The 62934-nt window shown below is 30.9% G+C and overlaps 4 protein-coding genes and 4 long non-coding RNA genes across 13 annotated transcripts; 2 read left to right on the top strand and 6 right to left on the bottom strand.

The window, feature by feature from the left end:
* Nucleotides 1-4648: 4648 nt before the first annotated feature.
* LOC121128242 (uncharacterized) lies at nucleotides 4649-5502 on the top strand. Its single transcript, XM_040723827.1, has 3 exons — nucleotides 4649-4809; nucleotides 4876-5139; nucleotides 5208-5502. The coding sequence occupies exons 1-3, from the start codon at nucleotides 4740-4742 to the stop codon at nucleotides 5423-5425; spliced, it is 552 nt and encodes a 183-aa protein (XP_040579761.1). The 5' UTR covers nucleotides 4649-4739; the 3' UTR covers nucleotides 5426-5502.
* A 13881-nt stretch (nucleotides 5503-19383) lies between these two features.
* Nucleotides 19384-21074, bottom strand: LOC139907635 (uncharacterized). Its single transcript, XR_011784361.1, has 3 exons — nucleotides 20347-21074; nucleotides 20156-20294; nucleotides 19384-20093 (listed from the first exon to the last, which is right to left on the bottom strand). It is a non-coding gene; the product is annotated as an uncharacterized lncRNA (long non-coding RNA).
* A 5445-nt stretch (nucleotides 21075-26519) lies between these two features.
* Nucleotides 26520-27622, top strand: LOC121128326 (uncharacterized). Its single transcript, XR_005868142.2, has 3 exons — nucleotides 26520-26779; nucleotides 26836-27048; nucleotides 27106-27622. It is a non-coding gene; the product is annotated as an uncharacterized lncRNA (long non-coding RNA).
* A 1948-nt stretch (nucleotides 27623-29570) lies between these two features.
* On the bottom strand, nucleotides 29571-30239 carry LOC121128252 (uncharacterized). The gene is made up of 2 exons (XM_040723835.2): nucleotides 30004-30239; nucleotides 29571-29936 (listed from the first exon to the last, which is right to left on the bottom strand). The coding sequence occupies exons 1-2, from the start codon at nucleotides 30180-30182 to the stop codon at nucleotides 29705-29707; spliced, it is 411 nt and encodes a 136-aa protein (XP_040579769.2). The 5' UTR covers nucleotides 30183-30239; the 3' UTR covers nucleotides 29571-29704.
* Nucleotides 30240-34252: 4013 nt separating this feature from the next.
* On the bottom strand, nucleotides 34253-36011 carry LOC121128265 (uncharacterized). The gene is made up of 2 exons (XR_005868119.2): nucleotides 34434-36011; nucleotides 34253-34371 (listed from the first exon to the last, which is right to left on the bottom strand). It is a non-coding gene; the product is annotated as an uncharacterized lncRNA (long non-coding RNA).
* Nucleotides 36012-36422: 411 nt separating this feature from the next.
* Nucleotides 36423-38822, bottom strand: LOC139906906 (uncharacterized). Its single transcript, XR_011783085.1, has 2 exons — nucleotides 38647-38822; nucleotides 36423-36952 (listed from the first exon to the last, which is right to left on the bottom strand). It is a non-coding gene; the product is annotated as an uncharacterized lncRNA (long non-coding RNA).
* Nucleotides 38823-40919: 2097 nt separating this feature from the next.
* LOC121128271 (tetratricopeptide repeat protein 5) lies at nucleotides 40920-44745 on the bottom strand. Of its 4 annotated transcripts, none has more exons than XM_040723859.2 (8): nucleotides 44368-44656; nucleotides 44054-44186; nucleotides 43548-44008; nucleotides 43425-43478; nucleotides 42459-42823; nucleotides 42244-42388; nucleotides 42054-42174; nucleotides 40920-41458 (listed from the first exon to the last, which is right to left on the bottom strand). In XM_040723859.2, the coding sequence occupies exons 1-7, from the start codon at nucleotides 44434-44436 to the stop codon at nucleotides 42055-42057; spliced, it is 1347 nt and encodes a 448-aa protein (XP_040579793.1). In that variant the 5' UTR covers nucleotides 44437-44656; the 3' UTR covers nucleotides 40920-41458; nucleotide 42054. The 4 variants fall into 4 exon arrangements, with proteins under 4 accessions (XP_040579793.1, XP_071748610.1, XP_040579785.1 ...); XM_071892509.1 differs by having other exon boundaries at nucleotides 43548-43996; nucleotides 44368-44622; XM_040723851.2 differs by lacking the exon at nucleotides 40920-41458 and having other exon boundaries at nucleotides 41847-42174; nucleotides 44368-44745.
* Nucleotides 44746-51426: 6681 nt separating this feature from the next.
* Nucleotides 51427-57835, bottom strand: lili (LMBR1-like protein). Of its 3 annotated transcripts, XR_005868131.1 has the most exons (7): nucleotides 57160-57342; nucleotides 55866-56243; nucleotides 53959-54085; nucleotides 53248-53491; nucleotides 52516-53172; nucleotides 52187-52456; nucleotides 51427-51765 (listed from the first exon to the last, which is right to left on the bottom strand). XR_005868131.1 is itself a non-coding variant. In XM_040723876.2 (6 exons), the coding sequence occupies exons 1-6, from the start codon at nucleotides 57229-57231 to the stop codon at nucleotides 52357-52359; spliced, it is 1578 nt and encodes a 525-aa protein (XP_040579810.1). In that variant the 5' UTR covers nucleotides 57232-57835; the 3' UTR covers nucleotides 51427-52356. The 3 variants fall into 3 exon arrangements, 2 of the variants coding, with proteins under 2 accessions (XP_040579810.1, XP_040579824.1); XM_040723876.2 differs by having other exon boundaries at nucleotides 51427-52456; nucleotides 57160-57835; XM_040723890.2 differs by having other exon boundaries at nucleotides 51427-52456; nucleotides 56565-57329.
* Between the last annotated feature and the right edge of the window lie 5099 nt (nucleotides 57836-62934).

Raw genomic sequence — 62934 nt, 5'->3', positions numbered from 1 at the left:
AGGATTGGGCTATAAGTGCAAGAATAAAACTATCCCTTTTTTTTTATTGGGATCTAATATAAAAATATTATGTCACTTTGATCAATAATAATGATTGGAGAAAATCCCTAAAAAGATTTTTTTTCTTAAATATAGTGATTAATGGTGTTTATTTTTATTAATAATGGTGTTTTAGATTTACTTATGATTGACAATATCGTAATATCTTGCCAATATATTATTTTCATTTACTTACCTTTTCATTTGTATGGTCATTATTAGATATGGTTTTTGTTCCCAATGAGCCCCCTCCCCCATTATTTTTTTAATTATTAAAAAAAAATACTCAATATTCTCAAAAGGTCCCCTATGCATTCGTAGTTTTTTTCTCTGTCGATGGATGCAGCAAAATAACATTATTTTTCTAAAAGGCAATAAAAAAGTTTTATTCATAAGAAAGTTTATTTTTATTTAATAATTATAATACACCTTTAAGGCTTTGTTTTATATAGTTTTGAAACTCATATTAGATAGGTAACGTCCCCCGCCACATTGTTCATGGTTCACCATAGAACGATTGCGGTAAAAAAGTGACACACAAAATTGTTGGGTAATATCGTTGCGTGGTAATATCGTTGTGTACATTATCATTGTGAGACAAAGGCGTTTTGGGTAATATCAACGTGAAGCAATATGATTGTGAATAATTTCATTTTCAAGACAATATTATCGTGTGTAATTTCGTTGCATTTGCTATAATACACCCTGGCCCTCATGTTGTACAGTTGAAGTACTAGGCCCCAAGGCTTTTTAAACTACAGCACACTAGCAAAGAACCCTTCTAATATTCTATAATATACCCTGCCCCACTGGTTGTGTAGGTGAACCGCTGGGCCCGGAGGCAAGTTAAATTTTACTATTAGAAATGACAGAACAGCCATACTTTTTTGGATTACAATTATAATTTTCTTGTATATTTTAGGTAGAACAAGACCTAACACAACCCGTGCCCTAGGGTGTACTATAGAATATTGGAAGAGTTCCTTGGTGCTGGTAGAGTTTAAACAGTTTTTGGGCTCATCACTGCACATTTACAACCTGAGAGTATTTGGGGATATTAGGAAGGTTCCTTGATGCTCAAGAAAGCAACGACGGATAAATTTGACTGCCTCATGCCGAGTAGTCCACCTACACAACCTGTGGGCCAGGGTGTATTATAACATATTAGAAGGGTTCTATCCTGGCATGTTTCTTCATCATTCAATAGTTTTATCGTCCAAGTATAATATAAATTGCAAAGAAATTGCACACGACGAGATTGTCTTGCAATGAGTTAAAATATAATATATTGGAAAGATATATTTATTATGATTTTTTTATTACAATGGATATTCCCTATGAAATCGCTCAAAAATTCAATTTTCCACCGGGCCATCTATGGATATGATGAAATTTAGTATTACACGTATTTACACGTGGGTTTTAACCTGCAAATCTAAATTTATTTTTTCCAAAATTGCTACCAAGACATGGACCCTTTTATTTCTACAATTTTTGAAAAAAAATGTAGTGTACACCAAATTTCAAATATTTACTAAAGGTTTACTAAAAAGTCAAAATATACGGAAAAGTTATATTCACAATCTTTATTTTTTAATATTAACTAATTTATTGGCTATGATATTATATTATGACCTTTGATCTGTGATTTTACTTTGTGAATCAAACTTTATCGTAGTCAAATTGAACTCATTTTTTTACTTCTAATTGCAAGATGAATTTTTTTATTTTGTTGATATTTCAATATAAACTAATTTATAAATATTTAATTATTTAATCATATTTAAAAAAATAGTCAATTCAATATTAATGTAATAGACTGCATTTTAAACGACTGTTATATAACATCTGCCCCTCCGAAATGACTGATCTTCACGTAGAGGTTGGAAAATGTTCAGACCACCCTCGTAGGTATATACACAAATACTATGCCTATGGGCCTCAAATATACTATATATTCTTTTTTCTTGCATATACCTATAAAAATAAGAAACATGCAATGAGTGGAAGAGGTAAAATATATTCAAAACTTGTATTGTAATATAAAATAACATGGATTACATAAGAAATAGTTTTAAGCAAAATTAAGCTACGCACATACGTATTATGTTCAAATGTAGATGTAGGGTAGACCGGATATAGTTGTCTCAGGCTGTTTTCTCGAACATCAATAAAGCTACGGGCACAAAATTAACAATATAATTGTATGAAATATAATGGATACTATAGTAGATTTGCCCGGCCTGGTCCGGGACATTTAGAATTTAAAATCAATTAAGAACTCTACTCCTAAATATAAAACAAAAAATAAGGACAATAAAATTTTAATAATTAATATAATTTAGGTAGTTTGAATATGAGTATACAAATGCCTAGATACTCTTCTTTCCCGTGATGAGGAAGTTGTTGCTATTTCTGGGTCATACCCCAAACTCGTAGTCTCGCAGCCGCTTCCATGAGCATCAAGGAAACCTCCTTATATCCCAAAATAGACTCAAGCTCTCAGGTTGAATAAGTGAAGTACTGTGACAAAATACAGTTTAAACTCTTCCGCCGCTGCGTTTCTAGGCAGCAAGGAACACTTCTAATATGATAGAATACACCCAACCCACAGGTTATGCAAGTGAACTGCTGGGTCCAAGAAAAGCAAAACATTTACCCCACTCCTTGACTGAGCACTAAAAGCCCTTAGAATATCCCAAAATATACCCTGTCCCTCAAGTTGTACAGGTAAAGTATCGGGCCTCAAGGTAGTTTAAACTCTACCACTGCCGTGTTTCTAGGCACCGCGAAACACTTCCAATATGCTAGAATATATCCCACCTGAAGATTGTGAACTGAACTTGAGCATCAAGACACCCTCCTAATATCCACAATACACTCCCGCCCTCAGATTGTACAGATCAAGTGCTGGACTGAAATACTGTTTAAAATCTTCCACCGCCGTGTTTCAAAGCACCAAGAACCCCTTCAAATTTTCTAGAATATACCACCGCCTTGGGTTGTGGGCTGCTGGCCTTAAGGTAGGTTAAACTCTTCCCTCGCTGCTTCCCTGAGCATCAAAGAACCCGTTTAATATTCCAAATACACCCCGACCCTCAAGTTGTCCAGGTGAAGTGCTAAAAATGATATTTAAAGGCCGCCATGGCCCTGAGGACCCAAAAAAATATTACCAGAACCGATTTTTGGAGCCATAAGAACCTACATGAAATTTTTTAGCATAATCCAATCTTTGGTTTTCCATGATTGAAGAACATACACCCACGGACATTTACAATGTATATATATTCAAAAAAATAAATTAGACATTTTTGTCAACTTTTCTTAAGGATATTGGATAAAAAGTAATTTTTTTAAATAAATATAATTTTTTTTGAATGATGCACTCAGTTTATAACTTTTTTCCTGTAACCTACACCATGTGCATTATTGATCATTTTTCTATCTATTAGTATAGTTTTATTAAAATTCAAAACTCACTCGTTGAGGAGAAATTTGAGATATTGTAACACTCAGTACAAGGGGATAAGTTACAACAAATGTTGCAATAGTTTTGAGCAAACTAAAAGTATATACATATATAGATAGTATCTGCAAGATGGTGTCACAGTCTGTAGCTTGCTGTTTCAAAAAATTGGGACATGCCCAGAAGAATTTTGAGAGCGCCCTATATGAGTAATATACGTATGTTATTTTGTATTAAATAATAATATCGTTCAGGGAGTTGTATTATTTTATCACAAGACGGCTCCACTATCTGTCACTTTGTTTACTGACTAATTCATTATTGTATTAGTAAGTGGTCAGATTTCAAATGACCACACAGTAATATTAAAGATTCACAGCAATCATATTTGTTAGCCAGGACTGGGTCTTGAAGACAAAAGTGATCTTGATTATAATACTGGTCATTGATCCAAGATTGAAATCTTCTTACCATATATCTTATGTAATACAAAGACACCTTAGGAAGTCTACATACTTATTTATTCCACAAAAATAATAGTTTAAATCTAATTTTCTTAATTGAAAATCGATTTTTTATAACTTTGCAACTGTCCCTGTAGCTGGAGAGAGTTGCAACATTTGAATGCTGGTCGCATTGAAATGACCACTTTCACCACGCTTTTGATTTGACATCATAAAATATGAGAGGTTGCGTGTTTTATCAAAATCCGGAGGGGGGTATTTCAGCAGTCGGTACGATACATTAAATAGACCATTCTAGCAATGGTGACGTCATAGACTATGAGTGGTTGCGTGTTATGTCAAAATCTGCCTGGTTTACCCATTAGTCGGTACAATACATCAAATTGAAAATTCTAGGAAGCCCGATTACATGATGGTCTAACTTTGTATTTCTCTTAACCTTGCTTATAACAAAGGGTTACAGTTACTCTGAGTTCTCCCTTCCATATTATTTTATTTTCATAATTTATGTATTGAGGTGACTGCTCCTTTAGTTACCTATTTATTGCAAAAATGAGCCTACATTGTACATAAGATATGAATTGATAGCTTGCAGAACGAGGCAAAGTATACACGTTATGTGATGAACAACACCACATAACGTGTATACCTTGCTCCGAAAAAAAAAATCACCTTTATAAGATATAGGTATGTACTCCTATATTATAAAAAGCATTGCATCTGAAGCGCTCAGTTAAAATAACAACCTGACATTGTACATTGTTATCAAGATGGGTTATTTTCAATCTCAATTCCTGCCTATCATTGTTTTACTCCTAGGGATAATCTCAATCCAAAGCGGTAAATCCTTTTTTTAATATCAAAGTTCATCATCTCTTTACTTATTATTCATTTGCATTCAAATAGGAGTATCCCTTCCCATGAATGAAACAATGCAGGAGGAAAGCCCAAGTAACCATCTCCGTTGTCAGTTATCAGAGAGTATTTGTTCATTCTCATGCCTTTTTGGAGGATATAAAACTGGTCTTTGCATTCCTAATGAAAACGGGGGAAAAGCTTGCGTTTGCGTTAACGAAATGTTGCAGGAGTCCATTTGTCAACCAGATAATGAAGAAAAAACTTCTGGTTATATGTGTGCTGGCTATTGCCAAGTCATTGGAAGGCAAACGGGTTTGTTAATTAGCTTAACACACCTACATTATAATATTTAAAAACGCATTTTCCATTTTGTTTTATAGGTAATTGTGAGAATAACGTTTGCGAATGCTCAAGAGAAAGATTTTATTTGGATCGTGATTATCTTTGTGTCGCTAATGAAGTTTGCTCCATGCATTGTCAAATCGTACGAGGAGGAAGCAACGGAAAATGCTCTGGTCCAAATAATTGGGATTGTGAATGTGACTATGGATTCTCTCACGATGATTCTATGAGCTTTAACTCTACTTCTAGCGATTGAAAATAAACCCTCATCTTTTTTTATTTTTTTAATGCTATATTGTAAATCAAAATACATATATGAATTTGAAAACCAAATATTGAGTATACTATTTTTATAGAAAAAGATAAAACACCTCCATAAATTAAAAAAATCAATGATTGAATCTCTAAATATCAAATTCGGAAAAAAGATGGCAGGATTTTATGATCTTAATCATAAAATATTTTTGAAGTTTTTATAGACACTGGCTACGTTTTTTTTTTTAATTAATAATTATTTTGTAGTGAGATCCATCAGGGAGGAAACATTCATTGATATATATAGTACCAGATCAGCCTGTATTATTTAATCATATCTATTATGCAAATTATGAAAGGTTAAAAGTCATTTTTTAACAAGTTTCCTATAAGCTATGGTGTAGAACACATAATTAGCTGTCATTTACAAAGAAAAACATTGTCCTAGTCGCCCTCTTGATCACACAGTAAGAGAAGAGGATTGAAATAGCATCGCTCCTATGCAGGGAATTGTCCCATAAGGCCATCAAGGAAAACGATTTACGATGTATCTATGCATGCAAGACATTGTAAATCGTCTTCTTTGAGGCCCCAGACTCAAACGACTGTTATATAACAACTGTACGTCCAAAATGACTGAAACTTTAGTGAATAACTGTAAACAGATGCTAAATAGATGTTACTAGCTTTTATTTAATAGTACTGCCATATTTAACTAGAGGTCAGACACTTTTCTGATCACACTCCTTCATAATTTTAGGGTTTAGCATTTTTAACTCACTAGTTTTTTTGTTGTTGGCTACCTTTGAGGAAGGTTTTTTTTTTTTAATTCTGAAGCTGTGATCATTATTGTTTCAGTCTTACAGAGAGAACATCTTCGTATTGAGTAAGAGTGTATGAGTGTGTTAATTAAAAACGAAGAGCAACACTGAGGATTTATAAGGGAAATATCTTCTATACTATTAAATCAAAACTTGTCTCTTCATCTACGCTTAATAAATCTGAGAAATGCCAAGTACTACCACTAGTATAATAATAAGATAAGAATAAAAACTTTTTTTACATATTATGATTTTCAGAATTACTTTGTTTGTTTAAATTGAATCACAGGTGCATAAGACATGACTATCCATATCTTAGGAACCAATCATTTGATTGTAAAACAAAGATTTGGAGTTGGCACATAAAAATCTACACGTACATTAAATTTAATCTGAGTTGTTGGGGTGAAAACCTTGAGGGGTTTGATGTGAATTGATACTATGTATTATTTACTTTTTATCAGTGCATCAGAATTAGATATATACTGTCTGGTAAATAAAACACTTTAAATTAAATTTACTTATATTCTTTAGTAAAATTGAAAAATTGGTATTATAAGGCCAGTCAAAATTATACTTGTCACCCTTCAACACAAAAGCCAGCTAGAATTGAATAGTAGTCTACGAATTATCGTCAATTACTATTAACAAATTATTCTTATTAAATCTTTGGGTGCGCCACAAATTGTGCATGAATTAGCCAAAATTGATTGTCACAATAAACTAATGATAGATTCATAGCTTTTATTTGAAAGGCCAAATCAATATTTGTCCCTGAAATGATATGTTCTAAATTATAACTTGATTTAATATTTATTCTAACTTATATCTTATTATAAATAGCCTATGATTGATTCAAATATATCTATGAATAATTGCTCTGTATGTTGTATATACGAAGTAAAAAGATAAATTGGGATTTTCTCCTTTACTTGATTTTTGTTCAAGATTTTTTTACATGTTAATGCACCACCACGTTTGATGGTTTAACTGTATGTAATTCTTATAAAAATATTGATTTTCAAAAACACAAAAGGAGAAAAACAAGTTTTTCTAGTTCTAGCCACTTTTGTTTCATAAGAAAAGACAAGACTATTCTTAGAACACAAAATTTTACCACTTTTAGACAGAAGCTCTTAAAACTGCAAAGAAACCCGTTTCGCTTAGAATCTCTAGTTTCATTTGAATGTATTTTTTAAAAGTAAGAGGCTTAAAAAAAGCCACAATGGCCTCTTAAAGATGACACGCATTAAATCAGATTATAAACATGCATTAAAATTTATGTTGGTAAGATTTGGTTCATAACCAGCTGATCTTTAATTATTATTCTTATTTTATTTTCAATCTTTCGACGCCATGTCAATATTTAAATATTAGTCAAGAGCATACGATCCTGGAAGAAACAGTTTATAACTAATACAGAGAAGCAAAAGACATTAGCTATATGAAATATCTATGAACAACTTGGAAACAAATTTTGGACAAGATAACAAATACTTTCCATGTAAGGCACAGCCATATTCTATTAATTAAAAACAAAATTGACTCCAATTTAATTGGCGAATTTGAACAATTTTGGTGAAATTTAAGATTTTTTTGCAGTTTAGTTCAACTCAAATATAACAAGACTTGTTGTTATTCCTTGCATTTATAATTACAAAGGCACCCCCATTATGTTCAGCTGTACCAACTATTATAGTTACATTATTTTTTGTGATAATAATCAAGCCTAATTTGCACACTCTAGAGAGGGTTAATTAAAATATTTAAATAATAGAATAGTAAACTTACATCGACTTAATTTTACGAAAAAAAATCGTATGTTGCTTTCTTGTAATTCCCTCACATTATGACCATAGCTTTTTTTGTTATTCAGTGTATGAAATATGTTTGTATATTATAAGCAATTCCTACGCATCAGTATCTGAATCTCATAGAAAAAGTTGATAATAGGCAGGAAATTTGATAATATGATAAACAAGATTTATATTGGAGACTTTATTTTTTTTGGTTGTATCTTTTGTCAGATATATAATGTGCTTTCCTTTAGAAATGCCATCACTTTCATATTAAATAAAAAAATCTATTAAAGTCTATTCAATACATTGCATAATTATGTGGTGTATGTAGAACCAATACTTACTGATCCTTATCAATAGTAAGGCAAGTAATTTTTCCTAAAAAATGAGATTATAAACTCATAATATATTTGGCCCGTAAAGAAACGTACAAGCTTCATTCATTTTTCTCAAAATTGAGTATGTATTTGTAGTCTTCGAAGAATAGTTATCGTCAATTTCTATCAACAGATTATTCTTATTAATCCTTTGAGTAAATCGCAAATTGCACTTAAATTAACAAAATTGATTGTCACAATAAAAGAATGACACATTTATACATTGTATTTGAAAAGGCCCCTATCGGGGCCCATTTACTATTTTAAATCCAATAAAGGTTTTAAACTATAGCTCAAATTATTGGCTATCCTAACTAATAATATTACTATTTTTGTTCAAGGTTGTTTTTATATTGACACACTAAATATATCATACCTACTATTAATACTGATAGCAAAGATTTTTTTTTTTCGGTTTGGTCATAAGTGATTTATTCAATCCAGACCGCAGTCTCAGAATGTGGAAAAATATTTTTCGGTCTCACTCTGAACTGATCTTTAATAAAAGATTTGATTTCTTTCTAGTTTAACCGTCATTGATGTTTTCATTATATTAAACAAAGATCTTACATTGATTATAAATAACTGGATAACCTTGAAAATCTAAAAAGTACACAATATGTACTAGAACAAATACTGTATACATAAAATATTCAGAATAATTCAGAATCTATCTATCCATATATATATCCATCAAACTAAAATCAACTCGTATAAAAATTTGAAATTTAAATTTAATTTACCAATTCTTAATTCTTTAAGACAGAATTAAGTGGACTTCTGTTTTCTCCAATAGTTAGAACCGAAGGAAGATTAGGGAAATCAAAGGAATATACTTTTAACTTGATAATTCATCTCTAGAGATGCTCGAATTCGGAGCCCGTATTCCAGGAGGGTCGACAAGATGTAAGTTACTCTGAGCTATCTCTATTTAAATATCGTATGACGTCATTGTACTGGGTTCACAATTTGAAAACACATATGACGTCATTTATATTGATATAAAATCGGTCTAGACCGAATTTTAAATAATACCAATATTTACTTTTGAATAAACAGAATTAGTTGAGTCCAACATAAGCCATAACTCTCTCAGACCGGTATAGAATTGACAGACCAAAACTCAACACTACGTAAATTGTACTTGTTACACGCTCTGGACCTAGGATCTAGTGTGACTTACAAACGTATAAAAAAGTTCAACGAAAAAAATGGCAAGATAAAAAAAAGGCAAAGTGACTAAAGGGAAAAAATGGTAAGATTCTTTTAAACTGGTATAATAACTATCACCAATATAATACATATTAAGAAAAAGAAAAATAAACCAACACGACAATGGTTCCAAGTAAAGAAGTGCTGATAAACTTAATTATCTGTTATCAATTATAATATCATTAGACATGATGGAGGATTATTCATATTGGACAAGACTCTAGGATTTCCATAGTAATAGGCAAGTGCAGCGATTTCCACTTCATTATGATCCAGGATGTGTCAGAAGAAGAGGTGGTTGGCTGTGTAGCAAAAAACTACTGAGAGGATTCGGGCAGGTTGTCAAAGGTCGAGTCGTTGGAGAGTGGGAGGAAAACTGTAAAGCTCAGTACAGTTGGATCAATCTGAGATTGCAATAGTCTTCATAAACCTTCTAGGACTGTGAATTCATACTTCCGATGTATCGAGCCAAATTATAAAAACCATGAAAAGTGACTTATTCAACGAATTTTTAAGTGTATTTTTCTAGTATGATACTATGACATTTGAATATGTACCTACGTTTGTAATAAATAATAATGGTCCTCAGTGATATTATTCTTATTTTACTTATGCGAAAGCAATGTGGCTGGGCATAAAACTATATCCCAGTTCAGTCAGGTGCTGGTTGCATGATCCGATTTCAAGTCTAAAACAATGGAAGAATTTGTTAAAAAATTTACCAATAAAAATACAATTAATAAAGTTTATAAATAAGTGTATTTTGCTTATTAATGAGGTGGTTTCTTTGATCCTGTATCTTGTTTTGAACTCGATTTTTTTTTTTTTGGGGGGGGGAGGGTGAAAAATGATAAAAACAACACTCTATGCTTTAAAAAAAGTTATTAAGTTATTCATCATTCATAGTGATAAGGAATATCATCGAAATTTATTCTATGTATTATTTTAAAAAAAGCCCTTTTCAAAAAATAAGTATCTTCTAAGATTTTTGTTCGATTTTTTATTTCTTTAGTGATCCTATATCTTATGGGGCTGTGCAAGCAAACAGAATAAAATTATGTTAATGTATATGGTTTCAATATCTTATAATGACCTTGTAATAAATAATCATATATTTGAAATATTTAAATTCCAACCTCTCCGTCAAAGGATACCTTCATAGTTTCAATTCTTGAATCTATTCAATTGGTAATATGGATTGATAAGATCCCCCACCCAAGGAAGGAGTCGACTCTACTCTTTTAAGGCTTATATTGGTTTTCATCTTCAGATACAGTTTCAATCTGTCATCATTCCGGTAGATATTAGAATTCGAGCATCTCTTGTTGAGGATAAAGTATCTCGAATCTCTTCTTTTGTCCTAATTCTTAGAGAACATCGAAGTATTTTTGTCTTTTATGAATGAAAATTGATCTAAGAATATGAAAAACACATCTAAATTAAAAAGGGGTCACTCCATTTATCCAATTGTCTGTATGTATTATGTTTGATATACTTCAAAATTAAAATAATAACTAATGTATCAAATTCATTTTTATAACAACTTTTTTATACATGTAACTTTTATGATTATCTAATTCCTCTTTGGTGACTTTTTTTATTTTTCCCATGGATATATATTTGATCTCAATTAATTGAAAGCATTTTTAAATATCATAAGCCAAAAATAACGATCAAAATCACAATTTTGATCATATCTATTTTATTCATAAAACGAACATTTTAAGGGCCTTTAAAATATTATTAGTGTATTGAAGCTCACCAGATATGAACTAATACCCACCATGATCAAAAGAAATAAAAAAAGATTCTATTTCTCTGTAGTTGAAAGGTATGTAAAGCTAGAGTTAAATAGACAAAACTGTTACACAAATGCCAAACTTTTAAAATACAATACAGACCCTCAAATCTTTGAGGGTCTGAAACATTCCCATGGAGTTGGCCCCAACCATACGTACCTAAATTAAATAATTACATGAGTGTCAAATACATTTTTTTTAGAACCGTTTCTGTCGCCATTACATATGTATTTACATTTATTGAATAAATGCATTAATTGATAGAATTAAACATTGAGAAAGGAATTTACATTAATATTTGTTTTACGTGTGAATGAAGTTGGAGCCGGATTCTTATTCTAAATTGAAATGAATGAATATATAGAGTGTAATATTCATATTCTTTGATAAATATCACTGAAAACCATTATTATTTACTACAAACGTAGTTACAGCATGTATTGTTCTCTTTGCACAATAAAGAAGGTAAGGAAGACGTTCTATTGCAATTTCAGATTGATCCAACTGTACTGAGCTTTACAGTTTTCCTCGCACTCTCCAACGACTCGACCTTTGACAACCTGCCCGAATCTTCTCGGTGGTTTTTTGCTCCACAGTCAACTACCTCTTCTTCTGACACATCCTGGATCATAATGAAGTGGAAATCGCTGCACTTGCCTAGTATTATGGAAATCCTTGTCCGTCAATCCCAGAGTCTTGTCCAATATGAATAATCCTCCATCATGTCTAACGATATTATAATTGATAATGAAGAACTAAGTGATTAGCACTTCTTCCATTGGAACCACTGTTGTGTTTGTTTATTTTTCTTGTAAAGTAATATTCAGTATATTGGTGATAGTTATTATATCAGTTTAAAAGAATATTGCCATTTTTTCAACTTACACACTTTTCCTCCTTTTTTTCCAATTTTTTCCTTGACATTTTTTCCGGTGCCATTTTTCCCTGCCTTTTTTTTCTTGACATCCTCTTTAATATATTGGTTTACAACATTGATAAGGCCAAAAGCGCACTTGGTACTTTTGCCTTAAAGCCATTTTTCCTAAAGGATATTGTATATTATTGTTGTTGTTGTTTTTTGTTAGAAATTGATGATATGAGGCAAGAGAATAATTATATCATTATTTCAAAAGAAAAAAACGATTTTAATGCAATTTGAGCAATGTCTTGTAGGAGAACAGCTTATCCGCTACGACGTTTCATTAGATCAGCTACAACCAACTGTAACGAAGGGGAGGAGAGAAGGAAATAAACAAGAACATTGGCAAAAATTACTCCGATATCAATTTTACTCGGTGTCCAACAAGAACTTACAATTATAACTCCGCAACCAATCCTCAGGATTACTCTCTGTCTTTTATTTTATACGTAAATGTTCAACCCTGTTTCGTATTTAACTCTGATAAATGTATGTACAGGGTGATAAATCAAAAATTAGAATCATCTTTGAGGCCGTCTAGCCTCAGTTTTAAAAGTTTAAGAATTTATACTTGGCGCCATTCGAAAGAACTAACAAAAAGCTGACATTGAATGTTTGTTTTGTTTTTGTGCAATCAAAAATGTCTGAGCAAAAAGCAAAATATGTGCAATCTCCTCCGCGCACAAGTGGATCTCCGGCAAGAAGATCTTCATAGTGGACGCTGTTATGAGTAAGACAAATGATCGATTTTTAGCTTAATCAAGAGCTCAGGTAGAGAGAACCTTCAGTACCAAATATTCAGCTCAGTTCATGGTTCTCAACGTCGTGGCGTCCGACAGTAGCAAGATACCTCCATACTTCTTCTAGGCCAACGAGAACGTCAACACGGACGTCTACTACAAGGTCCTCAGGTACCATGCCTTGCCATGGTTGAAGAACTTGTTCCCCAGGGACAACTATGTGTTTACCGAAGACGGTGCCCCAGCACACACGTGCAATAAGGTGCATTATTTCTGCAGAGAGAACGTGGCTCCCTTCTGGCCTGCAGACTTCTAGTGTTTATTCACACTCGACGGCACCCCCATAGACTTCGCTGTTTGCTACGTCTTGGAGGGTAAAAAGAACAAGACTACTCACACAAATGTTGATGGCCTAAAGGCCGTACTCAGGGAGGAGTGGAACAACTTGTCCTCGGACTTTATCAAGGCAAGCCGTGCTTCTGTTTGTCGTCTCCGTATTGAAGCCATCATTCAGAATGGAGGGGGACATAGTGAATAAAAATTATAGAAAATGTTGAATGACCAACTTTTGCTTCAAAAGTTTGCCATAAAAATGGCACAAAATGAAATAAATATTAAAGCAAAAACGGCTTTTCAATTTTTAAAATATTCTTGATTCCTCACCCTGTAGTAGAAAAGGAAGTTCACTTCTCCGCAATTAAATAATAGTTATAGTAGTTTAGCAATTCACTCTTCCGTTTACCAAATCCCAAAAAATGGGTGAGCTAAAAAATGGAACTCATTAGCATCGCTATTTATTTATCCGCATTAAAGTACTTAACTAATGTACGGTGATTTACTGAGCCCTTAAAATAAGGCAATTAGTGTAAATAATAATATTGAGCAAACCTGTTAGTTTTTACTTTTTATTGATATTTAACATATAATTGAAATAGAAGTAATGACTTAAGAAATTAAGTAATACTTTGACCTACTTATATGTTTTTAAGCATATCTACCCCCACTGTCATTTATTTTTTTGTGTGTCATTGATCAATTACATGACCAATTGTTTCCCCTTTCTGTTATTGATAAGTCATACATATCGAAACCCCTTTTATCTACATATAATAACATGATAACAAGTACACCCACAAACAGTTTAAAAAATTGATGAAATTGTATATCAGTTATACTTCAGGTGATCTGACAAAGTGTAGATTGTCCTCGAGGAGACTCCTACTGTCTCCGAAGCAATATCCTTTATCAGTTATTATCTTGTATCGCTCAGTCATTTTATAATAACTAAACAACTTTATCAAGTTTCGAGTGGTTAGAGATCAATTCCAATTAAAATTTCATGTCAAAAAACATTCGAAAAGCAAAATTATATGTATGATAAAAGCCTTAAATTATTTCTTAAATTATGGATTTATGTATTTAACTACTGTAAGAATCAATGTGTAATGATTCCTTTCGGAATCATTATTTGTTAATTAAGAATAAAAGACAGTCAACAAGTCAGGATCTGAAAGGCTGTTGGAGTTTTTGAGTCATTAAAGTGAGCAAAATAAAGGGAAAATATATTCAACAAGAATTAATTTTCAATAAATATTCAATATACCCTTTCTTGATAAATAACTCTTCATAATAGCAAATTTTGGAAAATGGACGTTGACTCTAGTTATAAAGCAAAAAATGATTTTGAAAATAACTCATCATCTCTATATCAAATATCTATTATATTAAAAGTTATCTTTGGACATTTTTCTAATGTAATGCTTTCTATTAATTATATTAATATTTTAGAAGATCTTCTAATAGTTTTTACTATTACTATTGAAAATAATTTTACTTGTTAGCCAAAATAAAATATTCTTGTGTCTTTTTTATGATTTTATAAAGATATTAAATTGTGGGAAATAAAAATTGGGCAATTGTCTGCAGAGGTGGTATTCGGCTAAAAATGGGTAAGGCCCTGCATGGAAAGATTTATAACATTGGAATGTGACTAGTGATTAATACACACGACATTGCTCGGAGTTATTAGGCCTGGACAACACACTGACAGACAAACTTTATTTTATTATTTTGATATGGTACTATGAAAACTGCTCGGAAGAAAATTGTGGGGGAGTAAAATTGCCAGTTAGGAAAATTACCCGTATTTTGATCAAACTTCAAGTCGAATAAAAACAAATTATAAATTCCCTTGATATTATTTATGACAAATATATAATCTATTTGTTTGTTCCATCCTCTATGGAGTACCCTCAAGTGTTAGAAATATTATTGCAATATAGGAGGAGGAGGCAGAGGCGAAATAAATAGCTTAGGGTCTCTTAAAATATGGTTGAATACTCTCCGCCCTCGGATTGGCCCTTGTCCTGTGGGTAGGGGGGACAGTTAAAAACCACCGCCAAAGCATGAAATACATCCAAGGAACCCGTCTTATATTTAAAAAAAAATAGTTCCAAGCCCTCGGGTTACCATTTATTCACAGGATTAGATAAATTATTTCCAACAGAAATAAGTTAGATACTCTATCCTTTAACAAGAAAGTTATTTTTAAAATTGAGTGAACCCATTACAAAATTAAAGAAAAAGTAATTATTCATATGACTATTGAATAATTTTATTTACATGTAACGTAGTATCCATAAGAAAAAAACAGTTAAATGGCGTAAAACATAGCAAAAATACGGTTTTCAATTTGCAAATCGAGGGCTTAAACTATTTTTTGGTATTGGAGGGGTTCCTTGGATGTATTGGTGGTGGTGGTTTTTGACAATCCCACACTAGCCCCATGGCACTAGACAATATGAGGAGGGAGATGAATATATTTTAAGAGGGCCTCAGTTATTTATCTCCCAGGGGTAAGGAGGGACCTTTCCAATCCTCTCGATCCATTTCTTATAAGATTAGATTGAATTTTAAAAAATGCGAGGAAATTGTAACGTAATAATATTACTCACAGTTGAGGGATTTTCAGTTATTGTCTTCAGTTTTCCGCTCAGTAATAGATTTGTACTCCCCTTTTCTTTTCTTTCTTAGTATGCCACTCTGAACTTTACCTACACATCCCTTTTACTAAGTTTTTCTTGCTTAAATACTCATAAATGAGGCATCCACGGACAAAGAAACTTTGTTTTATTAATATACATAGAAATGCCCAAGTTTGAATTTAAATATTATTTTAAAGAAAATTGATTCGCAGATATTTAATATAAAATTATTTTTTCTATTGACTCACTTGCAGCTACTACACCAGCTAAGTCTCGAATTTTAATTATGTGTTCAAGTCGAATAGCAACTCCCAAGTCTTCAAAATATAGACTCCAGGTCAAGTTTGTTCAAAATTATTGAGTCCATGTCCTCACTTCTGATCATAAGTCCATTCAAGTTTTGGACAAGTCATCAAGTCATGGTCAGATGAATCTATTCCAACTCTGTTCATTAAGCAAAATAAAAGGAAATACCAAAACAATATATTTTTTTGAATTTCGATGAAAATACACTCAAAAATATATTAAAATGAGAGTCTAATAGAGAGGCACCAAGAAGGCGGGAAAATCCCAAAATAATATAACCAAGACTGATGGAAAGAGAATGTCCAGTAAGAGGAAGGAATGCTATACCATCTAGATTTACATAGTCTTGAAACAAGTCCACCCCGATACTAGTGTTTCATCCAAGACCATGAACATAGTTAACTCTTTCGTGAACGACATTTAAAAAATAATCGCTGCCAAATCTCTACGCATCTCTCATTAAAATAAGAGATCACCATCACCTACAGATAAATTCAGACTGTTGTTAGACTTCTCTTCCCGGGCCAAGTACGCTGAAGGCATCAAGTTTGTTACGAAATATCTACCTTCCAAGTAAATTTATAGTTTTTGTTACTTCTTCATCACCAAAGTACAAATTAATGAATAGGTCCTTATCAATACAACCATTTTTTATCACAATGTGTTTAATAATTTATTCAGTATTTTGCCATTACCCCTCTCCCCTTAAATAGTATATATATACCCAAACCATAATAGGAGGAAATAATAAGGCAGAGTAAGAATTTGTATAGTTTAGAAATTATTAATACTGGTAGGGTTTTATTTATGTAATGAAGGTTCATATTAGGAGTATAACTCTCATATTTTTAATTACAAGGGTTGGCATAAGGGTATTATGTCTGGGAAGTTAATTTTTCAATGAGCTAGGTTATCTGTCAAAAATCAGTGGAGTCCTTCTGAAAATAATTATAAGAAAAATAGTTGTTAGTGAGAGAGTAAAATTACTTTAGGTTTGCTCCTATGATATAAGAGGCAAGCAGATTGTCGGGCTTATGTAAATCACCATAGATTTAATCATTTAGTCATTGAGGGAGTTCTTAGGGCTTTAATTCCTTATTCGAAATCGTTGAATTGATTAGGGGTTTTAATTTTCATATGGACAATTAATTAATTAATCAAAAGTACTAGTCATTACAAAATTCCCTTTTGTATGTCTATGAATAAGGTTTATGTGGCTCCCTCTATACAATTTAATATATTATTAGTTATTACCTATGATTGATATTAAAAAAATTATGTAAACTAGGTTTCATAATCTACTGCAGTAGCACAAATGCCCCGTTGTGTGGTCGTGTTCGTTGTTTTATTTTTGTACAATTTTATTTTATGCATGTATGCCAAACAGTAATAAATATTTAACTTTTAACAACCTATTTGATTACATTTACTGGAAAAACCTAAATAGTTCATAAATATTTATTGTAAGTTATAGCTTTGTTAATAAAGTAAATCAAACTAGGTCATTGAAAGGCTCTCTTAATCTAACCACATTCAAATCTGATCAATAATTTGTAAATAGAAATAAATCCTTATCACTGATATATGACAAAAATGAATAGACATTTAATTGAAAATCAAGGACAGAAAATGCATGAATACAAGTAAAAAATTACAGAGAGTCAAATTAAATTAAAAAGCCTTATATAAGTTTGTAGGTTGCAATCTGTACATCTCATAATGTATAAATTAATTATATTATCGTAATTCATCTGATAAAGCTTTTTTACTGACGTCAAAGATTGCATAATAAATTGAAAGTAATGCCATGTAGGAGTCATACCATGTAGTGAATAAGTCTTGCACCACCTCTGAAACTGTACTTTTGGAAAGTATAGAGAGTTTCAATCATTAAGTGGCACATTAATAAAATATTGTGCCTACTATTTTCGAACGATATATTGCAAACAACTTCTGGACAAATATTTTTTATAACTTATTTTCATCTAAAGCCTCTTACTTACATTTTTGATACTAAAGTTAGTTATTATCTTGAAGTTTACCGTTTTATGCCCAAGTTCATAATAAAAAGAAGGACGCAATCTCAATTTTATCACTTTTATAGAAATTCCCATGTTTTATTTTGTATCGAGGGAAAAACAATATAACAGGTTGAGGAAGAAATAATTTCGTATTACCCGCCCTTTTTTTCTTTTTCTTGTTCACTAACTACATTTATTTCATTATGGGACTCATTAGGTCATAAGATAAAGCGTTATAAAGGTGTGAGCCTATACTACAAACACTTTTCAGTCAGCATTGCGCTTGGCCGGTTCAGTCATGAATTATTTTGTGTCGAGTATGGGGGTCTCAATGGAAGAAATTATCCATATATTTACTACCTGAAAGGCAAAAATGCGTCAAAAGTGACAATGAAAATTTGCAATGTATACAGAGCCGATATACTTTCGGTTTGTATTGCACACCAGTGTTTCGAATGATTTTTTCCCCCGCTCAATTCTTCACTCTACTGTGAACAACTCGACCGTTTGAAGCTAATAGCTGAACAGAAACGGTCATCAATGGTGAATAAGAAACAACATGACAACACAAGGCTACAAATATCTTTGATGACTCAACAGAAGCTCCTGCTGCCCTGTATATATTGCAATTTTTTTAAATTGAAGCAATACCCGTACATGTTTACTCCATACATATGAAGTGTAGTCATTATGGATAGCCGTAAAGTTAATAATTCTGTAGAGAAAAACGCGTGCCAGGAGAAGGGGGGGAGAAAGACTTATGGTATCATTGTTTAAAATACTGATGTGATTATCCGCTGCCTGCTTTATTAGGATTTTTGAGGGTATAACGGAAGTATATATTAGAAAAATGTATATAATACGTATAATTGACTTAGACGTTTTTTATCCGTTACAGTAGATTAGAAAACGTCACACTCCATTAAATTGTAATTCATTATGAACCATATGCTCAGAATAATAACTAATGAAACGACAAAGTAGAGTATTTCAAAATATATTACAAGTTCCAAATTTAAAAAGAAGGCTTAAATTAAATATAATCTACATAATAAAAAATAAACCATCATACATTTATGTTAGATATACAAAATTAAACAATTGTAATCATATAACTAATAATAACAATAAATTATAAATACAGAATATTGAAATAATAGATTGATCTAAATAATATTTTCTTGTTCTGACATCGGAATCCAGTTATATATGTCATAACTTTAAGTTGCTAAACACAAGCCAGACGTGGATTTTAATCAAAAAGGTAATCACCCTTTTTTCATAATGTGGAAGTTGCTATATACAATTGTGCACATGATAGATATATCTCAACGGATGAGATCTAAATAATTATTAATAATAAAGTAAATGTCAAAATCATAAAATTAGACAATAAACATACTAATAAAAAAATGTTAGAATTAAATCCATCGTAAAGATTTCGTGCAAAAGCTAATTATGTAGTAATGTCCGGCGATATTACTCCTTATTACGGGCATCAAAAAAGATTTCCCCCCGTTATTTATGCATGTATAACAACATACTATTATCATGAAGGATACGCACAATTGATAATTATAATGTTACACCCAATGTAACTACCCCGTTGTTTTGACCATTTAAACAGTTGTTTTTGCCTTTTACGAGTTTTTTTAACACCATTTCTTGGGACTTATCAACCATAGCTAATCCTTAAGTGATGAAAAAGTAATATTTATTGACTATGTAATATTGGAAAACCTAATGATCATACCCAAGTCTTTAAGTGAAGAAACGAATGTCGACAAACTAGTTGCAAACCATCCAAAGCTACTACTCCCGTTGTTGTGACCATTTAAGCACTTGTTTTTGCCATTTAATGAGTTGTGTATCATAATTCTTGATAATTTTAGCTAAAATAGTATCATATTTTATGATTAGATTTTTTTTTAAATGAATACTTACTGTTATATTCCATTGCGTAATTTGATGTGGATGACTCTAAACATGCTGAATATTATCTTAACTTCACAATTGACAATGGGGGTACTTCTAGAAATGACATAATTACCAACATCCTCCATTAATTAATGATGGTTCTTCGGGAAGGGAAGAATTTACTTCGTGTATTTCTCCATAAATTTTTTGAACGTAGGATGATTATCAATGGATAAGGTTATATTACATGCAATAAGCATCTTTGTGAGATCAAAGTCAAAGTCTGCCTTGATGTATTCATCATTAACTTGATTTTATAGATGAATATCCATACTCTTGATATGAGATGAGGATAATGAGTGGCGTGTAATTCTAGACAGGGAACTAAAGGCACATTTATATCGATAAATCCGACAAGTCATCTGTTTCTCATCCGGTAAGTATTTTCCAAATTCCTGGGCCTCCATTTCCAGAAATTCAGACAGAAGGCGACGTTATTTTAGGCATTTTATTCAGTTCTCTATCGACTATCAGTATCTAATATTATATTGATATTGAATAATAAAGGCAGGAACGATAATGTTCCTGATAGAAGATATATTATTTAATCAATGATGCCATAAGTATTTCTTCTCTTCTCCTCGCACGCTTTTGTATTTTTATCAAAATTATCACCCTTATGGTACCCTCATGGGCTAAATGAGGTAGTTATTATTTTTAAATTTGAAATGTATTGAATTAAGTAACACACATTTTCATGGCTCTTTAGTTTTGAAAAGAGTTCGGTGTGAGATTTTTAATCTTACATCATGATGTCAAAACTCAAGCCTGTAATCACCTATTTTTTTCATAAGTAGTATTTACACTATTCATTGTGAGTCATTTAAAGAAACTCCAACTAATAACAAAACTGTGCTCTCAAATTTTTAAATAAAAATTTTTTTTTAAATATTTATTGGCTCTTGATTAAATATTAAACGTGCCGTTAACTAATAATTGTGCCTTGTTTTGTAATATTTATGGCTGGGGTGGTTGGATTTCATTTGAAAAATTATGGTCTTAAATAAGATATTATACAAAGTTTTGATTGGTAAAGCGTAAAACTTGATAACTCTGCGTTTTAGAGCGAATTTTGTTTTTATTTGCTTAACAATATCAGTTTGTGAATGTTGAGTTCTTATGTCCTCACACGACGGAGAACATGCAAAGCTTGATTAATTATTTTCTTATTGTATATTTGATTAGGACTGTTTAGTGAACTATATTTAAAGTTGGATCAGATAGGAAGTTTTTCAAAGTATATATTTTCAGGATATTCAAATGTATTCTGGTGTTTTAAGTGGAAATGTCATTCAGTTTTAAAGTTTTGATAGCATCATTATTAAAAGTTTTCAGAAACTCATAATACAAAGAAGCAGTGGATCCAGCTATGATGGAATTTAGCTATATAATAAGTAGATCGAATTTTTTTTTAAACTATAATCCCTAATATACTTTGATACTCGTCATTTTAAATTTGAATCTTCATAAAACTGAATTAATATTCCAAATTTTCTGCGTACCATCAATTTTTATAATAATGAGGAATAATGAAATAGAGGACAAAATATTCCGTATTATAACTTGAACGTACCCAACGAGTCATTTAGTTATATTAGCACTCATTTTGATTATCTAGTTTTTAGTAAATTCTAACATTTTATTCCTTTTTTATAATAAACGAACAGGAACTACAGGCAAATGAACTTTATAATGTGCCACAAAATCCGAACTTGTACATGACGTATTTAATATATTTACTTATCTGAATTTTTTGAATATGACTCCCTTTCCTCCGTTTTTATAATTATATAGTTTGATTTTTTGAGATACAATACAGTATACATGGTTAATTAAAAAAATTTAAGGACTATTTTTCTAAAATAAAAAGTAATTTTAACCATTGTGTATTTTTTTCAAAAATATGATCCTGAAGACTTTCAGTGGGAATGCATTGTTCGATTTCGATTTACCAAAGTCTTCCAACTCTCATTTAAATTTTTTGAGTATCATTTTTGAGTGTATTTTGATCAAAATTCAATGTATAATTTAAAAATATATATTGTTTTTGGTATTTCTTTTTATTTTGCGTTATGGCCAGAGTTGAAGAAGATTCGAGTGACAATGATTTGATGATTATTTCAAAATTTGAATATACTTATGATCAGAGGGGAGGACATGGACTCGAGAATTACAAAGCAACATTTACTGTAGTCTATATTTTGAAAACTTGCTAGTTGCAACTCTACTTGAACACACAATCAAAACTCGAGACTTGAATTATGTGGTAGCTGCAAGTCAGTGAATAGGCGTATTCATCAAGTTGTTGAGAAAAAGAGTAAACTCATTGAATAAGATATATTCTCATACATATCATGATCTGTGAGTTATTTAATTTGTTTGATGGAACTCTAATTCAGGACTATACTGTATTATAAAGCTTTCTTATGAACAGAACTCTTAAATTAATAAAAAACTTAAATAATTTTTTTTTTGTATAAAGATTTTTGGAGCTAAAGATACTTCTAAAGGAAACAATTACTAATATATTAGTAATTTTGTATACGAAAAATGAATCCCAAATATATTTTTAATCATATTCATTTCATATGAAAAAAAATAAATACTATGGAAAAGAAAGTTGATGAAAAAGATTTTTAGGTAGAAACAAGTGCTAAGACTTGGTCCGAGATCGAATTGTTTTCCGATCTGATCGTTATTCACTTTTTCTAGACCTTTAATATTATGAATTTTTCCAACCTCTGCATTTGATTAGTGTAGATTGTAGTTTGTGATTTAACTCTGAATACAGCTTGTTGAGAAATTGATGATACCTTAAGAAAGAGTAAATAAAACAATACGGACTTCAAATAACACATGAATTTATTTGCCTATGTAACCACACTTGAGTTTTATACACTTTCTTATGCGCTCTGGCATACATTAAATAAAAATTATCTGAAATACCCCCCGCACTTATTTTTGGCTAGTTCAATTTCACCTTTTTAATCAAAGACTTTTCCCTTGTTGCTGGATTCAAAGATTTGAGTTCATTCTAGACAATAGTCTATAGATTTTCAATTGGAGACAAATCTGGACTGTTGATAGGCCATGTAAATTTATACTAAAATGATTCCAAGTTTGTTTGAAGTGAATCTTCTCCCAATTAGGAGTGATGAGCATTAGTACGTTCTCGCTGAAAAATTGCCTTTGACATGTCAGGCAAAAGTTTCCTCTTCAAAGTTGATCTATTTTCTCTACCCCTTTGTATTCTTGGCAGAGGAGGATTTGATAGGATGTTCTCAATATTATATTTGGCTGTAAAAATTGGCCGTCGTGCCATAATATGCAACTCACTCGATGCTCTGTAGCTCATAAGGCAGTCTCATCAGAAAATATAACCTTCCTCTACTCCAAAATGCCAAATTGTCTTCTCTTCTTTCAGAGTTTTCTTTTTGAATTTAGGTTAATTTTCGCTTAAGCTGGGGCTTATATAGAAGACATTTGAGATATTCCCTCAACTGTGTTTTTTTTAACATGTCATTGTACACCTGATGACCATTCTTTGTCAGTTTTGCACCCAATTTCCTGGTAGGCTGACGTCTTTTGTTTAGGGATTTTACAATGGCGATTTTACAACTCTTGAAAGTTTATTTTTCCTCCCTCTACCAGGTTTATTTTGAAGCTCCTCAACAGCCTTGTATTTGGCCCGCCACCTTTTTACAGTGATAATCGATACTCAAATATCATTGGCAGCTTCCTTCTGAGTTTTGTTACGCTCAAACAAACTATCGGCCTTGTAGCGTGTGTTTAAACTTTGCTCCTTCGTCATGGTAAGTGGCAGACCATCATTCCAACTAATACATACATTAAAAAGTACCTACCTTTTATAGTTTAAGATTGCACCATGCTACAAATTGTTTCAGCATATTTTGAAATAAATATAAAAAGTACTGAAATTTTATTAATTTTAGAATGAGGAATTTCATATGAGTGCATCTTTCCAAGCTTTTAATGTTTGTTTGTTTTTTCAAATCAACCTGATCAATTTTTTGACATATTAATGGTAGTTGATATTAATGAATTGAATATAGATTCCCTCTCATCATGAAAATCATAAATGAATTTGCAGAGGATGGGACTTCTTCATGTAACTAGGATATTTGAAGGTAAGAGCTTCGGTTCTTCTACTACTCACTCCTCGTGGAACAAAATAAGCAATAAATATTACTGACATATATTTAATGCATCGTAAAGAAATTAATCGAGTAACAATAAATCATTCGATTAAATACATATATGTAAAAAATCATTTCTGTCGCTTATTATTTTTGTAATGTAGCAAGTTAAAAAAAGGAGGTCGTGTTGTTTGTTGGTTCTGTACTTGTATAAAAATATTAATACATACGTAATTATCACACATTTGACATTTATTATGCACACATCAAAGCAATGGCAGGAACATGGGGTACCATGATAGAGTTTAATCATAAATTTGTTATTGAAACCTAAGCAGAAGTGCCAGAACCATAGGGGCTTTTGCGGAATTTTTATAGTTTGTCTATTTAACGAAAAAAAGGTTTTTTGATCAAATTTTACCCCTTCCAAATCTAAAACTTTAAAAAAGTTACGTAGCTCAAAGAAAACGCGCACTAAAGAAATTATTTTTTTGAACTCATTGTACGTAGGTTCGCGGCTTGTTCCTTCCTAGAACAGGGAATATACATGATTTAGGGGAGCATGAGGATACATGTTACATCAAATCATATATAAGTTTCACAATTTAAAAGATCATTCAACGCCTGGGAAACATGACATAGGTAGTTAATAGTTAGACAAATAATTCCAGAGTATTTTTGATGTAGTGCAATAATTAATAACCATTTATTGGTGTTTTTGCAACTAACCAAAAGTAGGATACTTGATACACCAGGAAGAGACATGGTACAGGGTAGGATTAGACATGTTACAACAGGAGGAAACATGTAGAAACTGTCATTGGTTATACTCAAGCATTTATTTTATTTTTTTATTACAGTTTGTCAGCATAAAGTAAATACTTATAATTACATATATAAGATAAACAAATAAAACCTTTACAGAAACAGAGGATAGTTAATAATAAAATTTAAAAAATATTTTTTTTTTTACTATTTACTGTGATTGATAATTAAAGTGTATCATGAAATTATACAAAAAACAAAACATAATTAACTATAATATATTTATATATACGCATATAAGTATATAGTACGAGTATATATAATAAAAATAGGAAGTAACAAGTATCCTCCAAAGTGTTTGAATTAGAATAAAGGACTGAATATTGGAACGATTAATATATTACGAGCATGTTGATTAATTGAACAACATGCTAGACTATGATATTTAAGAAAGTAAATCGAATTAAAATCTCATATTTTATAATAGAAAGAAATATCGACAAACACTTACCTAAAATGTTTACTTTTACTGTCAAAAATTTCAATGTCGAAATTCTCTATAACTGTAAGCATTAGTCAACCTGGGTTTTATGTTGATTTGATGAACAAAGGAAGAAATTCAATTGTATAAGAACAGGGTTCTTAGATAACTTAACATTTTCAAGTCATTGGCAGTGTAACGTGTCTCCTACATAACAAGTATCCTCACTCTCCCCTACTCGTAGATTGACTTCAATGACAATTCCTGGGTCAGTTGGACTAGTTGCAAATCTTCATGTTTAATCATAAACAATGAGTACAACTCCATCCGATGAAATAAAGCAGTATTAAAAAAAGTTTTTGTCTCTCACGGTATACCCCCCTCTCCAGGTACCCCTAATGACGTCACTATTATATAATTCGATCCTTTCGACAATTTTAATAATAGCAAAACGTAGGCCAGAATTACTTCAATGTCGATCCTCAATTCTACTATTATTCCAGCATGGACATATAGTTATAACTCCGTGACAAATCCTCAAGGTTACTCTCCCTCAATTTATGAGCAGACGTAAATGTTCAATCCGGTTTTGTATATATCAATATATGTAGCGTTCACTTATCCATTATGATGTTTTATTAGATTAGCTGCAAGAAAAGGAGGGAAATAAACAAAAAACAACCTGAAAAGTGAATTGCTAGACTCCTATCATTATTATTTAATTCCGGAGAAGTGAAATTCCTTTTCTAGCAAGGAGCTAAAGTGGCTCATCAAATAATTTTTTTTTATTATTCTGAAGCTGTAATTATTATTATTTTTTAATCCAGAGGAAAGAAGTGAGAAGCTACGTGTGAGTGTGGTCATGAAAAACGGAAAGTAACACAAAGGATTTGTTGTGAAGTTATCTTTTATATTATTAAAGCAAAATTTGTATCTTCGTCGACGCTTAATAACTCTGGTAATTCCAGTTACTGCAGCTTGCATTAAATAAAGCTAAGTATGTCTGTATTTATGTAAGTTTCCATGTTGAAAGTATGTCATTTTTGAGTGTAGATCCTTAATCAAAGTAATAACTAAAGCTGAGCTATTTGGTCAATTAAATTACTGTTTTGAGGTAAGGAAAGGAAAAAAGTGGGTAGACTTTCCCTTTTTTCTTATTTATTCATTCTTTCTCGAATTATTGTTGTGCTAACATCTCTTCAAAGAATCAAGTGTCAAGAATAAGCTAATTATAAAATAGAATATTGAAATATTAGATTCGTAAGAGTAAGTATTTATGAAATAACTTTTTAAAGAATAAATTACATTTATTCCTAAATACAGTAATATGGTCAAGAACAACAATATGAATGGTCCCAAAGGGGGTCTTAGCTTCAAATGGTATGCTTTATGGATTCTAACATGATGAAGTACAATTTATTTAAGATAAGTATATGTCGTTTTAAATACTGAACATATTAATTTACTTTTTCATTTCTTAGCTTTACAAATTACTTAGATGACGAAAAATGAGGATTCTACATGGAGTTTGAAGTATGATAGAAAAAAGACGGATTTTATTTCTACTCATAATTACTATATTTTTTCCTGTATAAAAATATTTCATTATTTTTGTATATTTATAATTTACATTTGTCCTTAATAATTTGTTGAATCCATTTGTAATTTTTAGTGTCGTTTGTTATTATTAATTTGTTTCACTTTCTGTGTATAGCTACTATTAAAATTTATAATTCATATTTTTCACTATAACTAATCGTTTTTATTGTTTTTTTTTATTTTAATAATGCTTCTTTATCTTAATATCACAAATATACGTTATAATACCTTAATTTATAAATTTACTAGTAATTAATTTTTTTTAAACATTTATTTCTACACTTCATATAAAACATACAATCAGCACGGGCACATGTAAAAATAAATTTAACTTTTGGAATAGTTTGCCGTATTAGGTATCCTAATGCAGTCCGTCCTGAAAGGGATCTAGGAATATTGCGTTATTTAGTCAGCCCCTGGTATCAGAATTAATTAAAAAACTGGAGAGACTGGAAACAGAATGTCTAAATTTAATAGTATTCTACTGCTAAGAGTTAAGTGATAGTCATAAGTTTTTGACTGTTCATTGTATGACATATCATATTAGCGACTTTTATTAATATTTGCTAATAAATCTTTACTATAAAAATTTGGAAGTTTTTTCATGATTTTCACGATGTAAATCAAGTATTCCTGAATGTGTACATTATAACTACTTTTTATATTCCCTCTTCTAGAGTAATATGAAATATCGAAGATTCTCATTTTTATACCAGCATCACGTGATATTCTATCGTCTAAACCCGTAACTTTTAATCAATAGTACCATATGTCTCGCTTCCACTTTTTACACAGACTCGCTTGATGCCCAGCCCTAGTAATAACTAAACAATCAAGCGTCATATTAAAAAAAAAGGTATTTGTTTAGAATTACATAAAAACATGTAAAATTAATGAAATATTGCAGGCGTTTAGGTCAACTCATATTAGAAAAGAAAAAAAACGGGAAATAAATTTAAAAGATGAATTTGACTTTATATGAAGTTAACAACGAACTAAAGTACTCTCAAGCACATTAAATCGTATTTAAAAAAATTATGAAGTAGTTATTATTATTATTTTATTCTTGAGAGGCAAACATCTAAGTATTGAGTAACTATGAAGGAATGTGCTCATGAAAAACGGAGATCAACATTGAAGATTTGTTGGGGAGCTATCACCTATATTATTAGAGCAAGGTGTGTCTGTAAGTTGATGCCTAAAAACTCCGAGCTATTACTACTGCTAATATTAAATAAAAGAAGGCGAATTTTCTGCCCGGCGAGTCTTACCCACGGCAAACTTTCAACAGGGCGAAATTTTTCAAGGGTAATCATCCTAGGGGAAGCTTTTCCCAATTCAAATTTTTTCCTAGATCCAGCAAAGGAATTTCATTTTCACTAGAACTACATATCGTATTTCTTACTGATTTAAATCCTTATCGGTGTTGAGAGTTGATTTTATCATAAAATATATAGATCTAACGCAGTGGTTCTCAAACTGTTTATATTGTCTACCATACTCCAAGTACTACCATATTTCTAGGATAATATTTTTTTATAAAATTCATATTTTAGAATTGTACCAGGTTTCGATATTCGATTCTCCTGCAGTGTTGAGGACAACAGTTAAGCAGACTTTTTTGGTAGATAAAGATTTCTTACCAATCACAGGCACTGTTTCACAACAACAACGAAAACAGGGTAAATACCATAAATAACTCCAAGTTCAATAATAACAGGCTACCTGAGGACGAGTACTACTATACAAGATGAAATGTGTTTGTTAACTTTCGTATAATAAAGAATAGGAAGGAATGTATGTTCAAAGAAAAAAAGATATTCTCCAGATTGTTGGAAGACTGAATTAAAAATATACCATATAATCCGTCCTTTCGTCTACACTACTCAATAGAAGTTTAAATTTTTCTATAAATTCATGGTAATAAACCTATAGCACAAAAACGTGATGTGATAGGTAAAATATAATATCAAAGTTAAATTTAGCAACCTCAAATTAGTGCATAACTGTTCTTAAAATCCATGCCAGATTTTTTTTTCTTTTTGTAGATGAGTGTTAGTTATACTTTGAAGATGGGTAACCTACCCGATGTATTTATTCACCTTGCCATTTACATTCATCATTTTGAACCTAAATCAATAGAATAAATGAAGTACCTATGTATATATACAATTAATAGCCAAGGAAAATATGTTGAAACACTTTATTACATTTAATGATCACAAGTACTTTTTTTAAGAAACGCATTCAATATTCATTATTGATGATACTTATAAAATCAGAGTTCTTTGACAATAAAAACTAACTAAACAGATAAATGAGATTAAAGGACGTCATCGGAGACATTCTTGGATGGAGCGGAAGAGGCAGAAGAGGAAGCTGAGAATGGAATAAATGGGGGTAATTCAGAACTACAGATAGGAGAGTTTTGAGGTGGAGTGGCACAGGCATGGTTGGACCAGTAACGTCCTCTGAAACGTTGGGATGCCCGAAGATCAGGACATGGGCTAAATCTATCATATTTGACATAACACCACTGCGCTCCATTGATCATACTATAAAGTAAGAAGAAAGAATGATAGATTATACGTATATCTACCGATCTCTATACAGTTGCCTTACCTCTTGCAGTTTCCGTGTATTGTTCCTCTTGAATCTCTGAACGTTAAAGAAATACATTGGCAATTACAGTCGTCTCCTCCAGGGTCTGGAGCTGCAGCTGCTGCTTGTTTTTTATTTTGTGCATGAACAAATCCAACAAGGACTCCACTCAAGAGAAGAAACTTGATTCCAAGACTCATGATTTGGTTTGAATAGAAGTTGTTTCGAGTAGAAGGGAAAAAATGATCTAAGTCTCTCATTTCATATAACTTTTACTTTTATATTAATCCACAACCCCTTAACGGATTAAACACAAGATAATTCGTTTTCAATTTCTACTTTTTTTACTCCAGACACGGTATATCTTCTTAAAAGGAAAAATTAGTTAATAAAAAGAATGGTGAATTTCTGCTAGCCTAGAGTACTCAAAAATTTAATAAACCAGTTGGTAGTTTGGATAATATTTTTGGTTTTTTGAAGCTGACGTCATAATTTGTTTGATCAAAATAAGGAAAAAGTATACGACTGTTTCTTCCTAAAAATGAGGCAACAACAGTTTCATTACAAATATTCATTGTTTATTATTCTAAAATTTTTATTAAAGAAGTATTTCAATTATCCCTCTGTATGATGTAGTAATTAGGGTTAATTATTATGAAAAGCGATTAAATTTAATAGGAGGTGATCATTTAAAAACACGAGGAATAATAAATATAGCCATATAATATCTGAGTGTATTGAAAATAAACTTTAAAAACTCCATCTCCACCAAAGATCAAGTTAATTATTCAATTATGTGAATTTGTGTCTTTTTATTATATTGTAAATTGATTAAAAACCAGAGAGAAAGAGGGGTTTGGACTACTCTAACATTAGCTTTCAAGTCGCCCAAATTATTTAGACTTATAATGTTTCCAGAATTTTGACTTTGAATAATATTTTGTAATCCAGGCAGAAAATATGTAATCTAAATTTGTATTTATCCTCTCTTCCAGCATTATGAGATACTATTCTTTCTAAATATTAATTTAATTATTTTTTTTTTATAATAACGGAATTCCCATAAATAAAAATGTTTTGATCCAAGATTCAAAACTACTTCTATTGAATTCCAAATTTATACTTTAAAACGTGTAATTTTTCAATAGATCCTAAACTTCTAAAATATAATTTCAGCTTTTTGAGTTTAATCCTTTAATTTTATTAGTCTTCCATTGATTAATTATAATAATAAGCATGTAATTTGATTGTTGGAAATAAAATTTTGTAATGTTTGATGAATTGCTTTTTAACTTGAGTAACGGGAAGCATATAATTTATAACTTAAATTATTTTTTCTGACATTTTCTTTTCTCCAAATAAGGTTCGTTTTAGATCACAAAACCTCTTAATTTTGAAATGAAGAATTGTTGAGGTGTGAAGATTTAAGTATAAAAAGTCCTTAAAAATACATAGTTTTATTGTTTCGTTCCAAACTTATACACTTACATTTACAAAATCTCAATAGATGTGGCAACCTGCCTTTAATCGTAAATCATACTTGATGGCCGCTGGGTAATTTTGAACATACATGATATTTCTATTAACTTTAAGATATCTCAATTATAATATTTTTAACATAACAACTTATCTAAAAATTTACTACAAATAGATGCTTTCCTTCAACCAAATGTAGCTCTATCTTGGTATTATTCTATCAAAATAATATTATCAAGAAAATGTCTTAATGTTAGTTATAATTTATTGTATGACACAAATAGTATTAATTGTGATAAGATAGAAATTAGGTTACGAATATCAATATACAAGATGGATATTACAAATCATAAATAGCATGTGAGTAAATTATATGGAAACTATAATAATGTTTCCATGAGGCTGTAGATGTTCATTCATTACATGGGGACGTAAAACCATTTAGACAATCTTCCCCTTAATATTCAACATACTTATACTTCGCGATATATAAATGTATATAGTATAATTCTACAAGATAGACTCAGCGTGTTTATATAATGTACATATGATCTTTAGTATAAACTTAGATAGAGAATATCACAGCTTAATTGGTGACCCCCACGAGATTCAATGACAAAAATAGGTCATAGTTCCGAGATATCGCCTCAGGCAGTTTCAAACTCAGGCGGAATTAGTAATCGTCCTTCGCCGTTCATAATGTCCAATCCTATACGTTGGTTTCGTCGACTTGAAATTGAATTTGAGCTCAGAGAGAGAAATAACTTCTACGATGACAAAGTTCGCACTTTTGGCCACAGAAATTTCTCCTGAAGCATTTGATTTTCTCGCAGATATTGGAACCAAGAACGATTACGCCGTAGCAAAAGTTTACTCCTCAAAAATTACGAATCGTCGGAAAAAAGAAAGAATTCAAAGCCTCTGTGATTTGTTTCCAAGAGGAGCTCACGGCCTCTCTGCTATACAAGTAGCGTCATTGAAGAGGTCATTATTGGATAATAAAGTTATCAAGGATCCGATTGGATCGATTATTTGTGAAATTACGGTCTACACTGTTCATCCTTCTAAAAGGGTTCTATCTAGGGTGAGACATATTCAAGATGATGATGAGTTCGCAAAGTTTTTGTCACAGCCTCTCTTCATCTTCCCAAATCTTCTTGTCTCATCAGTGGAGGACACTTGCGAAGATCCCGAAGTAAATGGATTGGCCAAAACATTTAATGATCACCGTCTTAAAAAGAAAAAAAACTTTTATTTGTAAGAATCATCTTACGTATGGATCAAAGGCAAAAAATTGTGTCTCCACCTGCACTTTCTTTAGCCCGATGCCAAAAAAATTGTAATTCCTCTGCTTTTTACGACTGAGGTAAATTTATTAAAAAAACAAATTGCTCTATGTGAAAGACTATTTGAATGCCATTAATTTCTTGGTTGATTCAGGAGCTCAAGTGTCTCTCCTACCTATAAGGCAAGTTAATACTCTCAAGTGTGGTGAATTATCCCAAGCTCCTTCATTGATAGGTTTTGGAGGAAACAAAGTAAAAAACTTCTGAAAAATAAATCAGACAATTGATATATTTTGTAATAATCCAACTGTTTGGTCATTTTATGTAGCAGACACACAAAAAGCAATTCTTGGAGCATTTCGGATATTCCATCAACATGAAGAAGAAAACTGTAATAGTCAACCACCTTCATGTTTTAAGAAACGACAGAACCCTTACACTCTATTGTTACCACAGGAATGGCATGCTTAGCAAAGACAAGACCAGGTAATGGGGAAAAGTTATTACTTCTGGAGAACGTAGTAAAGAAACTTCAAAGTCTCGGAATAATTCGGCCCTCAAACTCAACATTGGCCTCACCCATCCACATAGTTCAAAAATCCAATAGAAGGTTTAGACTATATGGAGACCATCGTTCTCTAAACAACATGTCAGAGCTGGATCGTTATCCTATTCCTAACTTGAGGGATGTTTCCTCCATTTGGTCTGGTGCTTCATATATTATATTTTGTAAAATTATGTAAGACAAAATATATTGACAGTTAATTAGAGAACATCAACCCTATCATTACAGCGCGTAGTCTGTGGTGCTTAAAACCCATATCTAATAATCGTTAGACCTATGATACAGGTATAACTCCCATTTGAAAGAAAATTCAAGGATGACGTCTAATAAGGAGATCAAATTGGCCTAAGTCCGGAAGTCTAGAGAAGCACAATTCAGATTATTTGATGCCGCAATGCGTGAATGATATATTATTAATGGAGTACAGTAGAAACGGCAAAGAATCATCAATATAGTCTAAATGATTTAGTATCGAAGAGTGTTAACGCAAATACAAAGTCAAATGGAGTCAATATATATCCAAGAAGAAGTCAAGCTTGTTTAGACACTGTAAGGTTTCCTATTTCTTCATAAGATAGGTAAAGTTTGCCCTGCAAAAAGCATAGAAAGAACAAGATGTGGTAAGAGAAACCACTATGCAAGAGTGTCTTAAAGACGACTATTTCGATCATCAACTCTATTCAAAAATTTGAACTAAATAAATTACCCATCGATGTATTGAATGTCCATGGAAATTACTTCAAAAATATAATAGCTACATGAGACAGTAGTCGCTTGACCCAAAGTTCAAAGTAAATATCGATTCCAGCCCAATTAAAAGAGGATCTTTCAGAATATAACTTTAACTTAAATTATGTATTTATTTATACATGAAGGAAGAGGGATTGCTGTATATTATTAATATATAACTTCCGAATAAATAACTATATAATGTTCCGTAAAATTATGCAAGACAAAATATATTTTCAGTTAATTAGAGAACATCAAACCCATAATTACAGGAAGTGTTCTCATTACTTCTTAGTGACCATAAAGGATGAATTGATAACTTTGGCACGAAATCTAAAGAATAGAAATGAGGCAATAAAGTAACAAATTATTTAAAAAATATTGTTAATATTTACAAGTGACAATTAAATGTATACAAAACATTAATTCCATTTGATGATCAACAATTCCTTCAACTTCTTAGTACTTAGTTTAGACATCCTTTTCGAATTTATTGGTGTTCATCATACTAAAGACTCTTTGCATCACAATTGGCAATTGGAGTGTTTTTGTATACAAGGTTTTCACTTGTTGAGAGTTCCTTTAGTTTAGTTTCGTGCCTTGAACGGCTCTTCTTCAAATCTTGAGTCAGATTTTCTACAATAGTAGAAGGAGAGGCACTCTTCCTCTAGTGCAGTTATTGCCAAAAGTATTTGACGAAGATTCTCATGTATAAATGCAATTTCTTCTTGTTTGGAATCATTATTAATTACTTCTTGTGCCCATCTGGTTGCTGTCAAATCTTGATCAAGGCTGTTTAAATAGTCTCTGAAGACGTCAAAGTGATGATAGTAGTACTCCACTGCTTTTAACAAGGTTCCCTATCTTGTTATAACTGGAGATGGAGGAAGGGAATATCGTATGAAGCAGTAAATACTCGCTTTCTTCTTGGATAATTCAAAAACCTCTTCTTCACATTGGAAATTAGTTCGTTCGTTAGAGGAACTTTTTTTGAACAATATCTAAAACCCTATGTAATCCATGAGGAACACATGTAATGTGAATCAATTCCGGGAATTTTTTTCTAAGATCTTCTCTTACGAGGAGGCATCAGGGTTGAAAACTTTAAGTATAAACGGCGCAAAATCTTCTCCCAATAACTTAGAAACTGTTCTTTACATTGTTTGCATTTGCGATCTCAATATCAATCAAGTCAATAACATAAGGTCTCCCCGATAAATTTCCGTCCAAAGGGTCAATCAAAAATTACCGTCATTGACCTCCCTTGATGATCTCTTGTCTCATTTAGTGCTATGAAAATATTAAATATCCTTTTCTTCCACCTTTTCTTTTATTCTATTCAAAACTCCTTGACATACAAGTTGTTAACGATCCATCACCCCGGAGTAGTTTTTCCAGTATATTTTTCAATAAAATTGGAGAAATTGGGATGATACGGGACATTGGAAGGGATGATACAGAACACAAATAACTTTGCTATGTCCAAATTGAATGATGGAGAGTTTAATTCTTCTTCGTCTCGCTGAATCTTGGGTTTTTTGAACACTTTTAAGTTGTTGATATGATGGGAGGTTTTGAAGTAGCAGATTACTTCCATAAATAACGAGATGGGTACGAGGAACAACAAAAACGTTAGGACATACTGTTATTCTCTCAATCATAATTCCGATCTACGCATCAGTACCCCCGTTGGTAGAGACCCATGAAAAAAGGGGGGAAAGGGTCCTACCCCCCGAAACTCTACCCCCATCCTTTAACCAGCAACTAACTACCCCTTGTCCTTTAACCCCCTGGATCCTTTTCTCATAATTATTATTGAGAAGTCCAGTTAGTAAATGATAGAGGGCCAAAGTAATAAATGAGTGTTATGGTTGTTTGGAGCGGTTGTTGAGCAATGAAACATTCAAGTTCAAATTAGAAAATAATTAATAATTTTGAGTTCTATAAATCATCAAAATTTTAATACTAAAATATAAACATTTTTCAATTAAAAGATACTATATGTAATAAATGTCTGAGAAGGGATTTTCGGATAACTCCTTAAATACGGTGAAATAGTCATTCATATCAAAAAAAATAATAATAATTTCTAATTTTTAATATAAGTGTTTCTACATTACAAAAGTCAAATAGAGTCATCCCAAATTTTCTCAAGTAATACCAACGGCATATTTGTAAAGGAAAGTTTCAAAATACTGACTTAGAATCATATCATTGTTGATGATAAATTCTACTGAGTAAACTCATATGAATTTGGTACAATTATAAGATTTGTCGAGGTTGTAATTTTTTCTCTACATCACATACAGTGCCGTATGTCCGGAAGATTTTTCGGTCTGCTTTACAAGGGTGAACGGTTGATTTTCAGTGGTGAACGTGGGATATTTAAACTGGACAAATGCTAAAACACAGATTAGATCTTGCAAGAATGTCGTCCAATGTACTGTCTGACCATAATTTTCTTCTTGCAAACATCGGAAAAAATAAAATCAAAAGGAAAAACTCTAGACGCAAAGTTAATGACGATCTATTCAGAGAAGAAGGAGTATAAAATGCACGAAGGAGAGAAAATGTGCCCAATATCGAGATTAGGAAGTCTTATTACAGGAGAAATCCGCCCACTGTGGTAACTTGATGAGTCGCCATTATTTTCAGTGTCTGGGGCAACTTTCTCTTCAGCAGAAACGGAATATTCAGATCTTGGTTGAGACAGTGAGGCCTCAACTAGAGCAGGGTCATCTGAACAGGAGAAGGCAGTGACTGGGGATGAGGATGGAGTAGAGGAAGTTTTCTTAACAGCAAAGTTCCATGTTTTCTGCTTCTTATGATCAATTTTCACTTGATATTTGCAGCTGGGGGCATTCTTGTGGAGCTTGACTTTGTGATTATTAAAGTTGTCCTTCTTAATTTCCTTCTAACAGATAGAACAAATCATCAACTCTCTGTTAAAATGAATTTTCCGCTTTCCATGATACATTTCTGAGAATAAATAACTTTTTAAACTCCTACTTTCTGCAACAGTTCACTCTAAAAAGTACATAGGTATTATTATGTCCCTTTTAAGCAGTAGTAATTTTTGTATTCGATTAAATGCATTCTTACCCTCTTAATTATTTCAAAAGTACGTTACAGCCAAAAATAAAAAACAAAGACGAACACAACATTTTTCATATAGATTTAAAGTACTTCACATTGAGTGGATATTTGAGTTAGATATTATGTTTAACGTCACTGGCAGTAATCAATGTTAAAAGTATTTCTATTAATCTTAGCTCCAATGATTTTTTTCAATGTCGCCTACATTGGGATTTAGTTAAAAAACTATTTATTTTTAAGAAAAATACACAAATCAAATAATCACATATTCAAAGGTTCAATCATTTATATTTATAAAGTGACAGGCATTATTTTAAAGAGATATTATGCGCAATTATATGGTTTGAATTAAAATTTCTGGGATGAATTGAGATACCCGAGAGTGTTAACTGTAGTTTAAAATCTCTGTTTTATCTATTTGGCTTAATTTGGTCTCAATATTGTCTTAAGACATGTAATTTATTAATTTCCCAATTCTATAAATATGGCAGTGAATTTTAGCTACTTAAAGTACAGTTTGCGGTGCCTCCAAAAGATTAAGCAAAATCATTTGTATATTGAAATGAGCCATAATTTGTTGGGAAATGTTTTCAATGTTCAATTTTGAGAAAAAATATTCTAGCTTCCTTTTGGGTTGACGTGCTACAAATATGAAATTTTATTACAATGACTCAGTACTATTAATAGTTGTTCATAAGTCATATATTTTGACATAATTCATATATATTTACATATGGGATTGGTGGACGGTTGGGTATGGTTTTTTTTTTTTTTTTGGGGGGGGTGCTGAAGTGGACAAAGTGCAATAATAACGTACGGCTAAGATCACATGGTATTTTAAGCAACTATTCCATTTTTTTACATCTAATTCCCATGATGTAATAATTAGGACTGATGAGTTATTTACTCACGCATTCTATTTGGAACACAGAAAATATGCATATTTATAAATGATTTGGAGTCACAAATTTTAAAATACCTGCAGATTTAGAAACGGGATCTCTAAGGATTTTAAATCCAACCTCAAGAAACTATTCGAATCATACTCTAGAAATTAAACTTTTAGTCCCTAAAAAATAAATCATCATAAACAATTTCTTTAAAAATACACATCTAACAATAAATTATTATTAATTTATAGTTTGTAATAATATTTTGTGATCTTAACATTGAATCTCTACATTTAAATTATGCGTCTCTAAATCCAGTTGACTAATCGTTCAAAAATACTTTATGAATTAATCAAATTAATATTGAAAGATCAATCGAAGAATAATATTTCATATTAATTAGTTATTTGAATGAAACTTACTACATAATGATCTTGTACAAACACAAACTGAATTTGATAAGTTTTATTTTTGATGGAAAAATTCATCAGTTTAAATAATTAATTCAATAATTTATTTCAGTAAGAATAATATTTCAACCTGAATACAAAAATAAAATGAACATTTACTTGCTACAATATTATAATATTAAGTACAATAATTTTTGGATTTGGACACTTACAATTACAAGATACATTCGACAGTTTATTCACTCTTCTATTTGCTCCGGAATCACTATGTCTCTTGCATTCTCTATTTTCTTGCACATTAACAGAGGTCTTTTTAACTATGAAATTAGACGTTATCTAAGCTATTAATTCAATCAATTCGCAAATTTTAACTTATTGGCATACAAGACATTAGTAAAAATAAATTCCTCAATTTTCGTAATCTTTTTTTTTTGGTTTCACATAATATTCTTTTACCTTTCAAATAAGCAAATAATGACGTTATGAATACCTATATATAACCCATAGCTTCCAAATATTTCGGAATGTCGTTTCCACTCCTGCAGCTTACGACACAGCATTAATCAGAGTAGGGACAAAGTCCTTATACTGCAAGTCCATGTAAAATATCAAGTCATGTCCAAGTCCTTGAATATTTTCATTGAATCCTCATTCAAGCTCATTTTAAGTCCATAACTATAATATGGGGTCCATAGTGTTAAGGCTTTTCTTGAGAGCACAATATTATATTGTCAATTTACTAGCTTTGGAGTCCAAGTCGAGTTGCAAGACCTAGCTACATGTATAAGTCATGTCTCGAGTCTTTGACTGTGATATCGTCTGCAAAACATGGACTCAACTTCAATTAGAGTCGCAAGCCTTGAGTTCAAGTTCCCACATCAGGAAATAATTGACCATTACATCTTAAATTATATTTATTATTATACTATTAATTATTATAATAACAATTAATAAATCATAAATAGATGTATAGTTAATTGAAAACTCTTCTTAAACTTTCAAGACATGACAAGTGATCAGGTCAAGAGAAATCCGATACATCACTAATACTTACGACATTAAATTAAGTTAATAATTATGTGTGGTATAGTTATTATATATATAATTATAATAATTGTTTGGTGGTATGGTTAGTATTTATTGTATAGGCGGTATAATGCTGGGGGAGGGGGAGGGGAATTTGCTAGGGAGTAAAAGGAGGTAATTAGTGTGTGTGTGGGGGGGAGGGTGTAAGAGCTCTAAAACCAAAAATAGGCACGTTTTCATCTGCATAATGCATGTCAGAGTGCAGAAAGGGATGAAGCTTTGTTGACGATCAGTACCACAGTGAGGAGAAATTGTACATTAGTGTTTTATTCCTTTTTTATTTAATCTCTTTCAACCAATCAAATTTGCTCCTTAACAACGATTCCAAAAATTAAAGGACTCTACAAGGTTAATAAAAATATAAGGTTATAAAATAACGCTTGTACGACTTATGTTTGACTTCCACCACGCTTTTAATATTGACGTCATAGTAGATTAGTGGTTGCGTGTTTTGTCAGAATCTTTTTTTCCTTCCCCAGCAGTCGGTACTATATATCAAATCGAAAATTGTGGCAATAGTGACGTCATAGACTATGAAGGGCTGCGTGTTTTTTCAAAATCTGTCTATCTTGCCAAGTAGTCGGTACAATACCTCAGATTGAAAATTCTAGCAAGCCCGATTATATGATGGTCTAACTTTGTATTTATATTAATATTGGGACCCTAGAATTAGGCATCGACATCTCATGCTCGAGACATCCATGACCTATGCCCAGAATCATTTACCAACAATTATAAGTTTGAGTATCAGACGGTAAACAACTAAAATAACAATCTATTTATTAAAATATATCATATAGATCAAAGTAACTTGAAATACAAGTTACCATGACATGGATTTGATATTTGGTTTATTTCAAAATAAGTAAATTCTGCTTTTAGAAGACGATTATTTTCCTTTTGAAATCCGTAAAGATTATAGGAAAAAATATAAGCGGCCCAAAAAGACCTATGAACGTTTGCATTAGCTTCAAATTACTAGGGTTTTTTTACCTAGTATTCAAATTTGAGGTAGTATTTCTGGAAACTGGACTTTTTTGTAGTATTGTTTGAAAAGTTTCAAATATAGATGGAACTGCATCTTTCTTTAAAGTACAGCGAGAGAGAATATGTTTGTTTCAAATTACTGGCTATTGTAAGTCATTTGGAATTAATCATTTGTGCTGCAAGATATTAATAATTAAATTGATAAGCTACATTCACATGTTTGGCAACTTATTAAATTACTTTAAAAAATGTGTTTGAGATTCGATGGATAACAGACGAGCGAGAGCTTTACAAACTCTGCCCATGAAAATATATAACGATAGTAAAGGTTTTTTTTATTTTTAATATCATATCATATCTAGAAGGCAGCATTGAAGAAATAATAAAACTTTTAAATAATATACAGTATATATATATGTACTTTGTTAATCTTTACTGTGCAGTTCATCTTAAGTAGATACATACTAAAGCATAGAAACAGAACCCATGGATATGAATTGATTATTATTTGAAGGTTTTGAATAAAATTGTCAAAAAAAAAACAAAAAAAAAACGTGCACTTATCCAACTTCCAAGATATATATGTAGAGTATTTGTGACTGTACGAATAAATTCACTCACAACATGTCTTGCCATTTTGTAGAAGTTCCTTTTGTTCAAATATGTAACATTATCAGGCTTGTTGATCTGAGTTGTTTCTGATCGGCGATCAATTGCTATATGGCGATATTATATCACTGATCGCAGTATTGCAATTGGTCCTGATCTTTATATCGTAACAGAAATAGCAAAAAAAAAAAAAAAATGCAATCCAATCAATTTGTATCATGAAATAGTGCTGTCGTTCTCGAGATCGGTCTATGTCTCGCCCAAACAGATCCTGAGGAGGACTAGGCAGAGGTTGAGAGCTACAACTTTGAGATGCAGCTCCTGTTAATGTCAAATTGAGAGCTAGAAGAGAAATAATTTATGTAGATAATTTATTATTCGCCGGCATGTTAGTTTTTTCAACATATATTTTATTAATTGCTTATATTTTAGTTTTTTCTACATATATTATATTTTATAATTATAATAAAATGTTGTAAATAAATACTTTTGAAAAAGGTGTATAAATCAATAATTTAATTTAGAAAGGTATATATATAGGTTTAAAGAAATTGTATATTTGAATTTGATCGCAATTAAATTGATCGGATCGCTGATCACAATTGGCCCTGATCATTATATCGCTATGAATTCCTGATCGCTCACAAGCCTGAATATAATTAATATTTAATTGACCTCATCGAAGTATTTCAAACGTTAAATCCAGTCGTAAATAAATGGATAAAATACATTAACTATTTGATTAGATTTATGTTTAATAATAAATGTGTAATAATATATTAAAACTTTAGATATGTAAATTATCAAAATATCAGTCTATTTAGCATACTATTAAGATATTAACGTTATAAGTATTTTTTTTTTTACCAAAAATGATATAAAGATACGAATTATACTGAGTGGTAATTGACAAATAATGAGATTGAAACAGTGTTACGTTAGTTTGCTTTAGTAAAAGTTGAGAGCTGTATTCCTGCTTGTAATTCTGAAGGAGCCTTCTTTCCATTGATAACTAGAACTAAAGGACTCTCTACTCTGACAAGGTTAAACTTTATGTCCTAAAAAGATATATGTGTATACACAAGAAATGAGTTGGTAAACTTCAAATAATAGTTTATTAACAGTACTTTTCCATCATGGTTTGCTTCTATTTTAGTGAAGAAAGGATCCGCAATTGCAACTGAGTCCCCAATGATCACTCCCTTTCCAGGTGACAAATTATACAGATTCACAACGATAATATTGCTCTTCTTATCAACAATGCAGAAGGTACTTCAAAATTAAGTAAAATGAGATATTATGCACTTTATGACTAGCAATAATTAAATATAGCACCCCTTACAATGGAACTGAATCCTCACAGACAACTGAGCAAATCACTTTCCCCAAAACGACAATACCCAGATTTGATCCTTCAACTAAATCAGAGAAATATCCTTGTTTCAAATGAACCATTGGACTATGGGATCCAGCATTCAGATTCTTCAAAAAAGGACCCAATTGTGTATCAGGTTCAATTGCATCCACAAGATTTTGGAATCGCTTGGCTTTGAGTTTTCCTTGATTATCCATCAGATATTGTATATCACTAAGATGACGAAAAAGAGCGGCTTTTTGCTTTACGGGTGCATCCCATGTGGGATCCAAGGCAATGGCATGAGAAAAACTATCAAGAGCAGAAGTATACTCCTCCTTATACTTCAAAACCTAAATTTTATTCAAAATAAATTGAGATTTTATAAGTATTTACATAAATCAACAATAAATTGCATGAAAGTAACCGTATTGAGAGAAATTATCATGAGTATATAATTTACAAGAGAAATAACCTTTGAAATGGGCGTCAAAAAATACAATAAAAATGATGTATGCAGTAGGTAATTTTTCTCCCTAAATGATAGAAGATGGAAATCAACTAACTTAGGCATATGTAGGTATATACGTACACGTGTGAAGAGTAATATACATATATGTACAAGATACCATTTTGAAAATAGATTTAAAAAGCCGTGAAGTGAAGGAAAATTTGAGATTAAGAAAAAATCATATTCTAAAGAATTCATAGTAGCGTGAACTAGAGATCAAATTATTTATATTATTAATTAATAGTAACAATGTGGGAGTAACCTTCTTTAACAGCAATATTTGAATATTAATTCATTTGTAAACAAAAGCAAATAACATTGGTGAGCAAGAAAATTGTTGAGGGCAAAAGTATTATATTAATAACGCTTCAAATCAAAATTAAAACTTATAAGCTCCTAAATTAAATAATAAAAGCCATTGAAGTCAATAAAAATATAATTACTATGGCTTTGTTATAATGAAGCTCTGAGTTTGTTCTGGTCACCACGTCTTTTTCCTGTAAGAATGTAACATAGGTAATATATTCGACAATATGTAGTTATTTGACAATTAAATATATACATACAGCTTGCTTATAGGCTGACATGGCTTGTTTTAGTATCCTTGGATTCTGTGATATGGTGAAAAAATATGTAAGGTATGCATTCCCTAATACAAGCCAGGAGCTTCCATCAAGTGTATCCAGACTAACAGCCTTTCTTGCAACACTTAAACCTTCTTCAATGCAACGAATTCTATTTTCTGGATCCTTTGTCTGTCTCAAAACGATGGATAAGTATTTGAGACTGATTTTATTTTCTTCTTGATTTAATGCCCCTTCAAAACATATTTTAGCATTATTGAGATCTCCCTTCTTCCAATAGCATTCTCCCAAGTGATTCCAGGCATCAATGATGGAAGGATCAAGTTTAACAGCCTTGGCTAATAACTTTTCGGATTCGGAATTGTATTCTTCCTCCACATTTAAAGCTCTACCACGCTCATAGAGAGTTTTGGCTTTTAAAGACGGATTTCCTTTGGTTTTGACTAAATTGGGATTATTTTAAGATTTTTGTTTTGTAACTTTTATACCTGCAAGGTTATCCAAATCCAATATCGTTTTTTCCATTTTTTCGTGTAATAGATTTGCCTTCCGAGGCATGAGGGAAGAATCTTCTATTTCGAAAAAGTGATTTCTATAGTGATATAAATCATCCACCAATTCCTAACAAATGGTAAGAATTATGAATATAAATCATGATAAAATTCGGCCAATTGGTTATTAATTATTATAATAAGTTAAAATAAATTAAATACTAATTAAAATATGGCATACAAAGATGGAGTCAAGTAGTTAAGAATGTCAGAATTGATAATATTGATTATAAGAGATGATTGTAGCAAACCTGTATCTTTTGGACATCAGATTCATACTGTGGTGATGAGGACCTAGCAGACTCAGAGCTATCTTCCATTATTGTTATAATGAAATATTATTAACCCACAACAGTTCTTTGAGGCTCATATGCCACCATATCTATCCCGAAATGACTTCTAACATTCCCAAATCGGAAATGAGCATCAGATTGAATATTATGAATAATAATAAACAATAATGATGATTTTTGGAGATAACTGCATAGCGAGAGCCCTCTTTTACCATTTTTGGTATGCCGTGAGAGGTTTTGATAACTCATATTATGAAAAACAATTACATAAGGTGTAAAAAATAATTTCAGAAACGCACATAATTGGTGGAAATGGTATTCTACTGGGAATCAACTGTGCATGAGCAAACTAAAAAAATAATATTATCCGCAAGGTGCCGTGACAGTCTTCAATTTAGTAATAACTAATAAGTAAATAACCAATCCAACATATGTACAATGAGTTCTTATACTATAGACAAGGCACTATATTTAAGTTGATTGACACAGTAGACTACTATTACTCAAGTTACCTTGAAACTTTGAACGACTGCATCTAAGTCATCCTTTTCTTAATATTATGTATACTTTTCTTATAAAAAAAAATCAGCATTCAGAAAAAATCATATACATATTAAGAATAATAGTATTAAAAATCGTGAAAAAAAAAGAGCTAAAAATAAGATTTTAATTTGCCATTTATCATTTTACGTTGATAGGTTTCGAAAACGTCATATTTGTTATTGTTTCTTTGACAGCTGTGCTCAGAAATAATTGTAGTTACATCATGGAGCAGTACACACTCGAGCAACGCTTGCAAATTATTAAAATTTATTACAAAAGTGGTGAGTCTTTGATCCAAACTTAAGAGCGTTAACGCCAATTTATGGTCAACGTAATCAACCTGCAAAATCAACAATTTAACGTTTGGTGAAAAAATTTAAGTCCACATACACGCTACATAATGTTCCTGTGCCAGTGAGACAAAGAAATGCACGAATAATAGGAAGGAATTCGGAACCTCTTCTAGCCTGACAAAAATCACAATAATAAAATTGAATTTGCATCTTCAAAATAAAGCCAAATGAATCAATAATTTGGTAATTGCAACGACATTCATATATGCTAATAGAGGTCTACAAAAGTTAAGAGGTCACTTATATTTTTTAAAAGCACAATCATTTAACAGTTCCAAATAACTATTAATATGAAATAGCAGAATAGAAAATGCTTAGTAGACAAAAATATCAAGGAAAAGGAACCACAATTTCTTTAAGAGTCTAGAATCCACTTTTTATTTACAATTACAAAGGAGACTCACAAGTAATAAAGGCTTAACCTTGAAATGTTCAAATTAAATAATTATCCATATAGATTATAAGCCAACATCCCAAACTCCACTTTATAAATAGAATTAACATAATTTTGATTGAGATGATTGATTGAGACAAAGGGACTCTTATCAATTAAATAATTTTCTTAGGAGACAAAGCTGAGCTGATTTAAGAAATAATAAACTCAAAAATTTCAATAAAGGAGTTGTAGATGAGAACGCTGTCTGTTCTTCATTGGGTCTTTCAGTCGATTATTCTGTCTTTTATGACACTCCTTAGTTCTTATAGAAGTAAACGATGATTCCGTAGAAGATCTAGAGCAATTTATGAATAGAGGTCTAGAGACAATAAAAATCATAAACTATTCTCTCACCTCTATCATTCTACCTAGTTAATAAATTTAAAATTTATACCTTCACTCGTCAAAAGGTCTCGTGAATCAAAAAGAAGGTGTAAGTATCACTATACAGAAGGAAAATCCTTTTTCTATCACTACTATACATGTCGTTTTCTTTATAGTTTCTCGCAACCTTTCCTTAAAAAGGAAACAGAAAAAAGGCATGTAATCATTAGTTAGCCAAATAAGTCAAGAACACTAACTGCTAAATCTCTTATTACTACTTCACCATTTTTTAAATCTACATACATTTTATTCAATACTGTATTATAACATTGCTTAGTAATATTTGATTAAAAGTGTAGTTATGATAAGTTCTTACATTATTTCTATGAAGAAATAGCCAAAATTTCTTCATAGAATTAATAAAATGGTCAATGCATATATTATATAAATGACTAGGGATCAACAAGAATTTGTAATCCTGTTTTTTTGCAAACGGAGCATATATTTAGAATAACTTATACAGTATAAGTTATACTTTGTCTATTTACGAAAAAGATTAAATCATGAAATATCCATGACGTATCAAGGGAGAAGAGGTAATCCAAAGCTGACAACAAAATACATAGGGTATTTTTGTGTTAGCGAGATAACGGCTTGTATGGTATCCACATAGTCTTTGAAGGAATAATCCATTTATAAATAACATAATGATTATATTCACAGGTTGAAACTATGAGAGGAACCATTCACTTTCAGATTCAGATAAAAGGCTCTGGATGTGAAATATAAAATATGTTAACCCATGTTAATTATAGTATGAAGTTATTACCGTAAAATTAAAATATTAAAAAAACGCATTTGAATAATTGAATCATTCTAAGATAAATTTCATATTTAACTTTGTTTTAAATTTGACAATGGCTAAGATCTTCATTCATAAAGATGTGGACTTTTATTTTCTCCAAGAATTAGGACTAAGGGAAGATTGGAAGGAAGATACTTCCAAAATAATCATCCATCTCAAGAGATATTCGATTCTGTATTGCAGGAGGACTGACGGGTTGAAAATTCAACCAAGGAAAACTACGAATCTTCATAAGGGAGTAAGATGGACTCTTTTCTTGGGAAGAAGATTCCAGGATCGAATAAATAAAGAGATCCATTCACAATGATTTGGGATTTTTAATATTTCAAATAAAAAAAAAAATTATTATTATTTTTATTTTATTTGAATTTGTACGAAACGCAGTGTTGTGATAAAATATAATTAATTATCATTATTTACTACGGAGTTTGACGTCATGGAATTGACATTAAAATCGTACAAAATATTAAGACAACGAGTTTGTATACTATATTATATAAACTCATTGATTAAGATTCCCTTGTTTATTTGCTAGTAAGCCTCATAAAAAAATGGGATCACTTAAAAAGTAAAAAATCAAACAAAATTTCTAGGAGTTGGATATTTTTTAAATAGGTTTTTTTTTAAATTAAACTTTTAATATTTTTATATGTATAATATAAGCTTTGATATTCCTTGTCACTATTAATGATGAATAAGTTAAGGCTCTATAGAAGAGTGTTATTTTTCACAATTTTTTAGCCTAAAATACTTTATATTGAGTTCAAAATAAGATATAGTATCAATAAAAACACTTTTGCATAAGTTTATTTATCCTATTTTTAATTTAGTAATTGTTCTTAGGGGAAAAATATCTCTGAACGATAATAATCCTGAATTATTAAAATTCCAGATATTTCAGAATTTAGACAACTGAGAGAAAAACTGAGATCAATTTTGGATTATGCCCTGAAAAATAATTTTATTATTTGCCTCAATTCATTAGCTCAAAATTTGTGATCCCAGTATATCAGAAGTTGATAAAATTATCTTTATTTTCCTATTCCAACGTTCATTTACAAAATACATGTTTTTATAGAGACTGAATATGATATAATTTTACCTGTTATCGATTCAATGTCCCTTTACAACTTTATTCAATAAATAATTACAACACCACTTTTCTCTCGTATATTTTTTTATAATTTAGTTGATTATCTATGAGATTGTTTGAACATACAATCTAGGACAAGTAAAGCTGGGATTTTTATTGACTCATTGTAGCCCTTAATTTGGTTTTAACCAAAGCCCTGTTTTCTTTGACATTGTCATTCTACTCGACAATTTTACTTGACATATTCTAAAATTAGGCTTCATCATGAAGCCAGCCTCATTTTTGAGCATTTTAAAAAAGAATTTATACAAAAGTCTCTTTCGAAACAGATTATTTTTAAGAATCAATGATTCAAAGGTCTTAATTATCATGTGTATATAATATTTGTATTTTCTAAAAATAAATAGTAGCAAAAATTGTTGTAATAAAAAGATTCTATTTTATCGTTGGTTCTGATACAACATGGTTTCTCAAAGAACAGTGACTTTATTGTATAATATTTGTTATCAATGTGAAGGATAAGGTCAAGGAGCAAGATGCAAGTGAGTGTAGACGCTGAACGTTGAAAGTGTAAGAGTACTCTAACTAAAAGAAGGATTCCGATTATAGCCATTAACAGATGACATAGTACATAAATGAATTTGGATTAAAAGGGCAAGGAAAAGAATTTGAATGTTATGCTTATCTTAAGGCTTGTACAACTTCGAGAATAGCGTTGTGCCTCCAATATTCGAAGTAGAGAGAAGCCTCCTATATATCTTCATATACAAATTATAGGTACCTAAGATGGCTGCCGACAGCTGACGGTCCTTTTCTATGCCTATTGAGTGTCCAGTTATTAATTATATAGGTCGATGGTCAGAGCCCTATAAGAAGAGTTACGTCACGAGATTTCAGCGCTCCCTTGTGACAGATATCAAATAGCCCTATTAGTAGAGTTACGTCAGAGGACTATCTGCTTTGACGATAGTTGACTTCCTCAAGTGTTTGAGTCACGGCTCAAAACATTCAAAATTTAATACTATATTTTAGATGAAGAACTCTACAAAGGCGATATATTTTGTTAAAATACTCCAGGTATACTCTCTTGTCGTGCACCATGGATTACAGAAATCGTTTTTGACCCATTGCCTACCAAGTGATAAATTCCTTGGAAGGCAATGGATCCTAAAAATGAAATGAAATCTTTGGAAACCATGATATAATTCTCGATTGTGCTCTAAACATTTTGAAGAAATAAGGAATTCCAACTCTAAAGCCATTCCAACACTGTTTAAACATCTAAAACCTAAAGTTCCAAGGCTCACCAAAAACTCCAACAAACACATTTTCATTCGGGAAAGCAATGATGATGCTAAGAAAATTTAATAATTAAGGAAATCACAAGTAACTTTATTCAAATCTTATGTAAAGCAATTTAAAAAAATTGTAAACTCAATAACTGAAGTAACGGCTCCATTAATTAAGTCGCCAAATGTCATAAATTTTTATTTTTTACTGTGTCTAATATATATATCTATATATATCTAAGAATACACATACATTTACGAATGCAAACTGCGATTATCAAAGAAAATGGAATAGCTTCCTCTACTTTTGGAAGACGAAGAATGTGAATGCGAAATTAAGTAAGTTAAATAAATTATAATTAAAGTAATTATTCCATTTTTTCATAATAATTAAACTCAATAAAGTTATTTTTTTAGTATTCATTTATTGTATTAAGTTATTTTTGGTCTATTTAATATGTGTCACAAGGGGGCGCTGAAATCTCGTGACGTAACGCTTCTTATAGGGCTCTGGGTTTAACATAAATGATTCACCAAGTTTTACATAAATGTAAAACTTTTTTTACATCAAATGCTCCAATTACGGCCTGTATATAACTCTGCAGAAATTGATTATTTATCGACTTCATTCAAATAAATTGCATATACCTAAAGGACTCTAGGGTCTAGGCTTAGAATCATTTACATATACCAACATAGGCTAGGCATGATCCATATTAGAATATTTCAATTTTTCGCTTACAAAAATCGATTTAAATATGACTAAGTACATTTCTATATTCTCATGAAGTTCGTTATTTCAATACACTCACTTCCATATAGAATTTTCTAAATATAATATGTCAATATTAAAACGATCTGGACAAATTGTTTAGGTTCTTCCAAGCACTGACGTTATAGATTGCATCATGATTGAAGAAAACTCCATCTTGGGGGATCAATGTTGATATTTTTAAATATAGAAGGGAGAAATTTCCAATAAACTTTGATGAAACTTCATCAAATGGCTTTATGAATAAAAAAGTATTATCTAAGGCATGGAATAATTCTTGATGCCAGATATTTTTAAATTAACTTGTTGACATTAACTAAGTCTTATGTACTAATGTCATATTTTAATAAAAGCATAGTTATTACTTATTAGCTAACTATCATAGTAGGTACTAATACAGAATTAGTGTAATATGTACTACTTTTTTTTTGATCGATTAAGGAAAAGTAGAATAATTGGAGAAAAATACCTTATTCACTCCGTTGTAATGCTTATTTTTTATCTACAACACGGAAATAAGATTGTATGACGATGAAATAGCATACTTTTAAGACATTAAATGGTCATACATATAATAAAACTAGGCATGGAGAGATAAAAAAATTATAGACGGCAAGTACTTTTATTAGTTGGGCCTATTTTGACATGCAATATTTTCCTTAATGTTAATCAAGAGTGTTTTCATTGTTATAAAACTTGGTTGTTTAGGCCCCCAAAATGAGAGAAATGCTAAAAAAATCAATACGCCCCAACAATCTAGTACTGTTCATAACTGACAATGCTACAAACAAACATTAAACTAATTTCGTAAGAAAAATTCTGGATTTCATTAAAATTTTGTAAAAAAAGAGAAAGAAAAAAACTGTACCAAAGCAAAATCGGGACTAAATCGATTAAATATACACACATTGTAAATTATGCTAATAAAAATCGGGACTGGGTACTGTTGTATTCTATAGACGTAGAATATCCTACTCCTCCTTCCTACTAGTACCACAACAACATTTTATTATCTAAAATCCATTTAATCGACTAATTTGCATAATATTAATAATGACCTTCTTCGTTACGAAATAACATATTGTTTGAATAATTCAAATGCTCTCATTAAACGATACATTTATTTCGGTCAAGTCTTAAAATTATTATGTGATTTTGAATTGCTCAATATTAATTGTCAATTTCGGATTTGCAGCTTTTAAATGCAATGAAAACATCATTTAGCTAATTAATTTAGAAAAAATTGATCCTTAATTTGTATAGATTATAAATTATTTTATTCATAAATATAAATCCTTTAAAAAAAAATTTAATTGAAGGAAATGAAGTAACAGAGTATGTGTAGAGAACATAAGAAATTTGAATGTATTTATGTATATTACAATGAAAACTACAAAAATAAAGGAAATATTTTCAGTGGGAAAAAATTGCGCTTGTTGTTGAAGGAGATAATTCATTATTATATGTATTATATCTATATATATAATATCAATAAGTTAAATTCTGTTTTGCTTATAAATACTTAATACTTGATTGACTTAAATAAATAAAAAAGACATCATTGGTACGTTATAAATAAAGATGAGAGCAACGTAGCAAATTTCTTAGTAATTCTAAATAGTAATAATTAAAGATGAATTTGACATAATTGCATTGATATATAAAAAACAAAAAAATAATCCTAATTTGTGAAAGGATATGATGATATAAGAAAATAGATTTTCAGACATTTTACATATGTGAGTCATGTAAATTACGACGAAAAAAAAAACCAATTACAGAATGAGTGTCCATTGATCTTTAGACAGCTGATTTTTGAACTACATACATATTACTGTAAAGATCTCCCTCCCTCTCATAAAATATTTATGATTATAAGAAGGTATCGCTCCAATAAAATAATTATTTAAAAAAACAAAAAACTAAGCAATCTAACAAAACGCAATATTCTAAATTTAACTTGACAGATATTTTATATTGTGATAAGTGACAAAAATGAGTAAAATGACTAGAAATAGAGAAACGAAAAAATATCGTCATGGATAACTATCGAGGATAGTAATTACTAATTAATCAATGGACACCTACATATAAATAATCACCAATTTAATATTGAAAAAAAAAAGAAAGACGGGAAGGAAGACCTCTTCCTCCCCCATCCACCTTCAAGTGGCAGTTGAAATAAAACAAATTGTAGTTTTGAATAATTATTATCATAATGTGCCTAAAGTAGAGTTTTGAACTTTCATTTAATAAGTCGATATATTGCAATCTATTCAGTTTTGAGACTTCCATAAGCCACAGCCGTAACGGGAGTAGTGACAACAGATAGACCCTTTCTTTCGATAAAGGTGGAGAAATATAAGGATAACCTAAAAAAAAAAGAATGTTCATTTAATATAAAATGAGGTGAGATAATAACATTGACTACCTTCGGAAAATTTCTTGTCTGACGCGAGCTGTAAATTTGTTAAATAGACATAGACTTGCACTGACAGCAAAGACTGCATTGTAGAATAAGATAATGTATAGATTACCCAACCATTTCACTTCACTAAAAGATCCAAGAAGATCAAAATTACTAATGCCTAAGATCTTGCAAAGAAGCGGAAGAGCAGAGCTTAGAACTACACAAAGACCGCAGTTAAGAATTAAATGGGTTAAACTAGTTTTTCCGATTTCAGGGCGAATTCGTCTTATAAGTGGAATTGTATATAGACCAACAAGTGACGTCAAAAATAAGTATCCGATTTGTAAGACTTCTATAACGACGCCAAGCACTCCTAATGCTGATAAAGATGTCATTCCTAGATCCACTGTATTTTGTCCGAGTGGAAGAGATCTAAAACCAGCAATAATTTGACCCACATTGTTCACAACACATATTAACGAGATGGAAGTCAACAATAATAATGAGATCATAATTAAAGGGTAACCAAGGATTCGTGTCCAAACTCTTGCATTACAAGCATGAGCTAGATTCTCTCTTTTATCGGAAATCGCAGATAAGTTCCGTTGATAATATGACATCAACTGTCCATTTTTTAGTCTGTTTCCTGTTGTATTACGTAGAGGTGATAAGGGAATGCTAAAATGAATACAAATCATAAATAAAGTACTTTTGACGGTTTAAGTGTAAATCGGATTGTGTATGCTGCTTTACCTTTGAGAATCTATTGGGAGTTGTAATTGTTGCATATGAACATTTAATTTGTGCCGTAAAGAATCTTCTTCAAATTTGGCTTGATAAAATTCTTCTTCTAAATTTCTCATAAAAGTAGGCTTTATCACAAGATCTCCTACGATTGTAAATAATCGAGCAAATCCAATAGGAGTACAAATAAGTAACATCAATACTCCCAAAAAGGAGACACAGGAGTACAAAAAAGGTAAGTATGAATAAACATCTGGAAAAAGATATATAAACAATAAATAAAAATGAAGTTCGAGTGACTGTAATTTATATCTTATATACACATAAAAACGCCGAAATACTACGGAGCCTGAAAATACATAATGAAATGAAATTAGAATCTAGCTAACCTTCTTGTGGGGGAAAACTATCAACAAACGAGATTTAACTTTTCTAGTAATTAAAATTATTTATAACTTAACGTGTATTGCATTGAGTTGTTCAAATCCCCAAACCCACATGAACCGTCAAAAGTTATTCAAATTACAAGTGTTCAGGAAACATTCTTTATTCTTACATGTATGTGACGGTTGAATGACTAAACCAAACAATACACTACACTAAATCAATTGTTGTACATATACAGCAATTGATTTATTGTATTGTATCATTAAAAACACATATATCATACATGTTTAAGTCTTTAATTTGACTAACCCAAAAGATAAGAAACAAACTCACTCAAAATACGTTCAATAGAATCTTTGTCTCGATCCAATAAAGCTGCTATGATGTACATCATTCCCAAAATAATCAAGGAAAAAAGGATTAATGTAACAATGGTTTCTTTGGCTCGAGCAAGTAATCCCTGAAAATAAAATAAAATATGTATTATAAAGTTAATATAAAACTCAATTCACTTATTAAAAGTAAAAATGTGTTACTTGTGTGCATTGAATAACATGGAATATATACATTAATGCCTTTTTACTCATGAGAAGAAAAAATGAGGCGCATCAATATAAAAGTAAATTTTTCATGAAACAGGAGCCTGAATTACATTTTTATTATTCAAATAATTGGTTAATTTATTTATATAAGTAAATTATTCCAAGGAATCGCCCGGAGACGATGCAAATTGCAACTAAAATAAATATTTGTAGAAAGGATTCTATTGGAAATACCAGTAGAAAAATAGTCAAATGAAAGGATCTAACGTCGTACATTAATGAGTACATCAACCCAACCCAGAAAATTGAATATGAAGTCCCTGAAGGTTCATAGTACTCTACATATTCATAATTGCTTTTCTAATTGATGGGTCTTAAAAAGACCAAAAAAAAAAATAATGGAAGACAAATTTCGGGTTAACCCACAAAAAAACTATAGAGTAATCCACAAACGCTCCGCAAATGATGTTTGAAGAAGACAATTCCGGAGGAAAGAGGAAGATGGTTCATTCTTAATGAAATAAAACCTTGTGCAGTGGTGTTCTTAACATTTAATAACATATCATTATTCTGTATTTTTCTTTAAAATAAAATCTTTCAAATTACCACTTACATACAAAAAAAACCATTAAGTTATCTTTTATAATCAAAATATTTTATTATAAAGAATACCGTACCAAATCACAGTTTGATACTCTACCGCCTCAGTCCTAATGTATATGTATGCATAAACATATTGGAAAATAAGTATTGACCTCTATGTTCTTGTATGATACAAACGTTTTCAAGCAAACAAACAAAATCAATAGAAACTTCTTCTTCAAGTAGTAATATTACATAACACGGTACGGAGATAACAACTCAAGAAACTAACATGTCGTACATAAAATATATGTATGCTGTATGCACGTCATTGATGTTTCTAGAATACCATATGTATTTTAAATTATTAATATTGCCATGCGGAAGAAATATGAAAGTATTCTTAAATTAATTAAAGCCACAAATAGTGTTGTGTCAGTTCTTATTTTTCGGTGTAGACTTAGGGCTGGTCCAATCAGTCTTTAGAAACAGGCCTGAAGACCGTCGGCCGTTCGTTATTATAAAAATAATTTAATCAGCAACTAAGCAATAATGATCGTGTATTGGTAGTTAGAAGCTGGAAAGATTTATGTGTATGCAATTTATAGTTATGACTACTTGGAAGTCATTTATTTTCAAATTCCGAACGTAGATACAAACGTTCAGAATCGATCACAATGCAACTAAATAAGGTAGTTAATTACAGAAATATACCAAAAAGTTAGGGTAAATAGTTCAATGAATATAATGGACTGTGAGAATCCGAAATGTTCGAGAATGTCAGTACTACAAAGTAACATTTTTTATAATTTTATAAGTAAAAGGGTCTTGAATTAAAGAATCGAACTTAAACAAAACGCAAACTAAACTGAATATTATGATGTTTAATAAGTAATTCAAGATGCAATATTACTGTTGTTATAAATAGACTAAACGGTATACATTTTTCAAGTATGATATTTTTGTTTCATAATGAAATGTTCCATATTTGTCAGAGCCCAAATCCAAATTAAAGTCAAATTAATGCAGTCATTTAATTAAAGTATTAAGTATTCACGGCTAATAATAAATTGAAAATGATAATTTGTCTCCTTGAAAAATTATAAAAAATCTCACCTTTTTATTCCCAAAAAACTGTAATCCCTCAGATTCGCAAAATAAATATGCAAATGGTAGACAAACAAATAGTGATAGATTTGATAATACAAAAATTAAATTCCATATTCCATGGATAAGAGAAGCATTGAGCCATTTAATATACCAAGAACTTGGATATTTGTGCAATATTTCATTTGAAATTGTAGAAATAGGTAGTAAGAGCGCTGCTCCTACACTAACAGCCATGGAGAATGCACACAAAAAAAAGCTTGTTTTATAAACTATTTGATCATCCCAACAATTAGGAAGAAATTCTTCTTCAATATCTAGGCGTTTAAATAGGGATAGAAAGACATAACTTCCGGCGTAGAGAATTAAACTCATTAAAACTAAAATCTAGAAAGATAATAAAAAAAGAAAATTAAATCAATTAATAAAGAAAAGATAATTAAGATATGTTGTGTACTACTGCCATTAAAATATAGGGCAGGATGAATTATAACTAGACTGCCAATATAATTAAAAGTTAGGAACTTTAAGCTTTGCGAGTTGATAAATTTTTATAATGTACTCATAGCCACTTTGGGAACCACTGCTATAGAGCAGTGGTTCCCATAGTAGGGATCGAGCTCTATATGACGTTTGATTGCTACACATATATTGATTTTTCTAATAATGATTCATTACACATTTATATACATAGTACAATCCAATTACGTATCATTAGAGTCTATTTCATTGGTCCATCACTTGTAGAAATCGCAACTTGAACGCAACATAAGAACAAGCATTTAAACTCCTCTTCAAAAATGAATAAGGACTTAATCCAAGTTTTCAAACAAATGTGATTCAAGTTAGAGGTACAAACAAAGACATTTTCAATACAAACGGACAAAACAAAACAAAGTCAAATGGTTACTTGAGACAATGAACTTTATAATAAAAAACACGGATCTTTTATCTGAAGAAATGAAGGTCTCATAGGGGATTTTTAAGAAGAAAGAGATGGATGACTTTGTTCCTACATCCCTCACCTCCCCTCACTTCCCCTCACCTCCCTCCATTCTGTCAATAGGAAAGAGGTGACAGTCTCACTCACCACTTTCCCTTTCCTCCAAAGGATGAAATTATTGATTAACTATTAAAAAGATCAACATTTTCACACGTCACATGATCAATGATGAAAATATGTCGTGAGTAGAGAGGAGAGGTGAGAAAATGTCCTCAAAGGGACCAAAATCCTTCGATCCATACTTTTATTAATTAATTAATGTAAATGTCAACAATATATGCCAATAAATCAAATAATAACCGTAATTTCCCTAACGCCATTGTTGAACTCTTCTTCGCCAAGATCATTGTCACTAAGGATCTCTTCAGACATTCTGATTCCAGCTATTATTGCTACGATGCATAATAATCCAAATTGAGGTAAGGAACGTTGAGAGACACTCAGCAGAGCAGCATCAGTCCCACTTAACTGAGCTACTAAGTAAGAAAAAAGGAAGAAAAATAAAGAGAGAGAGAAATAGAAAAAAAGAGGGTATTAAAGCAGAACAGCAGCAATGCGGCGCAAGAGAAGAAGATGAACGGGCGGAGTTAATAATAAGCCAATCTGTCAAACTCAATCAGACGTACCAACTGAAACCACGATGCTTCAACAGGAGTACATATTATTATTAAAATCTTTTTTATTTAGGTGAACATTTTTTCCTCTCCATCAACTAAAATAAGTATTTGTTCCTAATAATACATGATTTCTAAGATTATCTTTTCCCCTCGAATATATCTATGTTTTATACCAATATGATAAGTTAATACTCTGTTTAATTTTAGGTATCCTTTAATGCCGAAATGAGGGATTTTCTTTTCTGACATTAGTATACTTATGTTGTTCTTTATCATTTTAATAATTTAATAAAAAAAATCGAGGCAAGAGATATAATATCACACTTAAGTACTGTTATTTAATATGTTCACTGATGACTGTGATGCGACTTACGTTTCTATGTATGTCGCAATTAGTTCTTTTAAAAGTGCACGCTTTTTTTTTTAATATACCGTGAATAGACGATAATGAAACAAATGCGACTAACTGACATAATAATGGTATGGGGTGCAGCCGTTAAGGATTATTTTATTTGAATGATGTATTATATTAAAACATAACCTAAGTTTCTCTTTAATTAATGAGAAAAGTGAAATTTTTTTGTTGTTCCTTCTAATATTATGTCTTATTCAAAGCTTGCATAATTAATAATATTTTAATATAATGCTTAGGGAGGAGGTCCTTTATACCCTCTCTATTGATATTAAGTGGGCCTAACGATAGAGTAAATATAAGGGACACATTATTGAAATTTAAACCCCCTTTTTAAAAGCATTTTTATGTTGCTAACTATCGATCTACATCGTATTCCCCACGTCCGAAATATATTAATTTATGACATTCCAATTGGTTTAATCAGTCCCAATAATTAAAAAAGAGATGAGACATTGGTTGTGATTTTTTTTTTTTTTTTTGAAGTATATATGTTCCAAATATTGTCCAATAAATTATAGTCAAGATCATAATACTATATTATTGAGTAGTTCTTGAAGGGTTTGTGATATTTTAGATCTATAAGAAGATTCAATAACTTCAGAAATTGTGTCAATAGCTTTATTATTGTATCTTTGTTTCATATTATGAGGACGAAACACGCACTATTACAAGTCTATTACTACCTCGTTCAGCTTTCTTTCTTATTTAGACAAGTATGTAATCCACTATTTTTCAAAATTGGATGCAATTCTAAAAATAGATAGGTAAATGGGAGGTCAGTGAATTAGTATAACTAGTAACACTCTTTGTTTACTATCAAATTGAAGGCCTAGACAATAATTATAACACACCTTGTATCACATTTCTAACGGAAAATGCTAATTCTACACTTATGATTCAATACCTCTTTTTACAATTTTCTTTAAAACCTATCAGACAGTTATTATTTGGTTATATGTATTTATACCTTAATTTCTTTTAATATAATATATACTACAGTTATTAATAAATGGAATGTTAATAATCATGCACATTGTACAGTCATATCTCATTTTGCGAGCATTTTATACCTCAATTTGAATAAAAAGGTGTGTCTTGCATTACAAATAAGTTGTCATCTGATATGTTCTTGTGAAGATAAATTGTTGGAAATAGTCATCGAATGGTAGTAAACTTATGCATAAGAAGTGATACAGTTCTGGTTTAGGAGGACTTTTTGAGATGGATATTGGTCGTAATCCAATAATTTATTATGAGTAGGTAGGTATATCAAACAAAGGCTACCTATTGAAGAATATAAGTTTAGTACTCATGATTTAATAACAATGAATCGATTCTTCCATTAAGGGAAAAATATAGTTTCCACAAATAATTATCATCCTTCAACATCAGTAAGATTGAAAGGGCATTTCGTAACTTTGGCAGTAAATACGTTTCTTGTATTTGCATAAAAAGAAAGCAAAAGTGGGCACCTAGTGAAATTTTATGCAGTTTTAAGTATAAGTGACAACTATACAAATATTGAAAAGCAACTGACCAAATACAGGTATGTATATTAAATTTTGCAATTTTAATTTATGCATATAAGAATTAAGAGATTTAAGCTTACTAGTATATTTTGTATTATATGTAATAATAGTATTTTAATATCTATAGAATTTATTTTGAAGGAGATTTTTCCTGAAAACTCTCCTTTCCCATTTAATGTTTCTATAGTATTTTTATTTAAAAAGGGCAAGTAAGAAAAAAATATTTGTTCCATGTAGTCCCAAATATTCGATGTTGTACATAAGTAAATATTATTAAGTATTTTCTACACACCTTTACCTTTATGTCAGTTGGTAAAAAAAAAAGAATAACAGTCCCAGGTAAAAGATTTTCCTTGAACACCGAAATGTTTGAGCACTTGATGTAAATGAGTGATATAAAGAAAAGTTGAAATAACTAACTTGTTAATGTACGTAAAGAAAATAGGAACATAGGTAAATCTAGTAGGGTATTGTTCACAGCTTAACAAAAACTATGTATCAATGTTCAGAATACTAATACTCATTATATGATAAATTTTGAAGAGGACACGGATTGGACTAAAATTGAGTATGTGGTATTGTTAACAATAGACTAGTTCAGAAATGAAATTGTAAATCAATCCAACTCTGAGTTATGACCCCTTAAACATGAATAAATTAACATTTTGATGAATATTTGATCATATTATTAGCAATATTTCCTAAGCCAAAGCAATGATAGGCAAGTATAATACATTATTGACAAAACTGAAGTAAGCTTAACAAAAACTATAATATACATTTTTTTGATATTTGTTATGAAAAAAAAGGAGTAAACCATGACTTTATTGTTGTACCTTAAAATTTTTCAAGCTTTTTTAAATTTTAAACATGTAAAGTTAAAGCCCATGTATGTATGTATTTAAAAAAAAAACATTGTAGAGTGGATAATTCATAGAATTAGGTGTAATGATATGATTTATAGAAATCATATCTTCATTGATTATGTATTTTTTGTACATCTATATTTATAAAGCAAAGTTTGTCTTTCTGTCTGTATGAACGTATGAATATATGTGTATATGAATACGAGTCATAGTTTGCACTGTATATAGTGCTCCCTGATGTAAATCATGTAAATATTTTTGATATGAGTAATAATAATGTAGTTGTATTAATGACATATTTTAGGCGTGTGCATGTATAACATATACTGTTTCAGTTTGTTTTTATTATTGGTATCTTATATATGTTACCGGCAAGGTATATAATACATATAAGTTACAGACTGTATATAACAATACGAAGTCAAGCATAGTGCATAGGTACTTGTGCCTTCTGTGTGTAAACTTATTTCCTGTAATCAACAGCATATTTCAATTACATACTCATCGAGCGGCATGAACTAAAGCATTTGAACTGGACAAAGGGGATTACTTTCAAATATAATAATAATTACCCCAAACCTTAAGATCTAAACATATTCGAGGATGCAAGAAGTGGATTTTACCGCACAAATTGAAGTTTTTATATGATACTTCGGACTTGAATCTGCTTTATATCCTTATAAGTTATAACTTATGAGGACAACTTTTGATGACGTCATAAAAAGGAAGTAATATTTGATGAGTTTTAAAATGATGAGTATCATTGTGATAGTAGCATATCATTTTTCATCACTAGAAATTACGCATGAAGGACAAGTATAAATTAAGGTTTCTTTTGTTTGGTGTATCAGTAAAGTAAGAAAAAGGAACCAGATAATTGAAATCGTATTCTGGGGTACAATTGCGTTTAACACAACTCCCTCATCCCTGTTTATCCGGAACTTACGCAATATATATATTTTCATCATTGATGGAAAAATTATTTTCTCAACATTTCCCCCGTGGTTTCTCGTGCCCGTATGTCGGAATACAGTGTAGTGCCAGAGCATAAACACTCCAGACTGACATGCAACAACGCATCTACTATGGATTGTCTCAAGAAAGAGCCAACGTTGCTAAAAATAGTTTTTTTTTTTAGCCGATCCTTTACTGTGTGAATTAATTGCAGTTTGAAATGTATCATATGATAAACTGTTGCGCTTACAGATTATTGTTTTCCATTTCAATAACTATTTTCCGAATGAAATTAGGTACTATATTTGTATTCTTTAATTGTTAGAAATTGGTTTTCTACTACTATCCCTTAATTTTATAGGAAAATGTTTCGATTTGCAATTCTCCATTATTTTTACTATAATGATTTAAAGCCTCTATTGTTGATCATAATTTTTTTTAGAAATAAGTTAATTTTTGTTTTTTTCTTTAGGATATGGATGTAATATTACATGATTAGTGAAATTATGCGCGTATTGGATTCCCAAACTTATTTCCTTTTTAAAGATAGGTTTAATGCCGTCTAGTTTTGTGATTTTCAAAAGATGACGAAATTCCGACGGCATAAGAAATTATTATATAAATTTTTGAAAATATTGACTGGGTGAAATATAAATAGTTCCACCCCCTAATTTAAAAAAGTATGAAGTTGTCATGAAAGTACTCTGGTAAGTGCAATTCACGGTAGTGGCACTCTCAGTAGATAACCGTACCGCCAACCGCAAGTTCTATGAGAAACTGCTTTGCAATGGCGAACTGAAGACTTCCATCCCTCATCCTCAGGAAGAAACCAAGAAAATTCCCCTGCTGTTTGACCCAGTGCACAACTTCAGAACCACTGCAAAGAATTTCAGAGTAAAGCAAGAAGATTTTTTATTCATGGAACCTGCATATTCACTGGGGCGTTCGCAGAAGATGGCCTGGAGAGGCTGTTGCCCTCCCCCCCCTCCCCCCAAAAAAAACATGCAACAGGGGAAAAATTTAATATTAGCAATTTTATAAAAACAATTAATTTTTTGTGAATACATATGGATTTTTTTTTCGATTTTTAGGGAGAAGCCATAGGATTTTTGAAATAAAAACAAAATCTAAAAACCAAGCCCCACTCCCCCTCCCCCCAAAAAAAAAAAGAATAATCATAATTGAGGTGCATTTTCCCCTTTCCTCTCCGGTCTGCTGAAACCCTATATTTTAGTTAGGGTAACCAATGAGACCTATAAGAAATGTTCAATGATCACTGACCATTGACCAACTTTCCCCTTTCTCTGGAAATGTCTTATTTTCCATTAAGTCCAGTTAAGTGTATAGATAAACTTATAATTGACAGTAAAATTAGAAACATTTTTCCAAAAACAGCAATAATATTTTAGTATTACTTCCGCCAACAAAGTTGAATTTAGGTTATGTATTCTCCTCCGTTTTTGCCTTTCTGTTCGGAAGCAGGATTACTGAAAAAGTTTTAAGCCGATTTTGTAAATTTTTTTTGGAAGAATTCATAAATATGCACACAGTAAAAACTTAAAAGCCATTAAATTTAAGAGATGTAGATCAGATGAAACATTAAAAACGCCTTATCGACCCTATTTTTTAGGGAAAATCATTTGAGGCGGCGGCTCGCGCTCTAATGAGTGTCCATTCTAGTATATTGTATTTTT

Source organism: Lepeophtheirus salmonis, chromosome 1, assembly GCF_016086655.4.
Source record: "Lepeophtheirus salmonis chromosome 1, UVic_Lsal_1.4, whole genome shotgun sequence".
Taxonomy (NCBI): domain Eukaryota; kingdom Metazoa; phylum Arthropoda; class Copepoda; order Siphonostomatoida; family Caligidae; genus Lepeophtheirus; species Lepeophtheirus salmonis.
This window is presented reverse-complemented; position numbering and strand designations above follow the sequence as displayed.

What these genes read in the sequence shown, in the direction of transcription:
- LOC121128252 (XM_040723835.2), bottom strand. Translation starts at nt 30,182, where the DNA reads ATGAGTCTTGGAATCAAGTTTCTTCTCTTGAGTGGAGTCCTTGTTGGA. An exon ending in ATACACGGAAACTGCAAGAG is followed by an intron (nt 29,937 to 30,003) that starts GTAAGGCAACTG and finishes CTTACTTTATAG; the next exon opens with TATGATCAATGGAGCGCAGT.
- LOC121128271 (XM_040723851.2), bottom strand. Translation starts at nt 44,436, where the DNA reads ATGGAAGATAGCTCTGAGTCTGCTAGGTCCTCATCACCACAGTATGAA. An exon ending in GGATTTGGATAACCTTGCAG is followed by an intron (nt 44,009 to 44,053) that starts GTATAAAAGTTA and finishes ATCCCAATTTAG; the next exon opens with TCAAAACCAAAGGAAATCCG. An exon ending in TTCATTATAACAAAGCCATA is followed by an intron (nt 42,824 to 43,424) that starts GTAATTATATTT and finishes AATAAAATTTAG; the next exon opens with GTTTTGAAGTATAAGGAGGA.
- LOC121128242 (XM_040723827.1), top strand. Translation starts at nt 4,740, where the DNA reads ATGGGTTATTTTCAATCTCAATTCCTGCCTATCATTGTTTTACTCCTA. An exon ending in GATAATCTCAATCCAAAGCG is followed by an intron (nt 4,810 to 4,875) that starts GTAAATCCTTTT and finishes GCATTCAAATAG; the next exon opens with GAGTATCCCTTCCCATGAAT. An exon ending in AGTCATTGGAAGGCAAACGG is followed by an intron (nt 5,140 to 5,207) that starts GTTTGTTAATTA and finishes TTTGTTTTATAG; the next exon opens with GTAATTGTGAGAATAACGTT.
- lili (XM_040723876.2), bottom strand. Translation starts at nt 57,231, where the DNA reads ATGTCTGAAGAGATCCTTAGTGACAATGATCTTGGCGAAGAAGAGTTC. An exon ending in AGTTTTTTGGGAATAAAAAG is followed by an intron (nt 54,086 to 55,865) that starts GTGAGATTTTTT and finishes TTTTATTTTCAG; the next exon opens with GGATTACTTGCTCGAGCCAA. An exon ending in AGACAAGAAATTTTCCGAAG is followed by an intron (nt 52,457 to 52,515) that starts GTAGTCAATGTT and finishes TTTTTTTTTTAG; the next exon opens with GTTATCCTTATATTTCTCCA.